This window comes from Oryza brachyantha, chromosome 2, assembly GCF_000231095.2.
Source record: "Oryza brachyantha chromosome 2, ObraRS2, whole genome shotgun sequence".
Classification (NCBI taxonomy): domain Eukaryota; kingdom Viridiplantae; phylum Streptophyta; class Magnoliopsida; order Poales; family Poaceae; genus Oryza; species Oryza brachyantha.
This window is the reverse complement of record NC_023164.2, coordinates 24,820,514-24,873,426: the sequence shown is the minus strand read 5'-3', so window position 1 is coordinate 24,873,426 and position 52,913 is coordinate 24,820,514. Positions and strand designations below refer to the sequence as shown.

Genomic DNA, 52,913 nt, shown 5'->3' with positions numbered 1-52,913 from the left:
ATTGCTAGTGAATGTATGATTTTTTTTTCTCCTGATAAAGTTAGAAACTTTATAGGATTTCCACGAGAATAAGATAAATCCCCAAACAAAACCGTCTAAAAATACAATCTTAAAACTTTATTTCCTATAATATATCTGTAAAATCCAACTGATCTATATATTTCAAAATATATTGATTATTGAAGTTTTGGAAGTTTGACTTAAGAATATGTGTTCTTGACCCAAGAAGGGGTAGTTTTCAAGCATCTCACAAATTTTAGGTCCCCTTTGAATTGTGCTATTCGAAAAACACAAGAACAAAAAATATAGGACTTTGATATGAATGCAAGGAAAAAAACAAAGGATTAGAGACACAGGAAAAAAAATGATTGTTTGATTGAATCACAAAAATAATTTAAGGAGAGAGAGACAGAAAAATTTACGTGAGCTTAGATCTCATGTTACAATTCCTCCAAAACTTCTATAAGATGAGACATTCTATAGGAATTTAATAGGATTTAATTATTTGTTTCAAGGAACCGTATAGACAGAACTTCTACAGAACCCTACAAAATTTCTATATTTATCCTTCAAATCAAAAGTGCCTTAAAAGCAGCTTTCATGTTCCCCCTTCCCACCCATAATCTGTTTCTCCATGGATTCTATTGCATCGCTCCTACTCCACGCGCATCACGTATGCACATCGCACTCACTGACTTTGAAACGCAAGTGAACATGTGAACTTCTCAAGCATCGATCTAATTGCTTCAATAAACTGCAGTACGTAGTTTGCAGCGTCAGCGATGATTGAACCGTTCCAAGCTAAGTAAGCGGTCGTCCATGCTTCAGTCAAGGGATCGAGCTTGTCTGCTTGTCCATTTTTGGGACCGAACGACGGCCATATATATTCAAGGTTTACGCGTACCCTTTTCGCAGTACCGTGTTGCTGCATACGTACATGCCGACAGGTGAACGCATCAAACCCGTCGCTCTGTCAGGTCAGGTCATGCACTTGCACTAACACCAGAGACAATTGGCAAGTTTAGGCATTTGTTTCCCTCTGACTTTTTTTATTAGTCCATGTCACATCAAATGTTTGGACACTGATATTTGCTTCGGTCCAATAAAAAGTACCTCGAGGTACCAAATCATTTTCTATCGTTGGATTTATCTGAGTAGGATGGGTACCGTTAGATCCAACAATCAGAAACGATTTGGTACTATTAGATCCAACAATCAAAAACGATTTGGTACTACGAGGCTCGTACCGGTACCTCGAGATACTTTTTGTTGGACTAGAGTAAGTTTCTTGGATACTAATTAGAAGTATTAAATATAGATTATTAATAAAACTTATCCCCATACTCTGGACTATTTTACAAGACGAATCTATTGAGCCTAATTAGTCCATGATTAGCGAATGTGATGCTACAGTAAACATTTGCTAATCGTGGATTAATTAAGCTTAAAAATTTTGTCTAATGAAATAGTCTTTATGTATACAATTAGTTTTGTTATCGATCTATATTTAATACTCCTAATTAACGTCCAAACATCTGATGTAACAGGGAACTAAAAAGTCCCTGGATCTAAACAGCCACTTAGTTAACTAAGGCTGCGTTCGGCAAGGGTAAGGATAAGTTAACTTAGCTAGTAAGGAGAACGCAGTAATAGATTAGTACATGATTAATTAATTATTAATTATTAAAAAAATATAAAATAGATTAATATGATTTTTTAAAACAACTTTCATATAGAAAATTTTTTTAAAAAATACAACGTTTAGCAGTTTAAAAAACATGCGCGCGAAAAAAAGAATTAAGTTAACTGGTTGCCCCGGCGAACGCGGCCAAAGACTGGTCAAGCAAAACAAGTACACATGAAACGAGCTACTAGTAGTAGCTAGGAGAATAAAGCTTGAAATATAAGCAACCTTTTGTTTTCTGCTCCAGTAATACTACTTGGCAAGAAAGTTGCAGTATCTTTCAGTGAACACTCCTTAATTATATGTCAAGTGCAAGTTAGTTAAGCCCAAGTCCAAGTGTTCTTTTTTAACTCGAGCTAATGACCTGGTCCAGGCTGCAGCTTTTGATGATCCCGTATGTACTTTTCCTGCTTCGTGCTGACCAAGTTTTCTTCGTTAATTATGCACTCGAGGGAACGCACAGGACTCGTTATAATTCGCTGAATATTCATGTGGTTTCTGAAGTTGTTTACCTAGCAAAGCCTGATAGAGAGTCCTTCAATTAGAATCTCTACTAGCGTTTGTTACTTGTACGATGACTGCACTGACGTACATCGATATGTACGGAGTTTATGAGAAGAATCGTTCAGAACTTAAACTGTACATGCATGTTTCAGTCAAACAATACGAGTACTTGCTACTATTCACCATTGCTCATACACAATAAAAACCAAGTCATAGTAGTGTCACACCATATTCGTCCACTTGCTGCATAGCATATATACCATGGAATGCAACTAAGGTCTGTATGTAGCTAATATTCAAAGTGCTCACACTGATCGACGCTCTCAATGATGAACTTGACCTCAACAACGGGAAAGTGGTCGTCCATCGCGTCGCCCATCGGTAGTTCAGTATACGGTGATCTCGTGGTGGGGACAAGGCAAAGACAATACTCCTAAACTGCAAAAATATGGAACACGTACGTACGGGCAGGAGAAGCATGCCATTTTGATAGAACATTCTATGAAACCGAGTTAATTACACAAGCGTCTTTTCAGAGAACAATTAAGTATACTGGCAATAATTATCAAGGCCCAAAACTTCAATTATAACTTCTTAGGCCGACCTGTTCTCCTTGCTTATTCATGTATTATTCCTAGCTTATTCGGGCAAGCTTCCTTGATCGTCTTACCCAGGACTATAAACTGGTGCGATGGGTAGCATTTTGGAGGCACCAACAACATTCAGACAATCCAGCTCCCGTACGTGTTCTCCCGCAGAACTAGCTAGCTATAGCTTTTGGCCATCTGAAGCTAGTGCTGTTTTCTATTTAAGTTCGGCTTCATCACTCAGTAGCAGATCTAGGGCAGGCGAAGGAAGCTCTTTCCGGAGTGGTCGAGGATGGCTGGCCATAACGGAGTGAAGAAGAGTATTCTGAGCAAGATCTGTGGCTGCTTCTGCCCACCCAAGGCGGATGGCTGAGCACTGTTCGGCGAGCTCCATATCGCACACGCATGGCTCTCAGGCTGGGTCGATGGGATGATGCATATGATATACGTAGATATGTGCACCTTGTTATTGATTGTTCTACGTGTGGTGTGTAACAAGAGGCCGGTGCAGTGGCCGTGTGTCCCAGTACGTCCATCAGGGTCCGGTTCCATTGATTTGATTTAATCTTGTAGCTAGGCTAGTTGTTTACGTTGATTGTATGTCTTTGGTTGTTCCATACGTACGTCCGGCCGTGTGTTTATTGTATGATTCTCGAGGGTTAAAGAACTTGTACTAGCTTGTTTCTGAACATTTTCACTGCTCGCTCCAGTTTGTCTGGTGTCTGTCTCACAGATTTTGGGTTCTAGCCGATTGCAAACATTCAAATTTTCAAACTTACAGCAGCAGGAGGGGAAAAAGAGTTTATTTAACTCTTTTATGAAATTAAGCATAAGAGTTTCAAACAATACCTCTAATTAGTTTGGATATGGGAATGTAAAAAAACTTAATTAGTTCATGGCTGTAACCCTAGAATATATTAAGATCTAAAAAATACCGATATAATTTGGATTAGTTAGATTAATGAACGTTGTCTAGAGAAAAGGTAGGTTACATGAAACTTATAGGCAAGCTGTAACTTATACTATGTGATATCACTAGGACTTAAGACTCATTTTCGAGAAAAAACAAAGAATTTGGATTCCTAAGAAATAATTCTTGTAACATTCAATTGGCCGGTATGAATAAGCTGTAGAAAAATCAAATGAAATTTTTTTCATACGTGTTGCAGAGAGAAAGCGTAGAAAAATTGTTCTTCTAGAATTGGCTTGATATGCCTATGGGGACACCCCAAGGTGGTAAAATGTTATTTAGTCTTTTTTTACATGTCACACTCAATTGGTGGATTGTGCATGTGTTTGTGTCCTGTTGTCATGTTAAAAATCTAGTGATGTAAACAACAAAAAGCTGAGATGGCTTACCTGTGCACGATACACAGCGTAAAACTCAAACAACACATGGTAACGAAAAAGTTCATTTTGACTCCCTAAATTATTGGCCGAGGTTGAATCATGTCTCTCAACCACAAAACCAGATATATGGACTCCCTTTACTATTGAAACCAGTGTAAATACTTCCTAGGTGATATATTCGTCCTATGTGAAATATTGGTCAGTCAAGAAAGACTAGCATGTCAACCACGTAAGCTCGAAAGAACACAATTAAAAAAGAAACCTAATAGGCCCACATGTCATCCCCTATCTCATACCCCCCCCCCCTTTCCCTTCTTTACTCCAACTCTCCACCATCGGTCGATGAACTCTCGTAGCTCCCAGCAATGTTGTTGTCTGCTTCATCACCGCTGAAGCAAGTCCTCATATGGTCGTCCCACAGGTGGATTCGCCTCTACCATCACCTCTTCGCTACCCTTCCTCCACTGGAAGACCAAGGATGATGGCTCAACGAGGAGTACGGGGATGATAGGTATGCCTATTAGATTTGGTGACGATTGTAGAGAGGAAGGCAACAACGCGAGGAGGCTGAGACTTGAGGGGTGAAGTAGACTTCATCGTCTCTACGATCTCCTCTACTACGATGAAGCAGCTTGCAAAGATCTTGAGGAGATGAAGGTGACAACTATTGCTATTATATCATTGACTGTGATTATTGTTGTTGCTGGTGCGTTAGCCCTCCACCATTTTGTTGAGCTTTGCGCTAAACATGGTGGAAATGGCAAGGCAACCTTCTTGATATCCTTCACTTTGACCTTGTTGATAGAGCGGTTAGTCATGCCAAGAGGGTCAAAGCTATTATCGGGATAGAGCGGGTCGATGGTCTCATCAAGCGACATGGCCACTGTCTTTCCCTATCAGCATCGGTCCCAACCCTAGTGACGACACCACCTTTCCATCAACCACCTCCTCGACTTAGATGTTGTCATCTTCCTCCCCAAATCAGCCGATATGAACCCCCTTCATGTTGTTGTTGTCATAAACCACGCCCCTATATTGCCAGCTGGAGACAAGAAGAATAAGAGGATAATGGGAATGGAAGAAGAGGGTGCAGATTATTTGATCTGGTGTTAATAGTTGAGAAGGTCTATATATATGTTTTCTTTGCGGTTAAGAGACCTGAATCAAACTTAGCCAATAGTTAATTGAGTTCAAATAGACTTGTATATTCCCGGTGACGACGCTAACACGAGCCCACGAGCAGAAAAACGGCCCGCTCGATCGGCACAGCGTCACGGAGCGAGGTCTAACCAGAGAACCCGAGGCGCATGCCGGCACACGCCGCCATGTCGCACGCGGACTCCCGGGTCTCGGTCGGGGGACGGGACGGGCTGCACGAGCTCCGCCCGCCGTTCTCCCGCCCGCGCGCGAGGTGGTTGGTGATCGGAACCGCGCTGCCGCCTGCCGCACGCACACCGGCGGTTCCCTCCCTCCGCGCGGCGCGCGCGCAACAAGCCAAGACCGTGCCATGGTGTAACGTGTTACACGGAGAGACGGCCGGATCCTGCACGCGTACGCTCTTCTCGCGGACGATGGAAATCGCGGCGCAGCAAAGCAGAGCATAGCACGCACATCTCCGGATCCAAAAGAGGCTTTCGGGGCCCATCACAACCGCCTGGGAGAGAGAGAGAGAGAGAGAGAGCGGAATTTATATTGTGGAGACTTCCTCTTGAAGCCAGCGGCTTTTCTCAGCTTTAGCCTTTGCCAATAATTTCTTGGGATCATCATACGCTCATCTATTCCATCCCCCAACTCTTTACCAAAAGAAGTTGGCACGCCATGTCTCGTGTCTGTGGGGGAGGAGAAGACCGCCGGGTTAAGTCAGATTGATTTGAATGGCAGCATATGCTACAGAGAGATCTTGGGTCCAGACCAAAGCTGATCAGCTTGGATGGATACTTCGTGTAATCATTAACTCGATCGGCTTCTCTTCTCTCGTCCCCATCTCCACACTCAAGTTCGAATTAATCGCTGCAACAAACCGGTCGGGTCTCCACGTAGCATCCCTGGCCCTCGATGTTTCACCGATCCTAATGGCTTCCATCAATGCATGCATGTTATACAGCTTTGCCACGTACGTTTACATGCCAGGGTTACATATTCATTTTTCACCGTCGTGTCAGCCTCTCAGCAAATTAAGGCCGTCATAATTCATAAACGTTAAATTGCAGGTTCAGACATTGCAGGTGTCACCCCTAGCTCCAGTGAACGAATCTGACGCGAGATTTTCACCGCTTTCACCCCCAGAGATCGACTGGGCTCGTGTCTCGTGAAATTGCGCGCATTTCACCTCACCAGTCACCAGTTCGCCACTGGAGCTTCAATGCGGCAATCGGCGCAGGCGCAGGCAGCGATTTTTTTTTTTACTCATCTGCAGTTGGAAACCGATCCTGTGATCTACCAAAGCGGGCGGGGAATGTTAAGCTATTTCGGTAAAAAGGAGGTAGCAGAATACGTACTACTCGTTGCAAACAACCAAGTGCATACTAAAATTTGCTAGTAGCCAGGCAGCCAGCTACCGGCCGGCGTCCGTCCTTGACGAGACGACGATCTGTTCGGCTGCGCATGCGACTGTGGAATTAACCAGTTGGTGTAAGGACGTCAATGGTGAAGAACAGCAGCAAATCATCATCAGCTTTGGGGTGGGTAGGTGGCCCTTTTAAATCCTTGCAGTTGGTTCAAGATTCGCAACAGTTGACTTGGTTTCAAACGCAATAACTGACTGGCTGCCACACGGCCTGGGCATCCCATCTTCTCGTTTTTACTCACGCTTATAAATCGAAATTTACATTTTTAATTTTAAATTTAAAATAGATTTGAGGGGTTTTTTATTGTAGTTTATTTTTCAGCTATTTTTTATCGTTAAGAATATGTATATATAAATCTTATTTAAAAATTATTTTTAATTTGTAAACATACTGTTTAGCTCTTTTTCTTTAAAAAACGACAGGATGGCCCCCATTAAAATGTGTGTGCTCAGACTTTAATTTCTTTGTTCACTGCGTGCTGGGCCGAAAGTCTGGTATGATACTCTGAAATTCTTGGCACGCATGGTTGTAGTTTCAAGCTTGTCTGTTATTGCCAGCTGCCGCATACGTTACACTGTTTGAGATCAGCTGGAATGTGAAGCTGTGAACCATGCCTGCCAACGATATTCAATTGCTTTCCCCTTCATATTTTCACTTCTTCTTGAACTTATAAGACAAATTTAAATTTTTTAACCTTAAATTTAGACTTGATTCTAGGATTTTTTACCGAATTTTATTTTATAGCCTTGACTTTTGAATCAATAAGAATACATACATAAAAGTTTTATTCATAAATTAATTTCCTTTTGCAAATATTTTAGGAAGAAAACCAAACAATCACTCTCTTCATCTTTTCGAATCAAGGCAGTATATATAGGTACAACTCAAATTGAAGCTAAGGGTTGCACTGCAGAAAGTTTACATGATTTTCACATGACAGTTCAATTCCTTCAAAAGGAAACCCCATAAAATTCCTCCAAACTAAATAGGACCTAAAGAACAAAGTTAGTTCATCGTTGTTGTTTTGTAAGTGATGACAGCAGCTCATATAAGTCTGTTTGTCTGAACATGCATAGAAGAGCAGGGGAAATATAGTTGTCACAAGACACCAAAGAGCAACACCACATTACTACTCGGCAAGTGATCATCAACAAGCAATACTACTAGTAGGATGTGTGTAAAATTACCTAATGCACGCCGGCGCTGGTCAAGTGGAGAAGGTGAAAACTAGAGGCAGAGGCTTACCTAGGTCGTTAGGCGCACTGTTCTTTCGGCTGGGCTTGGCGTGGGTGTCTCGCACATGCATGCATGGCCACAGGCGACTAGCTGATGCATAATCCAAAAGTCTTGCGTACAGTTTCCAGGACAGAGAGCTTTGGGAGGTGATAGGTCCCAATAATTACATCTTACCAGATTCTACCCTAGAGACAAGTCAGCAAGCTGCGGTAACAAAAGAGTACAGCTAGTGTAGTATTATTAATTAACACTAGTCATTACTCATTTAGTATCATTGTTGCTGCAATTTCGCCGACATCCTTTTGAGTCGGGATTTGTGATTAGTGACCATTAGATAAATTACCACTAGTAGTAACACTTACTTTAATTATTGTAGCTATAGAATTAGACATGGTTATGGCAACCGAGTAAATCAGTAAACGCTTGGGCAGAACACACGTTACACACTAGGAGCATAAAAGGAAGCTATTACAATGGGTCTTTCAACATAAATCTCACAATACCGGGGAGGATTAAACGATAATGAGAAAAAAATAACAGAGGAGGAGTCACTCATCGTACAAGAGGCAACCTTTACGTAAACTACGAGAAAAAAAATAGTGAGAGATTAGATTGGACAATAATGGTTAAAATTTGTGTATAGAACATATATACACAGTGTTACGTATGTCATATCTTAATTAGTGAGTTGTTTATATGGATAAGGTTAGATATGACGTCCATCTCTATCATTAAACTTAAGAACGTAATACTGCGTAGATCATCACGCAAAAAAAAAACGTACATACTGAGTAGATCATCAAGCAACACAGGGAGCAATAAAACCTTTCCTAGCCGCGCTACTGCAATATCCGTTCCTACACAATAGGACGGCACTCATTCCTCCAAACCCCTGCATCTGCAAAGCATGAATGTTTGTCACCCAATCATTAACCGAGTAGGTAAAGGCCACGGTTAAATATATGCAAATCAAAGTACACTACACTAGACATGGTCACCTGTGACGGGCCCAAACTCTCACTGTGACGGTTTTAGCCATGGTCAGTGATCAGTGGTCACTGGTGAGTGCAGTCACCTCTGACGGGTAGAAAGCCGTCAGAGGTGACTCCTACCTCTGACGGGTGTATATTTGTCCGTCCGTCGGAGGTGTTGATCGTCGGTACCGTTAGGCCAGTTAGGACCCGTCATAGGTAACTCACCTGTGACGAGCCCAAAGGGTAGTACCCGTCACAGGTAACACACCTGTGACGGTTCGTTAGTGAAAACACGTCAGAGGAGATACTACCTATGACGGATTTTACTACAGACCCGTCAGTGAAGAGTTAAATTCAAAAAAATGCTAAAAATTGGCTAGCCTCAGGATTCGCTAGCCATGTCCTCTGAATACACAGATACATGACAGTAAAAAAATTATAAGCATAGCTAGTCGCATATTCATTAGGCATTCATAAATCACAAAAAATAATCACATTTACAATCATTTAAACACAAAACAGAATCACAAGAAACATCACAACCACGTTCATCTAGCCAAAGAACAAAATTACTTCACATTCACAATTATATGGGCACAAAACAAAATAAAAAAATCATCACCACTGTCAGATCTGGTGGTTGGGGCCCAAATCCGCCCAGGAGCTCCAAATCCGGCCGACGCATGCAAGCTTGGGCCGGTGGAGGTGTAGGCGGAGGCGCGGGTGGTAGTAGAGGCGGCGGAGCCCATGGGTGGTGGCGTAAGCGGTGGCCGGAGGTGGAGGGCTCCGCCATCAGGCCGCCACCGCCTCTCCTCCCGTCGTTGGCTGCCACCGCGCCACGGCTTCAGATCCGTTCGATCCCACCGCACCTCCCCTCCCGCCCCTGTCGGATCTAGTGGAGGGAGGGCGCCGCCGCCCCTTCCGCCCCTGCTTGGCCGCCGCTCACGCACATAGAGAGAGGGAGAGATAGAGAAATAGGGAATGGAAGAAAGAACCCAGAGAAATGGGGGAGAGAACCGAGAGATCGGTCGACCTTATCTCCTCCTGTTGTGGGCCCCGCTGGGAGAAAATAAAATATCCTCCCTCACCTCAAACGGGTGAGAGCTTAAACCCGTTTGAGGTAAGTAAACCTCATCTCTGACGGGTCCGCTGGGAGAAAATATAATCTCCTCCCTCACTGTTATGACTTCATCTGTGACGGGTCGGAAAACAAATCCGTCACAGGTGGCGGCCCATCACCTGTGACGGCTTATAATGTTGTGGCCCGTCACAGGTGAGGGGATACCAGTGACGGGTTGGTCGGAAAATCCGTCACTGAGTCATCTCTAACGGTTTTTTTCTTTAAGACCGTCACAGGTGAGGGGATACCTATGATGGGCTGTGGCCGGATGGCTCACCGATGACGGCAAACCGAATGAGCCGTCAAAGATAATCGGCATTTCTGACTAATCCTTAGGTCCGTCACTGTTGTCCCGTCATAGATATAGGGTTGTGGCGTAGTGGTAGCAAAAGGACAATAATAAGAAGAGAGAGAAAAAAAACCAATGCTACGTTCTCCTCAAGATGGACGGGCAGCTTTTGCAGAAGTGTAATAGAGACACGGCAGCCGAGCTAGCACTGGCGCAGTAAGCACGCAGGCAAGTAGATATGGTCCAATTGGCTTAACCATTTTTCTTCAGAAGTTCAGAGGAATAGCTTAACCATTGGTGAGTGAGTGAGAGATGACTGATGAGTAATGGAACTGCTGTTTGCTCCTTCATTTGCTTTTGCATTGACCATTAGCAGAAAGAGTTGGGAGCAAGTAAAGAAGAGAAGGAGCAGCATGCCCTGCAAAAGCGGCTACTTCCACTTCCAAACTTCCAAGTCGCTCGTTTCTGTAAAACTCACGGGTTTACACCAAAAGTCGTATCAAGTTATGGATTCATGTCAGGGTTAAGTACTAGTACCCTTTCTTGACTCCCTTTGGGGAACTCATTTCTGTTCCAGGCCTGATTGATCTCCCTTTTGGACCATGCTTTTTTATTGATCAATTTGTTTCTTTGGTTAGATAGTTAAGATTAGTTCTTTCAAATGTTATTTCCTTGTGCATATAGATTCGATTGATGAACAGACCACCACACTTGCAGATTAAATATGTCGTAATCACCGCATAAATAGTGTCTCCACCAGAATATTGACATAGATTAATTGCTTCATATTTTTTTCTACTGATTGCTGTCCAAATTATTGCCTCGGACTATTTGCTTCACACTTCTAATGTCTTTTCAAAAACCCTTTCTACTATATTGTTTAAATCTGTTCTAAGCTATCTATAATATTCTTTTTCCTTTCTATTATCAACTAGATAATTCAGTTATGTTTCTTTACCAACCATCTATGGCACTCCATGTCCTATTTCTCGAGGTTTGCCTAGAGAAAAGATGTATACCAATCATCCATGGTAAATTTCATATATCATCCTCTGAGATTCAATGTTTCACATCGTCCAATAACTTTTAGGGTGTATCTCAAATAGTGATATTGTTGTGTGGACCCTAAGGTCATTATTGGTGAAAATGTGAAGCCCCACACTTAGGCTGGGCAAAGGAGTTGCTGTGACAAGTACACAGAGCTATGATAAGCTCGCAGTTGTCCAAGGATGGCAGAGCTCAAACTTATGGTATAGTAAAAAGGAGAAATATAGCAAACACATTTTCTTGGCCTCGTCCAAAGATTTTCATGAAAGAATGCTAAAGCTACTGGTGCTGTCCCCGTCTGCTACAGCAGCGATACGAACAAAAAATCAACAGTCACGTACTTGCAACTCCTTTTTACCCCCAACCCAACAATTTTTACTTTACCATCCTCCGTCACACACTTGCATTGCGGCATTAATTCTGCTACTGGAAATGTCAAGAATGATCGACGGAATTGCATATGATTTTTTAAGAGCTGTTTTAAGCGGCTCCTTCTTACAATAAATCCTAGCCATCGAATTTTTATTCGTTTTCTCAATAATTTTATTATTATTTTAAGTCGATAAATTACATCATAAAATGAAATTACTAATTGTCATAATTACCCTTTCTAAATTTAAGCATGTATGCATTCATGAAAGTTAAAGCTACGACGTCATACTGGCCATTTGGATTGACCTTCATGTTTATGAATGTGAATATTGCATATTTTGTTTGGTTGTTTAAGTTGCGCTATGAATAAAAGTTCTGCAAAAATGGAAGTAGAGAATGAAATGGAAATGTGTCGAAACGAATTTATAGTTTAAAAATCTCAAATTCTAGACATTCAAATGAAATTAAGTACTGTTCAGCTTTCAAAATATTTGAATTCTTTTATAATCACTTGAACTTTTTTATATACTAGCAAAGTACACATGCTTTGCAATGGTACATCAAATACTTCATAGATTATTTGAGAGGGGTAAACTTGTATTCTAGAGATAAAATAAGATATTAATAACATGTAGAAAAATTATTTTAACACTAAAGAACATATAGTAGTTGGTAAAAAATAAGACAGGTGGTGGGGTGACAGATTCACTGTCACCACCATTGCTTTCTTTTAAAGTAGTATAGATTCTGAAATTTCCTATGGGATTTGATCATAAAATTTAAATTTCTCATATTTATTTTATCAAAGTTCAGATTTTAATTTAAGTACTTTTGTATATTGCAATTCAAATTTTAAAATGTAGAAACTGCAATTATTGGATTACTTTCTTGATATATTAGACACAATACTATATACAGTAGCTTGACATAGTTGTTTCTTTTCTTTTCAATGTTCTATTACTTCCAATGAGGCAAGACTAATATTATCCATTGGATTAGCATGTAATGGACAGTCTAAACAAGTTTGGAGCATTATAAAAAAATCATTTTTGAAATACATAGCTTGTGATCACCAGTAATTATTTATATATAAAAAAGGGATGATCTATGATCAAATTTCACATGATTATGAACTCTAGCTATACATTGCTTTCGACTCTCGGTGTCTATCTTTAGATCTTTTGTTTTTCGGTGAGTAATCGATGGCTTTGATCAATTTCACGATGTATTGAATGCACTGGCAACATTCTCCGATGATGATAGAAAGGGGAGAGGGCAATCGAACATAACGAATCACGAGAAAGGCCTAGATGTAGTGGAGCCTAGCCGAGCCGGCAACCGCAACTTTTCCCCTTTGCCCTTTTGCTCTTGTTTAATCGTTCTTTTCCCATTGACCGGTTGCTCTTCTCCAATTGATCGATCAATACCATCCATTCCCATCCGCCCAATTTGACACAGCTTTTGTTGCCGCGAAAGTGCGTCCTATTTAAGGAGCCGTGCTCCCACCCTTTCATGAGCAGCCATATCACTCGCTCGCTGTGGCTGGCCTCTCTCTGCATCTCGCTCACACACAAGCACACACGAAAGGACGTAGCAAACAGGCAGGCAGGCACACGCCATGGCCCTAGACAACTACTCCTACTTCGACGACCACTTCGTGCTGCCTCCTCCTCCTCCTCCTCCTCCTCCTCCTACTCAGCTGGATTTGGATTGGGATTGGGATCAGCTACAGTTGCACACATTTGGAGGAGGAGGAGGAGGAGACGACGCCGCCCGAGATGGTATTCATGGCGCCTTTCCGGCCATGCGTAAGCCACATACTACACTGCTATACTCCAGCCACTTCTACACCTACAGTGCTCTGTATACGTAGAAACATGCATATGCATGCTCTCCTCTTTCTCTCTTTGCTAGCTATAGCCTGCTTGTTAGCTAGCTAGGGCATGTCTGTGTACATAGTGAGCTAGCTAGTGATACTGTGTCGAAGGCATTGAAGCTTTAGGTCGTTGGTGCAGTAGGCGTGGAGTCGCCGGAGTCGTCGTCGTCGGAGGCGTCCAGTGGCTACCTGCAAGACGCCGTCGCCCACTGGAGTGACCGTGGCAATAAGCGGCAGAGGATGGCGGAGGCGGCGACGCCCAGACGGCCGGCGGCGGCGGCGGCGGCGAATGAGGACCTGCACTGCCTTCTTCAGGTAAGGCGTTCGTCGCTGCAGTCTGCTTGCCATCGGCCATCATATATTCATATTGCATTGCATATAGGTCACTTCACTACTTACTCATCAGCGATGACGCATGGTGGTTCATCATAGATGCAAGAACTAATTGTTTCATTTTCAGGTAGGTATAGTGAGTAGCTCGGCGCCTATAGATATGTGCTAAGATTACAGCGAATATGTAGCTCGGCGCCTGGATTTTATTACTGAAACTTTTTTTTAAGATAACAGATCATTTATCATCATAATAAGATCACTGAAACATTTTTGTTGCCATATAGGAAATCTGTAAAACATATTACTTGCCAATATGTTTTTTCCCAAGTAGTTGCAGTAGTCTCGAGTAGAACGAAAGTGCTAAGAACAGAAACAGATCACACCAGAGTGGAATGGCACAACTCCATTGTCGCATATATGCACTAGCATATACACGTACGTACAAAAGAGCAGTGCAGCGTCGTCGTGTCTCCTCACAGAAAGCAAAGCTGTGATTGATTGTCTTCTTCCTCGCCTTTTCCTCTAACCCGTAGCGTTGCTGCTGCTGTTTGTTGCTTGCTCCTCGGCATGCAGAGCTTCTGGGATTCTACCAGCAGCGGCGAGGGGGGTCTCTTGCATGATGATTTGAATATCATGATCCCGGAGAGCGGCAGTTTTGTCTCAGGTGATTATACATATCGACACGTCCTTTTCATCTCAGACAGCTTTTACATCTCAAACCAAATCACTAACCTCCGAGCTTTTCTTCATCACTGAATTTCTGAATTTCTTCAGGCTAAGCAACAACAGCTAGAGACAAAATAGCTGTCGGCTTCTCATGATGCCAATTAGCAACTATAACTCTAGTACAGCGGATCTTAGTACACCAGAAACATCCGAGAGGTTCATTGTCCAAACAACATATTTATAAATGAAATAAAATTTATAAATAAAATGTTTATATATATATATATATATATATATATGCGTTCTTAATGGCCTAAAAACAAATGATGAGAATATATGATGACAGGACTTTAAAATTAACTCCAAAGTTAAGATCAAAAATTTAAATTTTAGCTTATAAAAATGAGCAAGACGATACGGCCAAAAGTATTTGCATTAAAATAACTCGGTAGTACGGTGTTTGTTGGGTAGGAGATGAGGACGACGCATCGGGTTGGGAGCAGGAGCAAGGACAGGGGCAGAGGGGCCTGAGCGCAGCAGCAACATCAGCAGGAACAGTGCAGGTGCCAGCGGCGCAGGTCGTCGTCGTCGTCGGAGGAGAGGCAGCCTCCTCTCGCACCACCACCACCACCACCACCACCGGGCAAGCCGCTGCGCAGCAACTGCAGCTGCAAAAGGCAACTAGTGCAGGTGCGGACCACGAACCAGGGGGCCGCGGCAATTACTCCTGCGAGGAACACGTCGTCGTGGCCAAGCAGCCGCAGCAGCGGCGGCAGCCATCGTCGTCCTCTCGTGCCGCCTCCGCGTCGCCTCGCTCCTCCACGCTGACAGGTGAGATAGGGTGGGTGGGTGACCGGTGGGCATGCAATTATCACTCGCCGCGCATGTGTGCAACTGAGCCGGTTGCAGGGATTGAGCCGGCGAGCTGGGGCAGATGCAGCAGCAGTACTTGCAGAGTTGCAGTTGCAGATGTGATTTCGAACGTATTTGCTTTGTTAAACAGTTTCATAGGCATGCATGCATGGCAGCAATGGCAGGGCCGCATCTATTAATTGCCCCCCTCAGCTTGTTCTTTACTTCTTCCTAGTAGCTTCTATAAAAGAAGAGGATTTTTAAGCAAAAAAGTAATCCTAGTTTTTTCAAGTTCAACAAGCAAATCTATACCTTCTGTCATAGAATTTGTCAATTAATTAGCCCCCTTAAGAATTGTATCTCTCATCTGCTTATATTTAGAAGTATAAAAAAGAAATCTTTTGGTCGTTCACAGGAACGGATAAGAGGGACACGGGCGTGCTGTACCCGTTTGCGGTTGTCAAGCCGCTGGGACTAGAAGGCGGCGGCGCAGCGACGCTGAACGATGTCAACCAGAGGATCCTGAAGCGGCCGGCCAGGCCGGTCCGGCACCCCGTCGGCCAGTTCGCATGCAGCCCTGCCGTGTACGCCCATGGACTAGGCCTGTCCGGCAAAGCAGTTGTTAGCCTTACAAGGATCAGAACGGCAGGAAAGGGCACCATCACCATCATCAGAACGAGAGAGTGAAGGAACCGATTATCAAGAACCGAATGGACAAAAGCCTTGTTCAGGACTCAGGATAATAACGAGAGAGTAGATTAGTAGCCCTTGTAATTTGTAAATACATAACCACATCCTGAGTGAAGGGGATTCAAATTCACCAGGTTGCATCAAGGCATGGTATATATGGAAGACTGCATTGTATCGTTATTCGTTACCGTGTCGAGGGTAAGAGCAACTCTAACATGAGGCTAAGAATTATTCTTAGCCCCTAATAATTCTGGTTTGATATCAAAAACTATTATATTCAAAAATCATCATTCTCTCCAACAGTGGCTCTATAATTGATTTTCAAAATTTTTAAAATAGGCCATGTTAATCTTGTCTCAATTAAAATCATTGGTATTCTATTTCAGAGTAAAATATTGGATATAATCATTCTGTTTGTGTACACAAAAACTTTATGAGCTAGTATATATTTGTTACAATACTTCAGTGTACTACATCAATATATTTTTCAGGTTACAATCCACGCTGAGCTATATCATAGAACCCCTATTTAGACACATCGACTAGCAAAATCTATCAACTAGCCGTAAAGCCGGCCGGGAGGGAGATGGCGTCAGCAACCGGCCGGAATCGTTCCTAAGGGTGACGAATCGTTGTATTGGGAACCCCAATAGAAGACCAAAATTTAGCTTAAAAAGTATATGTGCTTAAAGATGCTAAAAGTTTGAAAGCGCTTTTGGACATCTGTTGAAGTGTGTTTTTAGTCTCTAATGCCAAAAATTAATTTTTAGCTCTCATATTAGCCTCTTATTGAAAATGCTTAACATACCGTATTCAACCCCCAACCCTCAATCATGAAGCGACCAGGATGGATGCTGGGCCTTGCTGGCACAGCCTTTGGGTGCCTGCTTAGGTAGAGGCCAGTCTTAGGTCCCGTAAGCCGCACTCTGATTACGAAGATCTTTGTACAGTGAACAAGTCGAGCAACCGCATGTTACTGATGTGGACTTTCAAATACTCCATTCCAATCCAACCACGCACAAGAGCACTCAAAACTCATAAACGCCGGCCTCTCTCCACTATCGCGTGGGCGTGTGGCTAGGAGTCTAGTGTGAACAGTAATACCCTACGAGAAAATGATACACAAATAATTAACATCATTTGCAGCAGCAGTTACAGCTAAGATGAGCAACATGGGCACCCCTCAACCAACCACTCTATTTTTGCAATTACCGAACCACGGGCGGATTTTAAAATTCTATATCACTTTAAGCATTGTGCAGATATAGACCACAGTACCACATATTATGTGCAGAACTAAGCTTTCCTCCTTTCCGTTTTAAAGAAGGGCCAGTATCGTTTAGGCGCAGAAAGATGATAAATGGAGACATACTCAAGGCTTTGATTGCTGGAGCATTGGACAAACATCCCCCAACCTGATTTCACAATGAACGCCATGAGCAACTGCAGGGACAAAATTGAAAGAAAATATAAGCATACATCAACTTGCCTGAAGTTGGAGTACTATGGATTTATCAACAAGTTCCTCTGTCAGTTTTTTTTTCTGTTACATTTTAGCATACATCAACTTGCCTGAAGCCGCCGTATGTTTTCCTTCAACATGACTTCGTATGGACCTCTTCCTGGGATTAAAGGGTGCAGAGAAGTCCTTTATGCCCCTTCCAAGAAGCATGCATCAACCAAATAAAAGAATTGGAGTGTCTAGACACAAGCCAGCATATCTCTCTCCAGGGAATAGAAAATAAAGCACATTAATGATTCGTGACATTGTCAATCCAAAGATGCACCCATTTGTACATTGCGTCCAGATCACATTCGATGTGAGACAGATTCCTGAGCAACCAGCCTTGAGTGCACAATAGTTATAACTAAAAGATTGCAATGTGGAACCAACTTCAGTTGGAAAATGGAACCCTGAGGTAGCAGCTATAAAGAATGTCATATGGGATATATCTGGAATTCTGGATAAGAACCAGGGCTAGCTGCATCACATATTTACATGTCTGTTTCATCTTGTAGGAGTATCTCATAGATGTCTGTTCGAATGTGCAATTCTTTGTCACGCATTACTTCTTGGAGATCTGACAGCTCTTTCAATGTCAAAATTGAACTCAATTTTTCGAATCCATCAAGCCATAATCTTTTAGACCTGCAAAATGGAATATGTTACGGCTATAACAGAAAAAAGGACGTCTTGTTTTAAGTGCCCAAATCCCAGTTGTGATGAGTTTGGTCACAACTCAAGTTACCAGTTTAATATTAGAGAACAAGAGCAGCTAATTTGCAAGAAACATGAAAATAAAACTAGTGTTTCTCAGACCCCAACATTAAAAATGGAAAAAAAGAAAAGCAGAAGCTACAAGTTCCTCCCAAGTAACAACTTCATAGAACAATCGGTTTGTCACCAATTAAGCATCAAAGCATCTTCTAAAAAACATGTTTTATTTAAACTTCATACTCTATTGTTCACATAGCCACCTGAAAGGGCAATACCGCAACTCCGCTAGGCAACTCCATGTGCCCATTAACCTCTGATGAGATGAAATCTCTTTCTTACTTCTGTTATACAGGCCCTGTTCTTTTCTCATGAGCAAATTATGTATTATCGTGGGCACGCTTTCCAAGATTTTAAACACTGCGCTTCGTGCAAAACATTTTTATATAAAAGCTCCTTGCCCGACTTTGGTAAAGCATTTTTTCAACTGTGTAGTGGTTAATTCAATCATTTATAGCCTCAAAAAGCTATCATAAAATCAGATAATCTCATGAGAAAAGAAACCGCCAGTCTAAGGAGAAATAAACATATGTAATAAAAAATATAAGTGATCTTTGTGCCTAATTAACTGCATAAAAATAGCTGGACAGATGGATGGTAGAATAAGCAATCATGTAAGTATAACGAGAGTAACATCAAATTGCAACAAAATGTTTCAGTACCATACCATGGACAGGAGTGTATAGCTCTGAAGAACACACGCCGAGCTGCAGAAGCATTACAAGCTATTTCTGCCTCGTAAGCTAGATAACAGCGCCATAACAAAACAGATTTCTGTAACTTATCATCAGCCAGAGCTCTCTCAAACAGATTATGTATTCTATTGTCAGATCCAGTTTTGCACAATTCAAAGGACAGCGCAAAGAGCAGACCAATTATGGAAGGGTCCCTGATGAGTCAAAAGACAAAGACTAGTCAATATGCAATGCAAACTGGCTATTTGAAGAAAAAATATACTTAATATATACTGTGTCACAAAGTTCACAAATTAGAAATATATCTCCATATACTGTGAAAAGTATGAAAAAGAATGTATTGTTAAAAAGAGACCAAGACAATCATTAGCAAGACTAATTACACTGCTACCATGTATTCCACAATTTTGTCAGGGAAGAACACCATAGCAGTAAAGTAAATTAGTGCATTGTGGATTATGCGAAAGAAAAGGGCTTACCTTTGATTAAATTTGTCAAGAGTGAGGCGCAGATTATTGGAAACACTGTAAAGACAGCCTAGAGTTAACATGGCTGCATATGATTTTGGATTATATGGGTATGTTTGTATTCCTTGTGATACTCTTGGCCAAAACCTTGAGAGACTCAACTGATTCAGATTTTTTTGAAGAAGCTTGATGTAGTGCATCCACAATTCTTCGTATTCTAAGCTATGATTGCTCTCTGAATAGAAAAACAACAGTGAACAAAAAGGACAGAATACAAATAAAATCCTGAACTATCTGGGTACTGCAGAAGTAAACATAAATGTAAGATCTAAGGTGAAATGCTACGGGTTAATTTTGACTATAGGTGGAGAATTGCAAACCAAGCTTGATACTTCATGCAAAATCTTGGTATCAAAAGCTGTAGTTGACACCTGAGGAGCAATTCTTGGGAGTGGTCGAAAGGAAAGTTTGTCACTTGTCACTTTCAGTCAAAATAGGATAATATGTTTATTGAAGAATGGAAAATATCTAATCAGTAAGATTTTAAACAGATATATGGCAAACAACTTAAAGTATCACAAATGATCGTATAAAAAGGCCCTAAATGACAGTTATAATTCAACAGTTAGCAGATGGTAGATAGCCAAGATACAACCACCAAAGGAACAGAAAATGTCATGGCTTACTGCATGGTTGCTTTTATCCCCAGTATCTATCACTGGTAAATAGAAAAAAGCACTCCAGGTGAACAAAATAATAACTCCAATATGTATAAGGGCGAACTCGCACCATTCATTGATAGACCATGCATATGAACTAAAACTAAAGGCATGAAACAATTATCATTGAACATTATAAAGTAAAGAGAACAAAAGGATGAAATACCTGAAAGTGCCATAGAAAAGGTCTCTTCTATAACTTCAAGACCAGAAGCATAACCAGATGTCATACTTTCAAACAAAGATGCTGAGCAGATCAAAGCAACAGATTCTTCTTTCATAGCATTACTTGCGAATAAAGATCGCAGACTTCTAATCTGCTCTTTAAATCCTTGACGAGCTTTTAACACTTGAGGTCGTGATACAGAGCCATCAAAAGAAGTATACTTCACCTTGTTCCCCAAGCAGGACAGAATGTGGATTGCACGATCCAAAGAGTCAGAATTGTTTCTTGAAGTAGATATTGCTAGCTCCATCTCAGCATACCAAAAATAGAGAATAGGAACCTTCTTCCTGAGATCCTGCCCAACAAAAGAACAAGCGAGCATAAATAAATGTGCTAAAATAAAAACTATATAAAGTACATTGTTGTAATGAAAATAGAGTAGGCCCTAAAACAAGTGAAAATTAAAAACGTGACACAAATCAATAAAGCAATGTTTGAAACAGCTGACTGATATGGTATGTCCTCTCCCAGAACATAAACTGCTAAAGACAAGAAACTATTAAGTTGCTTGAACTACCCATTCTGGACTGCTGCAAGAACAAGGTGAGAAACCTGAACGACAGAAAATATGTTCAATTTTCTTGCAACAAGTCACTTCAAAATGATTGTCATGACATCTGTTCTCTAGTCTCTAGTATCTACCCCTAACTTCATATCGTAAACAGGTTGAGCAGTTCTAGACTTTAGGGCGAGTTCTTTTGGGCAAAAACAGGCTGAACCAATTTGATCATGCAAAACGAGTTAAAGTCATTAGCGCAAGACTAATTACGCATTAATTATTTCAAACTTGAAAAATGAGTTTGCTTGTGGTTTTAAAGCATTTTTTCTATAGATATTTTTTGCAAAACGTAATTGATCATGTGCTAATTACTTACCTCGTTTTATGTTAGCAAATTAATTCAGCCCAGTTTTGCCCAAAAGAACTCGCCCTTAGAGTATGTCATCTAAGTCGGTACCCGATGGTCTACGTGCTTGGTGGGATTGCAATAATATTGTGAAATAAATGGCGTGCATCTATTCCAAAATAAAGGTTCCCTTCTTGCCATAGAAGGTGCGCAATCAAACTTTGAGCACCAGTATTCATAAAAAAATGGGGATATCATGCTATTGCATATTTTCACAATAACTGATTCACAGAGAGTACATTTTATGATGCTTATCGACAAATAATATAAAAAGGATATAATGGAGCAATTTGTACTGGAGGCCATTGCAATATGCAGAACTACATCTATATTGGAAGGGAGTGAGGGAGATTCATTTGAGAGAGGTAGTGAGTGAGACTGATCTATGTTTCTAGCAGCATTGTGCATGGCAAAAACATAGCAGACAGCATTGATTGCATTTTGGAACTGAAAATGCTGATTTATTTATTTTATGGTTTTACCTCTGAAGCTCCTTGAGAAGTTGATAGTGCCAAGTCAAATATATTCCTTGCTTTGACAATGTCGCCATTCATAGCCTCAATTCGTCCATATATTCCACAAAGCAAAAGATCCTACCCAGAAATGGAGAAATGGCTAAGTTTTTTTCCTTATTCAAAAGAAAAGAGTTTCACACTCCAAACAATATCGTTAAGAATATTTATTTTACATGTAAAGAGCATACAATGTAAAAACAGTGCACCTTGAGAACTGTTGGAAAAGGTAGGATTCAAAATAAGATGAACATTGGAGATACTTCGAGCTAGACAGCTAGATAGTTGAAATGGATGCTATTGAATTGTTGAGCCATCCCTCCCTCTGAAGGATTCAATTTGATTTTGGTTCCCAAACTGCATGATACATCTAATCTACTAAGTGGAGCAGATTGCATTCAGCACACAACTATCTAGCTTAAAAAGCACATGAAAAAAACTACATATTCATGCGTCTAGCTCATTGCACAACTAACAACCTGCTTTTAACCTTTTCTGCTGCTCAGCCAAGTATGCCAAAAACATTGAACAAAGCATACCTGTCTGTCTTTCTTCAATAGACTTTTGGCCAAAGCCCGGGATGAGTTGGCTGGAGTAGACAGAAATTTTTTTTGAGCTGTATGAGTTTGAGGGGTAACAAGAACAGCTTCCTCCAGGACACGGTTACGAGGGAATATATCAAGGAAAAGCAATATTGCATTTTTCAGAAACTTTCCTATACCAGGCCTTTGAGAAAAATCATTCATAGTTCCTAACAACGACGCCATTTTATTATAAACAGAATTTATGTTCTTGTCCACAAGGTTAGATACAGTACTGAGATCTTCCTGAATGTCATCTGTAATCATCTCTAGACTCAAAATTCTATCAATCCAACTTGAACTGTTGGTGGATGTCCTGGAATTCAAGAATATACCATGGTTAACTCATTGATAGATATGAAAATACAAGAAACAAAATTGGGAAAGTTAACAACTTATTCATAGTGCAACTCAATGCACTCCTCCTAATTAATATGGGTTTTTAAGGTGCACAAATTGTGCATAAGGTTGATATAAAGCATTTCAAATATTGCAGCCATCATCTCTGTATTTACTCCCTCCCTTTCTCTCTGAGACAAAGAGAGGAAACAACTCCTTTTAATTCTACAAGTCCAGATGTTTTTGTTTGTGAGGACTTTAAATTACTGGTAGTAAAACCATACCATCCATTTTTCTTGATCTCTGAATTCAAGTAAAACAATGTGACATGCCAGAATAAGACAAAAATTATGATGAAATACGAAGGCGATATATCTGGGCAGTTGCAAACTTGCAAGTATTTCTATGTTGAGTCATAATCTTCATTATACGATTACATCTATCACTAGTACATTCTTTCAAGGCCCACAAATTTTAAGCCATAGGTTCGCAACTGTGCATACTGAGAGATAAAATTTTCTGTTCTACAGGGGTGGAAATGGCAATACAGGTGCTATAAGAATTTGCATGAAGATTAATAACTACAGCTTATGCGGAAAGAAATAGGTAAAATTACCATCTAGAAATTCTGCCACCATAGAAATCAATGAATTGGCATATCAAAGAAAAGCGAGCCTCTTCAGAAGATAGAGAAAACAGGAAGTCCGTTACATCCTCAAACAAAATTACTCTGGAAAGCTGATCATTGCCTTCGCCAGTTGGAGCATCATCAGAAAAAAGCGATCCTGTCCATGAAAATAGCCTCCAGTGTAAGCACTGAGTAGCTAAACAAATAAAACTGATTTGTGAATCTACAAACATAAGGCGAAAACAAAGTACCAGATTTTTCATGAAGAGGCATCCACTGTTCATTGTCCCTTGACAACTCCATAGAAGACCATCTATTCCATGTTTTTGGATCTTTAACTTCGCTATTGTAATCAGCATCTCCATCAATTCCAAGCTTTTTCAGCAAAGATTCAACATCATCCTGTGCAGATGGGTCCTCATCATCTTGGTCTTCTGCATCATTTCCATCAGATGCCAATGGCTCCATTGATTTGTTAGATACTTCGCTTGTTTCATTATTATTCCTTAAAGAAGGATCAAACCAACCACTCCAACCCCCACTTTCAGTCTCTTGGGTATTTTCTTCTATATCTATATTTTGTCTACTCTCCTCCTCTTTTGCCAACCATCTGGACCATCCAAGAGCCCCATCTTCTCCGATTCTGGCACCACCATTGTTCCAGAAGTGCTCAAAGAGCCTTTGCTTACTGCTTGTGGTCAGATGAAGGGGAGGCGAGAATAAACTATATTCTATTTGAGCTTGAAATAATGCAGTTGCCAATTCCCGATGTCCTGTATGCCACTCAAACCGGCACAAGTTCACAAATATATCTACTAAACCAAGTTCAAGATGAACTAAAGAAGAATATGGAGGTTTGAAATTATCATATTGGGTATCCTGAGGGAAAAAAAAAAGAAATATCAGATAACAGGGTATGCATGCAGATAGAGGGGAGGGTAGAAAAGGTATATGCAGAACTATGCATAAACAAACACTGAAGGTAAACCTGCCTACATAGCTTGGTACAAGCTGCAGATAAAGCCTGTACTGCATAAGAGTAAGACTTCCGAAGGTCAGATACTTTGAATCTGGAGAATTCCCCTTGGCACAGAAGTAGATACTGTTTCCACAACTTACAACTATCTGGGTGTTTCATAAGTATCTGCTCCCATTTATCCAAGAGACTCTGGGTGCTATCCCTCTCTCCATATGACTTCAGAAGGCAAAGTAATAACTCCTCATTATCTGGATTAAGTTCCACAGCCTTCTCCAATATGCTGATTTTTCTTTCAGTTGTCTGCAGACGGGCTGCTTTCTGTGGCTGAGTGCTGGCAACTTTATCCTGCAAACAGTTGCAGAGAAAATTTCTTCAGTGGATTTTATAAGAGCAGACATGGAAAAGGTTGCATGAAGCAAAATTTTAATAAGGTTGATATCTTAGAATCATATATGTTACTACTAATTATATCCCATAAAAATAGCAATAATGTGGATCACAATATGCATACCATCAGAATAAAAATATTATAAAATCATGCACATTAGTAATACCTGGAATTGGGCAAAATCCAACCAAACTTTTTCATTGTGAGGGCACTCCCGAGACATCTTATTGAATTCCCTTGTCCTCCGAAGTATTTCATCTTCCCAAGATTCTTCAAGCTCATGCCGCCCAGTAGTGGTTTTTTCAGGTAGAGATGTTGTCCCTAAGGGGATAAAATCTTCAGGGAGAATTACAGAGATATCTTCTTTTAATACTTTTAGGTGTTTGAAACCCTTATTTCGTTCTACAACTGCATATTTTGATGAGTAGTAGCGACCTCCAGCCCTTAGTTTGCTGTCCAATCCATCTAAATCTGACTCTTGACCCATATGTACCGAGACAAGTTCCCAGTTATGAAACAAATGCCGTTTTAGACCACGTGCCTCTGGCATGGTTTGCGACTTGTAGCGCGCAATATCCATTCTGCATATTTTACTTGTGGTGTCAAATTTCAGGAAAATGAACAGTGTATAAACAGTCAAACTAAACAAAAGAAGAAGAAAGTAAAAAAAAAAAAAGGTGAACCCCTGAACTAAGGAAAAAATGGAAAGCCACAACATCACAGTAAGCATTGGTACTCTGGCCAAAGCATGAATGCGAAACTAAGCAAGAGTATAAGACTGGTGGATTGTTTAGAGATAGCACAACACCGTAAGTGCCACTAAGCAGATTCATATTGTTTTGTCAAATTTATACAAGTAGTTTAAGTACAGGTACTGCAGGTGTTGATGACCAGATCTCACTTTTCTTAAACGAAATTAGTCTAGCCCACCGAACTTTGACAGGCAATGAGCTGCGAGTTAATTAAATATGTGCCTAATAGTTGCTTGCAACTCAATTAGCCAAGTGGCTTTAATTATTGCCCTCTAAGATCAGAAATAAATACTCCCTCCATTCCATATTATAAGATGTTTTGGCTCTACCTAGATTCATCCATGCATCAATAGATGTGTTTTAAATATATGTCCAGATTCATTAGCATCAATGAATCTAAGCACGGCCAGAACATCTTGTAATGTCAAGTGGAGGTAATATATTTAATCTGGTAATGTTGCGTCTAGGAGAACAAACTTGATGCTGAAAACTCCAGTTCCAGTGACGCACTAAACAGAAGCAAGCTTGCACAACAGCTAAAGCACCATTTTAACTAGTCTAGCAGACTTCATTGAGTTGCGAAACAAACACAATAGCTCATGGTTTTCAAATGGAGCCCGATACCACCAATGAAACAAACCAAGTGCGTGTGCTAGATACCGGACATTGCAAATTCAGCTTTGCATCGGAACAGCAATCGCATCCATCATAAATGAATCATGCATTCCATATGCAAAAACCTGACCTGTATATCGATCCAAAGGCCAAGTTATCCTGGTCACCCTTGGCGTCGAAGTAATAATCCTTGGCCAACTTCGTCTCTGACCCAGCCCAAGCGCGAACCCCCGGCTTTCGCGAGGCCTGTGAGCCATCGTACCGCTCCTTCTCCCGCCTCCGCTTCCTCCTCTTCCTATCCTTCCGTCTATCCCTCCTCTCCTCGTCAGAGGCCGGAGGCGACGGCGAGGAGGGTAGCAGGTCATACTTAGCAGGTGCGGGCCGTGGCGCCTCCTCTTCATCCGACGAGGCGCTTAGCGGCGGCGGTACGGACGAGGAGGTAGTGGCGGGGATGTTGAGGGAGGATGCGTCGAAGGAGAAGCTAGGGTTTGAGAGCCACTGGGACCCCGTCCCGGGGACGGAGGATGCGTCGGGCGCGGAGAGAGGGAAGAGAGGGAACAGAGAGGAGGAGGAAGATGTGGTCGTGGAGGGGGCATATGGATCGCCTTCCCCGCCGGCGGCGAAGGCGGCCGTCGGCGGCGGAGTCTCCGGCGAAGGCGGCTCCATGGCGAGCGCAAGCCGAGGTCGAGTGAGAGAGACGGAGCGCAGGAAGGTTCTGGGCTTCTGGACTTTCTCGCTACTGACGAGGTGGGACCCATGGTGATATTGGTTTTGCACTCTGGCTTGTTGGGCTGACAAAAATTCGGCCTGGAAACATTTTGGGCCTTCATGGGAGATCGTGGCCAGTCAATTGGCCCATATGACTTCGGTTTTTTTTTTCTCCGGAAATAAGTTCAGTAGAAATCACTCAACTTAACATCGAGTCTTATTGAGATCCATTAACCCCAAAATCAGAAATGCATATCCTAAACTCGCATAAGTCGTTCATAAAAGATACACACATTTCTGGTTAGGGTTAAGTGATATTAGACAGACTCGACGTTAAGTTAAGAGACATCCGGACTGCGGCACACTGGCCATGGATTCGTCCAGCCTCTTCACAACCCTCGTCACACAAAAACATTACTTACACTAAAAACCAGAAAAAATCAGATGAATTGTTAAAATGAACTATTTCTTTTCTTTTTTTTTTCCTCTCTATAAGTATGAACGGCACTCGACGTTAAGTTAAGAGACATCCGGACTGCGGCACACTGGCCACAGATTCGTCCAGCCTCTTCGCAACCCTCGTCACACAAAAACATCACTTACACTAAAAACCAGAAAAAATCAGATGAATTGTTAAAATGAACTGTTTCTTTTCTTTTTTTTCCTCTCTATAAGTATGAACGGCACTCGACGTTAAGTTAAGAGACATCCGGACTGCGGCACACTGGCCACGGATTCGTCCAGCCTCTTCGCAACCCTCATCACACAAAAACATCACTTACACTAAAAACCAGAAAAAATCAGATGAATTGTTGTTTCTTTTCTTTTTTTTTCCTCTCTATAAGTATGAACGGCCCCATTAATAATAGTTGTATGAGTTTCATCATCCACAGGGGACACACGCACCACGACCCCGAGTGTTGCAACCGAAAAACCCAAACGATTAGGTCGGTCAGTTCCCTGGTGTTGCATCCAGAAAACACGAACGATTCTCTTTCATCCCCTGAGGACCGTGGCATAGGGCCTGTTTGGAGAGCTTTAGATTTCTGAGAAACAGCTGTTTGGTAGCCCGCTTCTGAGAATCTAGAAAACCTCCTAAACCCAGCTTCTCCAGATTCTGTAACTATATAGTTCATTTTCCAGAATCTGTAACTATATATTCTCAAAAGTTGTGAACCGTTTGAGATAGCTTTTGACAGAAACAGCTTCTGAAAAAGCTGCAACTAAAAAAAGCTCCCTCAAACAGGCCTATAGGCTGTCTTCATCGTCAGGAAAGCAAAACGCGGCACACAGGGCAAACTTATGCTTTGATTCACTTGCAGCAACCATAAGACGGGTGCTACGGTTCTCGTGGTGCTGTGCCGCCCCCATGAATTCCTCATGCTTGGCATGCTAATAAGCGCAACGTTCCCAAATCTGTATTCCAGAAAAATCTAAGCTCTTTAGCACCTGCAAACACATGGATCAAGAGAGAGTGATCCACGAACAAACGGGATTAGATTAACGCTACTGGGTCAGTACCAGTTGCATGTCATGTCATGTCACCTTAGCAGGTTCCACTTCCTACAGTCCTACCTAAAGTAACGGGGTAAACACCAGTACAGCTTTGGTGACACACGTTTTGTCCAAGTAAATTAAGAATGTGGAGGTATTTGGTATACATGTGCAAGGGAACAATATGGGCCATCGTGTTCGCTTCCCAGAATGGCTTGGCAGGAGGAGTTTCGGACAGAGGTGTACAATATGAGTGCATCGCAATAACATGGTGGCCTGATATGCCACTCAAGCTTGAGCTGTACCCTGTAAGGTGTCAACAATGTAGTGAAGAAGAATAGGCATCATCACATTGTAACAAGATCCTAGAGTGATCATTGCACTGTGAGTTTCCAGCCACCTTCCTGCACGTATTTAACAAGAATGTGTCAATGACTTTATTTACAACATGGCGGTGGGCACTGTTTGAGATAGCTAAATTGAAGAATCAAAGGATTACCTGATTTTTTGTGATAGCTATTTGAGAGTATAAAGGGCTGAATTAACTACTATAGAGTGAAATTGTTACTTAGAAAGTTCAGATAAGGAATTTTTGCATGAAACGCACTGTTTAGAAACTTAAAAAGCATGTCTGTAAAAATCGATATTCCCTCATTGGATAAGAACACAACCATAGTCACGCAAACTCACCACATATGCATTATTAGTTTGGCTTATATAACCAATACTAAATAAAGAAATTTTGTTGCTAAGAAGAAAGATCAACACAGCCAATTCATACGAATTTAGTGAATGGTTACTATGCCTGTGTGAGGCGATTTTTTTTATTCATCAGATTCAGCCAATACAAGTAGTAAATTTACGTAAATACTGAACATGCTGCATACCTCTAATATGGATTTGGCTTCAGATTCAAATGTCTTGCATAAAATCTCATAGTTTTTTTCAAGTCCAATCTGTACAAATTGGAAGGGTCAGAGTATGAACATCTTAATCAATAAAAACCAGTTTATAGGCAAAATGGTACCAGTGGGTCAACTTGTGATGGCGAAGTACTTGATATTACATATCTGCAGGAGAAGAGTTACATTGAAATGTATCAACCAGCAGTCACCGACAATAAGAAACAAATTCAGTATACAGTAAATAAGCCTTGGAGGAAAAAAGAATGGCTTAACAGCTAACACTTCACCTCAACTTCTTATAGAAAGCCATAGCAAGGTCATTAGCTTTCTGAACTGTTAGCATCACAGCTCCCATTTGACTCTACATGTACACATTACCAAAATCAGATGATCCTTCATGCTGAGATTTCAGGACAGCAATTGAGCAAAAAATATGCATAAGACAGATGAAGGAACAAAAGGTATCATAGCAGAATATATCCACACATAATATTTCTGGAAGTGTGTGAACATAAAATTGAGCAGCTTGCTATAGTAAAGCATCAGGCACTGAAACATACACATTACCTTATAAGCTATAAGTTCGATCAACTCCATTAGAAATTTCCCCAGCCCCTTCCCCTGGGCAGAAGGCTCCAACTGTAGCTCATAGACATAAAGAACAGGAACATCCTCTTCCAAAACAAATCTATAGTGTACAAAACCTATCAAGCAATCGTCATTACATGCTTCATGTGTACATTCTAGGCCTGAATCTTGCTTCATAATATTTTTGGCACTAAAGGCATTTGAAGATTGCCGGACAAAGATATATCGTGCTTCTTGGGCAACCATTTCCCGGCGCTTAACTTTCTCTTCTGAAGGCCATTCTGGTCCATATGGTCCCTCCATGTTAAGCTAAATTTCCACTTTCTATCATTACATTCAATGTTTATGGAAAACTATAAAAGGAAAATATGCAAAAAATATTCAGCAACTTTAAGAGCAAAATAAAAGAATATATTTGTAACCTTGAGTAGATTTTGGATGTATTTCCTTGTCGGTAATGGAAGTTGATTTCCATGTCTAGATTCCAAGTAGACGAAAATACCTAAGTATGGCAAAGAAAATATGAGATTGATATGATGCCCACCACACACTTACAAGAAATATGCACTATACTACTCCCTATATTTCATATTGTAAGATGTTTTGACTTGCTTTCCCCTAGTTGAACTTTAAACTTGTCCAAGTTTATAAAAAAAAAAGTAGCAATATCTAAAACACCAAATTAGTGTCACTAAAATCCAACACTGAATATATGTTTATATTGTGTTTGTTTTCTATTGGAAATGTTACTACATTTTCTATAAAATCTAGTCAAAATTAAACAAATTTGACTTAGAAAAAAAATCAAAACGTCCTACAATATGAAATGGATAGAATAAATAGGAGTTGCTAGAGCCTAGTGTTGCATTCAATCTCAATTTTGAAATTTATAGAGGTAAATTCAGTGGAAAAAAAAAACATTAGGAGTTTCTTTTACTGGGAACATTTGTAGGTTCGAAATCAAGATGGAACATTATAGTCCTTTGGTAGCAAAATTTGTTCACCAAAAAGACAATGTAGGTTACCATTTCTCTCATACTTATGAAAATCTGGAAATTGCGCTAGATGATCCTTCACGGCCACAGCTTTCTTTATAAGTTCTTTGACAGCCTTCTTTCTCCCCAACATCTAGCCAAGGGCACGAGATTAACCTGAATGAGACCCTGATATATACCAGATATTTCCATTACTTCTCCTCAAAAGCTGTCTCATAAACAGCAGGGGCGGATCTATTGTGGGACATGGGGGTTCAGTTGAACCCCCAAACTTTTTGGGAACAAAAAGAAACTGTTATTAACGTTATTATTAAGGCAAATTAAGCCAGATCTAGAAGAGAACCTATCTAGGGTTCATGATGCAGATTCCAGAAGAGAAAAAGGTAGAGCGTGTGGAACTGTGGATAGAGAGATGAGAAAAGAGGAACTGGATGGATGAATGCTCACCGAAGACGACAGCGCCCCTGCTCGCGGGAGATCAGCGCAGGCGGTGGGAGGAGAAGCCCGTCCTGGGCCGCCGCAAGTAAGCCCGTCCTCGGCGGAACGAGCGCGGGCGGAGGGGGTACTCGCCGGCCGGCCGTCGCTGCCGCGTACGGCGGAGAGAGGGCGGAGAGTAGTACGGAGTAGTAGTAAGACGAGGCGAAGGGTACGGACTACGGAGAGATGTTCGATCTGGTCATTACGTTTAGGGAAAGTTTTTTTTATTAAAAAAAAAATCCCGTGCATTACAACTTAGAAGTTACAACTGAAAATTTAGAAGTTACAACTGAAAATTTTGATATTATAGTAACTAATGCTATTTATTTTGTATATAAGTTGAGTTGTGAAGATATTAACCGGATACAAATAGTACAGGCATGACTATTCGTCACATTCGAATTATTATTTATTTTTCTATACTTACATTTATTACTAATTTATTTTAATTATAACTTACATTTACGTATATTTGAATAAAAATTTAAAATAAGACAAATAATCAAATGTATGAAAAAAAATCAGCTATATCATTTGTTAAAATATAGAGTGAGATACTATGTTATCTAGTCTGATTCCACGCATCCTAATGCCACAAATGAGTTCTCATTGTCTTATGATCTTGTATTGTATTATGATCTCGTAGGTTGTTACACTTATTCCTTGGATGTTTCGTGAGATGGATATAACGCTTGATTTTATTTTTCCTTCACGAGCGGAGTTACGCATCCTAATACCACAAATAAGTTTTTATTGTGTTATGATCTCGTAGGTTGTTACACTCATTTCTTAGATGTTCCGTGAGACAGATATAACGCCTTGATTTTATTTTTCTTTCACGAGCTGAGTTAGACGATGATGGATTTCTCCATGATTTTGGATTCTCAATGATGTTTTTTCCTGGTCAGGTCAAGTCGTTCTCTTCTCTCCAACTCATGTGGACTTTTTTTCCAAGGACAAGCGGACAGCGCACGGAGGCCATCACCAAGCGATGGATGACGGAAACACCTCGATTTTTTAAGTAGGTTGAGATTTTGATAGTTCAAATGTTATGAGTGCAATTGTGTAAATGGGAATTTCTTAACATCTAGAGGACGAGAAAATATGCTTAAGGCACAACGATTTTCCCCTTTCCTTTCTGTACCCACAGAAGACTTCTCATATTAATGTATTCGATGATGTATCCTTCCGCACGCACACAAATACATGATTTTACCATTAGGCTCCAAGCCCATATTTTTCGGACAATTATACTTCTTTGTGTTTCTCATACCATCAAGTAATGTGGTAATATAAATATATTTGACCCATTCAATAAAAAGTAAATCAGTAATTTATATTTATTTCTAATGTTAGTATAGCAGGGCTCAAGCGAAATAATGTCTTTATGTTTACTTTTTTAACTATTTTGAAACGATGATCAAATGTGAATGTTTAGATATATTGGCAACAAATAATCAAGCGATGTGTACGGTACGTTCTTTCGTTAGATGAAGATGTAATAGGAAAGATCATCTGGTTTCTATGATAACTTTTTATGGTATAAATGATGGAAATACTATAAATTCAAAAATCTACTTAGAAGTATGACACTATTAACTTATGCATAGATAATTCTTATGAATATTTACTGTTTAGTATTATAGAAAGCTTATAAGAAAGACTGATAAAATAATCTGGGAAAAAAACACGTACGTATAAGTAGGGTGCCTAAAAAGAAACAGCAGAGTACTAAAATAGAATTCGCCTGCAACTTCGATTCAGAATTCCAAAACCCTTGGGCACCAACCCCTGGTTTTTGGTTCGACGGCGGAATCGATCGAAACCGGAGAACACGAAGTGGACGAGATTTCAGGGAAGCTTCCGTGTCGCCGACTAATGGTAAGTGATTAATTGATTACGACGCGTTCTAATGGCCATGTTTCTGACGGAAGCCATCCCGCAAATATTTTGCCATGAGAGATAGCAGCAAGTCTCCTGAGTCCTGACTCCTGACTGCTGCCAATGTGCGACGTGTGCCTCTGTTTTTGACGAAAGCCATCCCGTTGCAATGGCAAAGGGACGAATGCTGCCAATGCGCCATGTGTGCCTGTACAGACGTGGAGACACCTCGGCTTGGTCACTTGGTCAGCCAGGTGAGTGTCACCTGCTCGCTGCTGACAAGCAACGGGACGACGAAGCTGCGCAGAAGCTGGAGCGCAGGAGCCATCGCTGATCGCCTTCACCATCATCACGCCAATCTATCCGCACGAACCGACGAACGTATGTTACTACGCACCAGTGCACACTGCACAGCCATCCGCCCTGCGTACGCACAAACGAATTAACCGATACTGACAGCTATAAAAGAACAGAACTCATGACCGTCGATCGTCGTGGTGGTGTGTCCGTCCTGATCCCATGGCTCCGGAGGACGCCGGCCCAGAGCGCGGGAGGGAGCCAGCCGCAGACGTCGCCCACCGCAGGCCACCGGTGCCGCGGCTCTACGCGTTCCAGCTCATGCTGCTTGGAGCGACGGCCATCGTTGGCGCGTGCGCGGCGGCGGCGGCACCCGTGTCCTTGCCCCGTCTGTTCCTGGCGCTTGTGATCTGGCTCGTCGGGTGCTTGTCGCTGTTCGTGTTCATGGCACGGACCTGACACCAACGCCAGCAGGCAGCAGCTGCTGCTACATTTCAGCTTGATCGTGTACAGTTCGTCTGTTGTAATTGGCTATCCTAGCGCTCACACAAGTCTGCACTGAAGAGACTGAAGAACAGCAGCGTATTTTCGTTCAGCTACAGTAACTGAAGAAAACTGACGAACAGAGGCAAAGTTTTTGGTGCTGCGTAACGTCATGCGGCTTTTCTCGGTTCTCCTCTTTATTATACTCCGAACTCCAGGAGTTTGTTACAAAAACAGAAAGCATCCGCTAAGACCGCACCGTCCGATTTGACCGCGCCATCCCACGATCGATCAAACACGATCTCAGCTACTACTGAAAACGACTAACTGAAAACAAGCAAAATTACTAAGTCAGCATTCCTACTCATCCGTCGTGAACGCAGCACGACTCAGATGCTTTATTTGAAAAATAAAACTAACCACAAATTCGGCAACAAAGATTATTTTCATCAAACACCCCCTAATCTTAGTTGCCTTAACTCCACCATACCAATCTTGCTCCGAAGATCCTGAAACTTGATCCGTCCCAGTGGCTTTGTCAAAATATCAGCGAGTTGTTCTTCTGTCTTCACATATTCCACTTCTATCTCATTCTTTTCCACGCAGCCACGGATAAAATGAAATCGTGTATCTATGTGCTTGCTTCTCTCATGCAGTACTGGGTTTTTACACAGCGCTATTGCTGACTTGTTATCAACTCTCAGGACTGTACATTTCTTCTGCTCGCTACATATTTCAGAAATCATTCGGGCTAACCAGATACCTTGGCATGCAGCTGTGGTTGCTGCAATATACTCAGCTTCACAAGATGAAAAAGCCACTATCTTCTGCTTTTGAGACTGCCACGTGATCATATTTTCACCCAGTTTAAAAAATACGCCCGAAGTGCTTTTTCTGTCATCCACATCTCCGGCCATATCACTGTCACAGTAGCCCATTAAGCAAGGCTCCTTCACTGTCTTTGTTCCAAACCAGCATCCCCAATTCAGAGTCCCAGCTAAATATCTTAGCACATGCTTCACTGCAGCCAAATGTTCAGTAGCCGGCTTCTCCATGAACCGACTCAGATAACCAACAGAATATGCAAGGTCTGGTCTAGTATTCACTAGATATCTCAAACTTCCAATTATGCTACGATAGTACGTTGCATCTACAGGAGGATTTGTACTTACTTTGCTCAATCTCAGTCGAGTCTCCATTGGAACCTGGCATGGATTGCATCCTTCCATACCACTCTTTTTCAGAATGCTTGTTGCATAAGCACTCTGACACAATGTGATTCCTCTTTCAGTTTGCTGAACCTCCATCCCCAGGTAAAAACTCAACAAACCCAGGTCAGTCATCTTAAACTCATCCTGCATCTCAAGTTTGAATTTCTGAATTTCCTGCTGGTTTGAACCAGTGATCACGAGGTCGTCAACATACACCCCCACAACCAGAACTGCATCACTACAGCTTCTTTTATACACTGCATGTTCAGATGGATTCCTCTCAAATCCCATCTTGGTCAATGTCGTGTCCAATTTTGAATTCCAAGCTCTTGGTGCTTGCCGGAGCCCGCGAAGAGCCTTGTGCAGCTTCAGCACTTTTCCCTCCTTTCCAGCAACTTCAAAACCTTATGGTTGACAAACATAAACTTCTTCTTCCAAGTCACCATTCAGGAAGGCCGACTTGACATCCATGTGATGCACTTCCCAGCCATCATGCGCAGCAAGTGCTAGCAACAATCTCACAGTCTCAATCCGAGCAACGGGAGCAAACACTTCCTCAAAATCAATACCTTGCTGTTGGACGTATCCCTTCGCCACTAGCCGGGCCTTGTATTTCACAATCTTTCCAGCAGGATCCTTTTTTGCCTAGAAGACCCACTTCAGTCCGATTGCTCGGTGTCCTGGTGGCAATTCAGTGATCTCCCAGGTTTTGTTTTCTTCGATCGACTTAATCTCGTCAATCATTGCTAACCGCCAGTGCTTCTCTTTCTCTGCTTCTGAGAAGTTCACAGGTTCATCTGCTGCCAACAAGCACAGCTCAGAGTACTCAAAATTACTCACCGGGCTTGTTGTGTCATATATGTTTGCCAAGGTTCGATACCGACGAGGCCCCTCATCACTTGGTTGTGTTGCATCAGTTGGCGGAGTGGCAAACTCCACCTCAGGGGTTAATGAACCCGCTGTATTCGTCGGTGTTGCTGGGGATGACTCCTCTGATGCTGGTGCAGCACTCCAATCTTCTGGCTCTGGCCCCGCGCGTGCATCGGCGCGTGTACCAGAACACTGTTCTTCTTCCGGCACAGAATGGAACGTGTATGACACAACAAATTCTTCACCAGGATCACTTGAAACTCCATCAGATTTCCAATTCCACCCTGTTAGCTCAACGAATACCACATCTCTAGTAACATGAACCTGATTTTTCACTGGATCATAAACCCGGTAGGCCTTGCTGCCATCATCATAACTAATAAGCACCATCGGCTGGCTGCGATCATCTAGCTTCGACAAATGTGGCTTCACAGTCTTGACATATGCCAGACAACCGAACGTGCGGAAGTAATGCACATTCGGCCGCCTCCCGTGCGAGGCTTCATATGGAGTTTTGCCGGCGAGCGCCCTCGTTGGCGCCCTGTTTAAAATGTGGACCGCGGTCACCACGGCCTCTCCCCAGAACCGACCTGGCATGGATCTTGATTTCAGCAAGCTCCTCGCCATTGCCACCACCGTTTGATTCCGTCGCTCCACCACCCCATTTTGCTGCGGAGAGTATGGGGCACTGAGATGGCGACGCACGCCATGGCCCGCACAATATTCTCCAAACTCCACGGAGGTGAACTCGCCACCCCGGTCTGTGCGCAGCACATGCAGTTTTCGCCCGCTTTCCGCTTCAGCTCGCGCCTGAAACTTCTTGATGGCCTCGGGCGCCTGATCCTTGGTGGCGAGTACTGTCACCCACATGAACCTGCTCATGTCATCCACCAACAGTAAGAAATACCGTTTACCTCCAGCCGTCGCCGGCGTGATCGGCCCACACAAATCACCATGGACGAGTTCCAGCAGTTCTATCGCCCGATACTTGGCTTCTGATGGGAACGGCATGCGTCTCTGCTTCGCGATCTGACAGCAATCGCAAATGCGTTCCACCTGCTTAATGACAGGCAAACCACGTACCATTTCTCCCTGAGCCAGCTGGCGCAAGGATCCAAAATTCAAGTGACCATACCGTGTGTGCCAAAGCCACGGCACCTCCGCACAGCTTGCTGCCAGGCACACCGGCTGAGCCACCTTCAGGTCCAGCAAGTATGAGCGCCCCCCTGTCCTGGACACCTTCGCCACCAGGGAACGCGCCCTGTCCCGGACAGTCATCACTCCATCTTCAATGTGTATGGCACATCCGTTCTCGTCAAGCTGGCCGAGACTTATCAAGTTGCTCTTCAGTTTCGGGATGAAGTACACCCCGGACACGACGCGATGTGCTCCGTTATGGCACTCCAGCGCCACATCGCCGAAGCCACAAATGTCGATGACGGAGCCGTCGCCGAACCGCACAATGCCACGCACCGTGTTGTCAAGGTTGCTGAAGAACTCCCTGTGGCCAGTCATATTATTACTTGCACCGGTATCAAGATACCAGCGATCTGGTGACAGCTCTTGTTGGTCCCCGACGTGGAGTTGCGCGTGCGGTTCGTCCAGCACGATTTTCCCCGACGTGGCCGATGTGGCCATCGCGCTCGCCGCCGCGAGCAGCAGTACGGGCTCCTCCTGAGCCTCTGCGATGTGCGCCTCCTGGCGTCGCTCACGCCGCGGTTTGCGCCATTCTTTGGCGAAGTGACCATAATTGTCACAATTGAAGCAGCGAATCGACGACTTGTCGCGCGGTGCAGCCGGTGCACCACCTTCCTTGGTTGGGCCGCCCTCAGTGGAGCGCCCCTGTCCACCACGCTTGCCGCGCCATGGCTTCTTCGGGCTGGATGACGACGAGCCGACATTCTTGGTGCCGGAGGAGCCATCTTGTGTCTCCTTCTTCTTCTTCAACCGCGCCGCCCACTGCTCCTCAGTGAGCAGCACGAGGCCGCCCTGCCCCTCACCACTCGCAGCCGAATTCTTGTAGGATTCCACCGTGGTGAGGCGGCCAAGCAGCTCCTCGAGCGGCATGGCCTTGAGATCCAGGAGTTGCTCGATGGACATGGCCAGCTGGCGGTACTGATTTGGAACCACCCGTAACATCTTCTTGAGCATTTGTTCGTCGGTGAGTGTGCCACCCATGTGACGGATGTCGATCACCAGAGCGTGAAGCCGAAGTGCGAATTCTTCAACCATCTCACCGTCCTTGAACTGAATGGCCTCATACTGAGACCGCAGCGCTTGCTCGCGCGCCTCCCGGACGCGATCCACCCCAACGCGCATCGTCTTGATCGAGTCCTACCTCCTTGGCTGAATCCTTCATGGATAAAGGACGCAACATCTCCTTTGGCACCGCCTGCAGCAGCACCGCCATAGCCTGCCGATCTTCCCGGAACTCAGCATAACCGGGATCAACAGCCCCCCACAAGCCTTGAGCCTGTAGGTTCACCCTCATCAACAGCGCCCAATCGGCATAGTTGGTTCGCGTCAGCACGGGATAACGCAGTGGCACGCCTGACTCCCTCGGCGCCTGCTGCATCACAATCTGCCCGTCGGTGCCACCGCCTGAACCGCCGCTTCCTCCGCCGCCTGAACCGCCGCTTCCTCCACCGCTTGTTCGCCGCGGCGGCGGGGTGTACGGTGTGCTTCCTTTCAGTGGACATGGCCACAGAATCGGCGATAAACCGGCTCTGATACCACTTGTTGTAATTGGCTATCCTAGCGCTCACACAAGTCTGCACTGAAGAGACTGAAGAACAGCAGCGTATTTTCGTTCAGCTACAGTAACTGAAGAAAACTGACGAACAGAGACAAAGTTTTTGGTGCTGCGTAACGTCATGCGGCTTTTCTCGGTTCTCCTCTTTATTATACTCCGAACTCCAGGAGTTTGTTACAAAAACAGAAAGTATCCGCTAAGACCGCACCGATCCGATTTGACCGCGCCATCCCACGATCGATCAAACACGATCTCAGCTACTACTGAAAACGACTAACTGAAAACAAGCAAAATTACTAATTCAGCATTCCTACTCATCCATCGTGAACGCAGCACGACTCAGATGCTTTATTTGAAAAATAAAACTAACCACAAATTCGGCAACAAAGATTATTTTCATCATCGTCGCTGTATCTAAGCTAAGGTTGTTGGCCAGGGTCCAGTTAACTCCGTGCATTCGTTTTTCTCACTGTTGCGAAATGCCAAGTTGCTAATAGCGAATCCTGTGGATTTCTTTAGGGCATTCACAGTCGGCTGAGTTGGTGTCATGCCTCAGCCCGCCACGCCGGATCGCTAGCGCCACGGAGGCTGCACCATGTGCCCGATAGAGAAGCGCGTATCCTCAGCAGGGTACGTAGCTCTCGGGTCTCAACACGCACGAGGAGAGGAAGACGACCGGTCCGCCGTCCGCCGAGCTCCACCGCGGGCTCCATCGCTGCCGACCGTCCGCCTTCCACCACCATCGTGTCGCCAGATCCACCATCGCCCGAGCTCCGCCAACCGACCACCCGTGCTCTGCCCGCCGGGGAGAGGGAGGGCGAGTGGTCGACGAGGAGAGGCCACTGGAGAGGTGAAGAGAGAGGTAGAGTTACCGAGGAGGGGAGAGAATTACAGTTGTGATGAGACTCTTTTGGAGTGACTTGCCCTATGAAAAAAGTGGTTTATGGGTAGTTTCATCTACGTGGTAGCAGATGAGGTGTATCCCTTCCTATGAATGGCCTTTAATAAGAAGTTAAAAAGGTCTGATGGTAGATTGGTAGCTAGTGTCATCGGAATTCACAAAGAGTTGAGAAACGGCCAGTGGTCAATACTCAATAGTCGCCAGTACAAATTTTCTACAAAAGGGACAGGGAAAAGAGCAGACTTCATTTGTTATTTGTTTATTTGAACTAATATTAAGCGCCCTTCTGAAATGGAGGATTGCCATAGGATTTTTAGAGGATTAACCTTTGTAAGAAATTTTGCTATGGAACCTATTAACTCGTAGGAATCGACAGCAGAGTTTTTATATGATCACCTTCCCATAGCTCAATTTCATAGGAACTAGATGATACCCCTTATTACCGTGGGAATCTGTGTGAATACAACATAAGCAAATTACTTGCTTCTATGGTTAGCATGTTGATTACTGCTTATCGAATGTACGTAGTAAACACATATATGCTTTTATATTTGTATATGTATAAAAAAATTAAATTGAGTGAATAAAATGATAACTCTCGTCCAAAAGGTGTTGCTATGGCACACTATCTTGGTCTTAGAATGGAATGATTCATATAGGACACGAAACATGATAACTCATTGATACTAGATTTACTATCCCACTGATACTTGTGTGGTACTTGTTGATACTTATTTTTTTTTTCCAAAATTAATGGCACTATTAACTAATTAATTATAAATTAACTACCGCAAGTAGGTTGTTCGTGTTTGACATATGAATGGCTATGATCACGCATGATGGGCATTCAAAGGGTATTATTATTCTAAATAAGGTGGCTCAATACATATTGAACTTTTGGTGACGAACCGCCAGCTAAAATAAGTGCAACACTGCTTTTAACAAATAACAAATAAGTAAAGATATAACCTCTTGAAAATTTTCTTGTTACTACTAATGTGTTCCTATTTGAATATATTTATTTTTCAGTTTTTTGACACAATGTTTGATTCTTCATTATATTTGATTTTTTTACGGTTATTTTTATTAGATAATAAAACATGATTAGTAATTATACGTGACTATTTTTGTGAGATTTTTTATAAAACTTTCAAATAAGACGGATGATCAAATATTAGACACACAAATTTAAAAATAAAGTATTTTTTTGGGATGGAGTTAGCAAAAGACAACACAATATTTTTTCACTCGTTCCTCTGCCATCAACTTAGGCCATGTTTAGTTCTCAGTTTTTTTTCAAAAACATCGTATCAAATCTTTTAACACCTAATTAGAGCATTAAACCTTTAAAACAGAAAATTAATTACATAGTTATATGAGAAACCGTAAAACGAATATTTTAAGTCTAATTAGCCCATGATTATTCGTAAGTACTACGATAAACCACATGTGTTAACAACAAATTAATTAGGCTACAAATTTTCTTTACAGGGAGAAACTGGATCTTATATCCAATTTTCATCCTTGGCGAACCAAGTAACACAGTTAGGCTGCTTTTAGTTGCCAAAAAATTTTGGGGAACATATCACATCGACGTCTATGGTCACACGTTTGAAGAATTAAACGTAGTCTAATTACAAAATAAATTTTAGATTCCACTTGAAAATTGCGAGATGAATTTTTTGAGTCTAATTAATTCATCATTAGCAAATGTTGATTACTGTAGCACTTATGACTAATCGTGTACTAAGTAGGCTCAAAAGATTCGTCTCATGATTTTCTTCGTAACTGTATAATTAGTTTTAATGTTCATATATATTTAATGATTTATTTAGATATCTAAAAATTCGATGATGTTTTTAGAAAAGTTTTTGAAAGTTACACAGACAGCTCCTTCAGACCTCCTGCAGGAGCCAACGATAATTGACTGCTCCAACAGACAACTTCGGCGTGAAGGCCAATTATTTCACATTCAATAAACCCGTTACACGGTGCTGGAGGCGTCACGCGGACGCCGTTTCTCCTTTGCATGTGGCCCCTGGAATCTAGAGCCTCCGTGCACCTGTCCGAACAACCAACACACACGTCACCGCCGCCGTAGACGCCATCATTCCCCGACAGCCCACGTGTCACTATGTCAGCAGCTGCACACCATGGCCGCGTGGTTGAACTGCGCAGAGGATCCCTGCGTGGCCACTCTGGATTTCGATAATTTACGCATGGGTCGCCCATCTACTCCACGTCGGATGCCGTAGATCACACCGACATATGGGTCCAAGGAATGTGGGACCCGTATGTCACTTGTAGTCTGGCCGGCGGCGACGGGTAGGCCGGCCGGCACGTAGTATTTGTACCCTTTGCTTCGACGCGGGGAAACCAGAAATGCCCGAGGTGGGTGACGACATCTGGAGAGGCGGGCAACACGCTGCCTTGTGGGAGCACACAAGCGTGGGGCCCACCTGTCATTGTTCAGGGTACGTGAGAGTTCGCGCCATCGACGTCACCCCACGCCGAACGCACCCGGCTCCGGGGGAACAAACCCGAGCAAGCTGACAGGTGGGACCCGCCCGTGCTGTGGCCCCACATGTCATCGGGATATAAATATCCGAACCGGCTCCGCCTCGGAAGCAAGCGCAAGGACGGCCAAGGTGGGTGAAGGCCCCCCACTACTACTGCTGCGCCGTATATCTCTGCGGCGCGTATCCTCCGTTGGGATGGTTGGTTGGCTTCTCACGCGGGGGCCCGCCGGGATCCGGTCGCCGCATCCCGCACGCCGCGTCACCACCGGCGGAGCGCAGGACAGCTGAGCCGCCTTCGGGGAGGGGTGGAGCGGCGGCTCGGTGGTGGTGGTATTTGGGGAGGAGCACTCGGCGATTGGGCGCCCCCGCTGCGTGGTGGAGGCAGGGGGCGGACACGCGGTTGGCGGCGAATTTACCACCGGGGGAGGCCATTAACTCTGGCCACCTTGGCATGCGGATAGGCACGACGCCATCTCCATGGGATGCCTCTGACCTCTGCGCAGGTATTTGACGAGACACCTCTTCAAATTTTGCTGGCGCCTGTGCCTGGATTTGGGGTCTCTGATCTCTCCTGCTTGATGTGGAATTTCTGGCGTGATTTTGCGTATGTGGTTCAGGGAGGTGGAGTCGGCGTTGTGATGGAGAGCGGCGCGAAGCGGCATTTCTTCCCCCTTACGAGCTTGCAAATCGGGTACGTCTCGTTCTGTGCTCATGGCAGCTGTTTTGATCTCGCGGTTGGAAATTCGAGCAATTGCTGTTTATTTTATCGAGAGTTGTATTCTGGTGGAATGAGCTGCCAAATTTCTCTGGTCCCAAATGTAGTCCCGTTGTGATGTGGGATTGTGGGTGAGACAACGATACAGAAGTTGAGAGGAAAGTTAACTGGGTAGCTTCGATGATAATGGTTAGTTAGTTACACTTGTTCCCAGAAGGCAGTGAAAATTGATCAAAACTGTAACAATCGTTTATTTGTTTGTATTACTTTGGGGAGTAGTATACTGCTTATGAGAAATAGACAAGACAGCACACATATGGGAGTGGTACCTGAATTGTCAAAGCATATATTTGATGAGTGACATGGCGACAGGTTGGAAAAGTTCATTCTCGGAAATGTTTCCGGTTTAAGGTGGTAAACTTTTCCAGTACGAGGGCACTGGGCACATGATTGATATACTGGAGCAATAATCCAGGATTTGGCACATTTCTTCCTACATATTCGTCCAGAGATGATGATAATAACAAATTTAATATCCCATCATGTTGTTCGTTGCAAAGTCATCTAGATTTTATTACTAGGCTTAGTTGCCTGACCATTTTTTGTTTTGTGTGCATATCCATTCCTTATGGACTGGAGATATGGAATTACTCCTAGTTTCAGTAGGTTGCATTTCACGATTCATTGATTCCGTAGATTGGAGGAAAGAAAATGTTAAATGCTATGTTGCCAATTAATTGTCTTTGAGCATTTGATATGTTACTGCTCACCTGAATCATATGGTATCGAACAGTGAACTGTGTAGCGCGGTTAATTTATCTTTGTAAGTACATTCATTGGACTGCATTTTTTGTGCAAAGTGGTGCATATTAGTGTGGCCTTAAGTTGTATTGCACTTTCTGTTGGCAATTGCAATTCTTTTAATTTCTGGGGTTGGTATCCAGTGTTGAGAATTCTTGTAAGCTGCTCATTCAGTAACCTGATGATCTTAAAAGAGCAGTGCAAATTTAGATTGCATCTATATTACAGTTAATCTGTACTATATATGCAGGGATTTACAGTCATATCTTGCTGATCTTACTGTATTTGTGTGCCCTCATACGAAGAAGTTTCTTATATTACTTGACAACCGGCCATGGCTGCTAGACCAGGACACAAGACCAGCTCACCTATGGCAACTGATGGTCACAAAGGTACATTTCACACTTTCATGAACCACTCGGAAGCACACAAAGAATATTTATGAATATCTCTTCACTGCTTGTACTTCATGCATTGCCCTAGTTACCTCAATTTTGGCTCATCTTCCTTATTTGTCATTTTGTGCTCCAGTCAAGACTTTCACCTTTTGCAATCACTAGAACTAGGAGAAGGGGAGATGAAACTGGGAAGAAACTCGTATTCTCTAAAGATCCTAGACATGGTTCTCATTTGTGGAACCCGACATCCAGATGGTATACCTTAATTGATGATGCCATGCGGAATAAAAAGCTACATGTGAATAGGCTGAAGGATTCTCGTCTGCTGAACAAGGAACTGCACAGAACCTTATATGGCTTTATAATTTTTGAGGTAGACTGGGCTGATGTGCGCGGCATGAATTATTTGAATGAACTTCAGGTATTGTCGTAGACTGAATATGTCATAGCTATTAATGGATAGCCCATGCTTATTATTCTTTTTATGTTTGTTGTAGACTGATACTTCAATGGCAGTGGAGGCTAAAACAATGAAGAGATGGGAATTTGAGAGTGTCAACCAAGCTTCATCATTGATCACCTCATGGTTTTGCGGAAATTACTCTGAATGCCAGCTGCTACAGTACCATTTGAACAGCATCTCTCCTAAAGGTAAAGACATGGATGTTCTCTCTGTTATTGTGTGCTGGATGTGCAGACCACTTATATGCTTACTGTACAGGTGATGTGTTCTATGACACTCGGAATTATTTCTCAACACCTGAATGGGAAAGCGAGAATGTACAGAGTGATGATGATGATTCTGGACCTAGCCAATGCATGAGAGAGCCGTCAAGTTTTACAAGTTCCTCGTACACATCACCTCCTTGCTCTGGACCTTACAAGAGAAGAAAGATAATAAGATCCGATGCGGGAAGTAATATGTCTGAAGAATCATATTCCGAAGTTGTGACCTCACCAAGGTATTCATCATCTTCTTCCTCATGCTGCAGTGATGATGATTGTGGCAAGACACTGCTTGAGCCTAGCACATATAAGGATGTGTTGATCTTATTCCGGTTTGATGATCACGATCTACCTTTCAAACTCAAAGAAGTGATACTTTCTGATGTGAGGCTGTTAACATTGCTTGAGTATGGCCTTCCTTCATGGGTGATTTTTTTCCAGTCATATCCAGTATTCTGCAAGATATATCGCCCATGGATGTGTCCTCTTGCCAGGGCATTGTATGTCTTGATGTCAATAGTTACTGTTCTCATAGGGTTTTATGATCTATACAAGAATGTCCCCATGTTGAAGGCAACTGCCTCAAGATTATTTGGCCCTTTCTTTGACTGGATAGAGACGTGGGAAATGATCTCACGACTGAAGTATCTTGGAACCATGCTTTTTCTGCATAACTTCCAGCAGGCTTTTACATGGTCTCTTAAGATTGTTACTGCTACTAAGTCTGCTCTTAGTATTTTGACAAAGCCAATAATGGGGCCAATTTTAGAGGTTCTTGAATTTACCCTGCCGCTATGGAACCTTTGTGCTGAAACAGTAGGACATCTGAGCTCAGTTATCATGTTGGCGATGGAAACTTCATGCAGTGTAGTTATCAGTACAATACAGATGATTATGTGGCCTTTTTGGTTAGTCTTCAGTGTTCTGCTTAATATTGGTATGTTTTCTGGAACCTCTCTGATTATATATCATATATATATAGAACCGTTTTTTATTTTTAATTTTAGAACTAAACCATCTCAAAACTTATGCCAAGATCTGAACCTTTTGACCATGACACCCGCTGCGTTATTTGGCCACATCAGCAAGAATGGTGTGGCAGCGTTATTTGCCCATGCAGAAGAAAATACAGCCGTGCCACCCTCACGGCATGAGAGTGCTATTTGCCCATGCCAGTCGTAGTTGCCTGGCCAAAAGGTTCAGATTTGAAAATAAGTTTTGCTAGAGTTAGTTTTAAAACTAAAAAATAAAAAGCTTCAAAAAATAATAAAAATTCAGTTCTGTACTTGCTCTTCGATTGGTATTAATCTTTTTGTGCTGATTCTGTTACCTTTCTCTTTTGAATTGTCTACAGCAAATTCAGTTCTGTACCCTTTCATTTGGCTCCTCGGAGAAATTCTAGCTGCACCTTTCCGGCTTTTTGTTGTGCTAGCAAGTTTTGTAGCAGACATTTTTGTGGACATTGTTGGAGTCGTAAGGGAGACCTGGTCTGCATTGAGTTCTCTGTATCAAGTTGGTTCTCTGTCCAGATCGACTGGCCTTGCATCTGAAACTACCATCTGGGGGTCACTATGGAAAGATCTTCTGTACCAGGTACCAACAATTTGTTGATTTGACCAGTTATTTTATATGTATATGTATATACATATATGTGGAACTCACTTTGACTTCTTTTTCAGATTTTTCGTGCTATCCGAAGTATTGTGTATGGTTTTGTTGCCTTCTTTTCGACATGTAATAGGCACCGGCTTAGGTAACCTTCTCAATGTCAGCATGGTTACATGAGTATTAAATATGAAATCAGATTACGTGTAGGAAACATCTTGTACTGACTGTCAAATTAGAATTTTTTCCGTGCTTAATGCATTATCTAGCATGTCATTCCTTTCTGCGAACTTGAGTGTAGTGATTTATTTCAGTAACCTTGTTGATTGGTTCAAAATAAATGAATTATGTATTACTACTGCATGGTTCAGTAGTGTATCAAAGTTTACCCTATCACTTGGTATGAGCTGTGCGCTAACTACTACTGCATGCTGCAGCATTTACAACCACGTTCAAGTATTTCTCCGACGGCTATCTCGTGTTTTAAGTGGTGCACACCACACTACCTCTTGTGAAGCAGCCCGGAGATATTCTAGTCAAAATCATCATGTAAGTACTCGCTACTTTTCTATAGTTAACAGTCGTAATCATTCATGATATTTTATGAAATTAGGAAAAATTGATCCTGGGAATTGAAATCACTTGTTCATATAACAATCTGTTATGATAATATAAGCTATGTCTCGTTTCCATTTGTATCTATGCTTTTCCCACAAAAAGAGTGCAAAATTCCCTACGATTTTGGTTGCTTTTCACAGATATTAAATTGTATTGAATTTATAAATGGCTACCGAATCAAGCTGGAATGCGCTTTAAGACAGTTACAGTTTTAAACAACCTAATATTATAGTTCCAACTCGCATAAATATGTCTGGTGTATGTACTTCTGCAGCAAAGGAAAATTCGCACGAGATAACAGTGGGCTGGCAACTTGACTTGCCAAGTAACAACCTAATTCAGAGAGCCTATGTGGGGGATAACTAGAGATGACCTGCCGTTAAGTTGAAACGAGTATGAAGAGGGAACATTTACCAACATAGAACAATACCCGGTCGACTGGACAGACTTCAAAACAACTTGGTTAGAAGAGTCATGGACAGGTTTATACCTTCACACAGAATGTTTCATCAATCATCACATAGGTTTAATCAGTGTATCATATCTGTACTGGCGGCGGGCAAGTAGTGAAACAAAGTACTACAATTGTACATATGCAATCTGTTGTTCGTTCATTCTAATGGCTTGTATAGTAGCCTAGTAGGTTTGTGCATATCCTCCCTAAATGTTCCTCTGAACAACAATTTTGTAATTATATCCGAGTATTAATGCTTAGAATCAACTTCTTTTAACACAGTTGTCCGGTTCTTTTAACTATGTGGGGTACACATTTTTTTTTATATCATCGTTGAGAATAATACTATCACAGATTGCCATTAAACAATGCACAAAGGAGTCAAAACTCATGGGTCTCTAAACTAATGCGGCAGATAGGTTTGTAAGTTTGTTGGGTTCTTCAGTGTTTGCATTCCAAATTAATATTATCTCGATGTGCCTATATCAGTTGGAAGGGAGAGAATATAATCTGATGGCGCAAGACGTTTTAAAACTGAATTATTCAACTGGGTCATTTTTTTATATTCACCTATCTTTCCTCAGATCCAATCTATTCTTCGCCATTGTCATGTACTGCTCTGCTTGCACATGGAGGTGGTGTAGCATACTGCACGCGATTCATCCTGCCGCGTCACCCACGGCATGTGGGGTTGGTGAACCAGCCTATGAGTGCGGCAGTGCAAGATCCAGGTTTGATTCCCACTGTCACATACGGATAGCTGGGTCCTTGTACGACTATCGCCGTGTTCGCTGCTTAACTTATCCACCCCGTTTTTAGTATGCACGTATTCCGAACCGTTAAATAAGATATTTTTTTAAAAAATTTCTATAGAAAAGTTGTTAAAAAATCGTATTAATCTACTTTATATTTTTTATATTTAATAATTAATTAATAATGTACTAATCTATTACTCGTTTTTTCATGCTAAGGATAAGTTAACTTATTCATACCATGCCGAACATGGCCTATGAATGATTATCTTCTTTATAGTTATTTGATTCCCACTGTCACATACGGATAGCTGGGTCCTTGTACGACTATCGCCGTGTTCGCTGCTTAACTTATCCACCCCGTTTTTAGTATGCACGTATTCCGAACCGTTAAATAAGATATTTTTTTAAAAAATTTCTATAGAAAAGTTGTTAAAAAATCGTATTAATCTACTTTATATTTTTTATATTTAATAATTAATTAATAATGTACTAATCTATTACTCGTTTTTTCATGCTAAGGATAAGTTAACTTATTCATACCATGCCGAACATGGCCTATGAATGATTATCTTCTTTATAGTTATTTTATAGTATAAATAATAAAACTAACTACTTTAAATTTTAATAAATATTTTAGAAATATAAGATGACAACTTTTATAAAAATACTTCTTAAAAATACACCGTTTATCAATTCAGTAAGCTGTACGTACAAAATACAAGGAATAATATCGTAAAAAGATGAGAAAATTCCCTCGGTATCTCTAAAAATTTGATCACTCCCTTCATTTACCCTAAAGTGTCATTGAGTTTTCATCTTGCTCTCTTATATACCCAGAAAGTTAGTAGTCTATCAGTTAGCCATTAAAAATTTCTAAATTTCTAAATTACCCTTCTCTCATACTTATGTGTTACCTACTACATAAATTTTTAAGTGAAAAAATTAACTTATACTAAAATAGAAGGGATATAATCATTTAATGTCAAACTTAAAAATAAAAAAATTGATTTTTTTAAATTATGGTCATATCCGTACATTAATTCACCAAAAAAGAGAACTAAAACTATATGTTATTTAGGTTATATTTTTGGGAAGATGGAACAAATTTCATCAAATTTAATTTTAAATTTATTTACAAAATTTTAAATACGGTTCTTAATTTGTGACAAATAATTCACCCCCTTTGTTCTTAACAATGAATCTCAATTCACTACATATTCATGAAAATCAATTTTTAAATTTGATGCTGAGCTTGATTTATTAAAATAAATACCTTTTGAATTTCTAATGAAATTATGTTTAATTTTTTAAAATTTTATAACAAATAAGTAGTAATTTATCCCTTATTATTTTTCCCAAACACAACTAATTTACACATCAAACATTCTACCTTTGAGCAATATGCAAAGGATAAAAAAAAGTCATGTCTACAGCTAACCAATGCTCAAACTAACAAAACGAACATGTAAGAGATCTAAATAAAACTCACTGGTATATAAGAAATCAATCTAATCTCATGAATGTAAAAGATTGGCTGAAATTACTGTGCTATACAGGTAATTGGCAAAAAGAACGTAGCGTGAGACGGACAATAACGTTACTGCCATTTCTGGCCGTGAGGCGTTCTGCTGAACTCTGAAGACGGCACATGAATCAGCAGCAGTGATCTAGCAGAAGCAGCGTGGAGATTTATGGGATTTGGATGGTCCATGAGTGAGAGTAGCTCACTGCTGGCTCACTGCAATCAGTGTCAACTGTCAAGCGTGAATAATTTTTTGGTTCACATGAGCACACTCTCTTCGGCGGTATTTAGATTGAGAAGATATCTGGGAGAAGTTCACGTCAAATGTTTTATCGGACGTCAGAATGAGTTTTTGGACACGAATGAAAAAACGAATTTCATGGCTAGCCTAGAAACCACGAGAAGAATCTTTTGAGCTTAATTAATCCGCTATTAGCACATATTGGTTACTGTAGCACTTATGGCTAATCATGGACTAATTAGGCTCAAAAGATTCATCTCAATATTTCTTACATAACTGTGCAATTAGTTTTTTTGATTCATCTATGTTTAATGTTTTATTTAGGTGTTCAAAAATTCGATGTGATATTTTTGAAAAAAAAAAATAGTACCTAAACCAGGCCTTCGTCCCAGTGTTGGCATTTGGCTGTTGTCGCCGCACTACCGTCTACTGCTGCCCGAGCTGCAGGCGCAGTACAAATCCAAGCCCCAATCATGAATCACGGTGGTCCAAGAATGACGTCCTGGTGACGTAGGGCAACCAAGCATGTTCATCATTCTACCCTAATTCTCGTTTGATGAATGAATTCCCCGGCCACACCGACAGAAATGCCTCTGGGACTCTCCGATGCATGATATGCTCCCAGGATCCACATGGCTGACACTGATCATGGCGTGGGAGTTCATCAGAACGACGTGTTACTCACAGCCGTGGCAATGTTAACGCTAAGAGCAGGTACAATAGCATACTATAACTCAGCTATAAACATATTTTAATAAGATAAAAGAAGAAAGAAGAGCTGATGATTATTATATAAATTGACTATTAAATTGACTATAGATGAATTAAAGTTAGTAGTTGGCTATACTGTTGAACTTGCTCTAATGCTAAAAACCTCTGCAATGATGCAAGATCCCATGCATGCGCAGGAGCGATGATGGAATATATTTTTAATCTGAAGCAGGTTTATCAGTACGCTTTGAATGCAAGCTTCTGCCGGTCTGGATGAAGTACTATCATAGGAGAGAAGAAGACTGCATTGCCACCCTTGCCACATGCTCGAAACGGGGAAGAACCTGCCAGAGAGCATGAACACAACCAACCTGAAAAACGGTAGTATACAGATCTAAAACCTACCACTGCAGTCCCGCCTCTCCGGCGCAGCATCACGTACGATGGCACCATCTCCCCCCTGCCAGATCTCGTACGCAGAACAATCCGGAGTTTCTGGGGCCATTGGGGCATTGGCAGCCAGCGAGTCAAGGCTGTTTGCTCGCCACTCTCTCGCTCTGCCACTGGCCACCGACGAGAGTGAGCCGGGGGCCGGGAGACGACCAGCGGTCGACGCCGCGCGCGGCGGCCGGGGGGAGCAATGGGCGTTACGGCGCACATGGCGCGCCCCCCGGTGGAGGACGAGCCGGACGCAGGCCGCTTTTCCCGTTGCACAGACAGCTGTATGTGTGTGTACGTCCGCTTTACCACCGGTCCTCTCCTCCCCCCATCATTTCTTGCCCGCCCGGGCCCTTGTGTTTTCCCCGGTGGACTGCTACCCGTTTGTTTACCACCGGATTTGCTCGGTTCTGTGCTCTCCGCTGTTCACCACCACGCCAACCTCGCTAGCAGATCTGTCCTGCACGATCGAAAATGGCTGGCTAATACAATGCAGAAGTGGAGATTGCTGCAGCCCAAACGCAGAACAGCTGACTGCCGGACTGAACAAGCAAGAACGACGAGTTGACGACACCGTGCGTGGTAGATGTACTGACCGGCCGGTCTACGGCGATCACGGGGAAGATCGCGAGTTGCCGGAGGAATTTTGCTTACGCGTGTCGAGGGCTAGCTAGCTGTGCCGCAGCATATCTACCGGTACAGTACAGTAGTAGTATATGTGAATGTGATCTGTGTCAAACACTGTAGTTTGGACCTAGCGACGACCCATCGAGTTCGGTGTGTCTTCGTCCGAAGCATGAGTACGCTAGCGCTCTACTCTACCTACTCCGACCTGCATGCGCGGCTGTCCATTGTTAAGAGCCGCTTAAAAGGCCCCAACTTTTGCCCACTCGATGATCCCCATGTTGTATTCTTGTCCTCGCTCGATAGTGAACTGTACTGTTAGCTCTAACATAATTAACCGAAGGTGAAGCTTGAAAAAGGCTACCGGTCCTTTTGTCCATCTCTTGCTTAATTTACCTCTCAACCATTTCGGCTACCTTCAGATCTAGCCATCAATCAATCGCCCCATCGCCAGATCTGTAATCACAGCAAACACGGTTACAGCTAATTAATAAACCAGCGTCACCAAATTAACCAAACCGAACTAAAGGGTTTAGTGCCGTGCAATGGCAACGGATGCAGCCCTCCGATCAACCTGGCTGAGTTGCATGGTAGCTACACCAGTGCTGTCTCGCACTGGACACATGGACACTGGTCACCAGCTCCCAAAAGATCTCGTGGTAGCTAGTGTAGCACTCCTGGCTGCCCTTGTGTACATTCATGCGTTGCTTGCCTCATCGCCTGACTTTTCTGGCCAAGCAATTCAGGTCGGCAGAGTTTGTTACATCCTACGAGGAGGGCCATGCACATGCGTCTTCTGAGAACATAAAATGAGAAGAAAAATAATGGAGAGACCGGTGTCATGCGGCAAGCGTTCCCTTGCGTGTATGCATCTTCCACCTGATGACTTTGATGAGAGACATTTGAGGGGAACAAGGCAACAAAGTACAGGTTTGTTATCGACAATTGTACCGTTCAAGTGTAGCTGAAAACAGTAATAGCAAGTTGATTAACGAA

The 52,913-nt window shown here is 42.3% G+C and overlaps 4 protein-coding genes across 6 annotated transcripts; 2 read left to right on the top strand and 2 right to left on the bottom strand.

Annotated features, from left to right (window-relative positions):
• The first annotated feature begins 13,348 nt into the window (after positions 1-13,348).
• LOC102704675 lies at positions 13,349-16,439 on the top strand. The gene is made up of 5 exons (XM_040521213.1): positions 13,349-13,538; positions 13,746-13,921; positions 14,513-14,603; positions 15,077-15,436; positions 15,873-16,439. Exons 1-5 carry the CDS (start codon positions 13,349-13,351, stop codon positions 16,142-16,144), a joined length of 1,089 nt encoding a protein of 362 aa, XP_040377147.1. The 3' UTR covers positions 16,145-16,439.
• Positions 16,440-17,636: 1,197 nt separating this feature from the next.
• Positions 17,637-26,960, bottom strand: LOC102704214 (nuclear exosome regulator NRDE2). Its single transcript, XM_015833908.2, has 11 exons — positions 26,359-26,960; positions 25,028-25,442; positions 24,483-24,818; positions 23,746-24,373; positions 23,483-23,651; positions 22,486-22,843; positions 21,917-22,027; positions 20,470-20,824; positions 19,597-19,819; positions 19,090-19,311; positions 17,637-18,296 (listed from the first exon to the last, which is right to left on the bottom strand). The coding sequence occupies exons 1-11, from the start codon at positions 26,892-26,894 to the stop codon at positions 18,143-18,145; spliced, it is 3,507 nt and encodes a 1,168-aa protein (XP_015689394.2). The 5' UTR covers positions 26,895-26,960; the 3' UTR covers positions 17,637-18,142.
• A 1,277-nt stretch (positions 26,961-28,237) lies between these two features.
• LOC102703935 (N-alpha-acetyltransferase 40) lies at positions 28,238-31,582 on the bottom strand. Its single transcript, XM_006647917.3, has 8 exons — positions 31,366-31,582; positions 30,949-31,051; positions 30,346-30,425; positions 29,903-30,232; positions 29,623-29,696; positions 29,458-29,500; positions 29,318-29,386; positions 28,238-28,834 (listed from the first exon to the last, which is right to left on the bottom strand). Exons 2-8 carry the CDS (start codon positions 31,049-31,051, stop codon positions 28,805-28,807), a joined length of 729 nt encoding a protein of 242 aa, XP_006647980.1. The 5' UTR covers positions 31,366-31,582; the 3' UTR covers positions 28,238-28,804.
• A 10,856-nt stretch (positions 31,583-42,438) lies between these two features.
• LOC102703462 lies at positions 42,439-50,279 on the top strand. 3 transcript variants are annotated; one of them, XR_001549681.2, is made up of 11 exons: positions 42,439-42,812; positions 42,927-43,000; positions 44,076-44,217; positions 44,357-44,644; positions 44,721-44,874; positions 44,945-45,886; positions 46,304-46,542; positions 46,629-46,702; positions 46,992-47,103; positions 48,211-48,357; positions 49,938-50,279. XR_001549681.2 is itself a non-coding variant. In XM_040520665.1 (10 exons), the coding sequence occupies exons 1-10, from the start codon at positions 42,792-42,794 to the stop codon at positions 48,268-48,270; spliced, it is 2,106 nt and encodes a 701-aa protein (XP_040376599.1). In that variant the 5' UTR covers positions 42,439-42,791; the 3' UTR covers positions 48,271-48,457. The 3 variants fall into 3 exon arrangements, 2 of the variants coding, with proteins under 2 accessions (XP_040376599.1, XP_006647978.1); XM_040520665.1 differs by lacking the exon at positions 49,938-50,279 and having other exon boundaries at positions 48,211-48,457; XM_006647915.2 differs by lacking the exons at positions 48,211-48,357; positions 49,938-50,279 and adding an exon at positions 47,447-47,936 and having other exon boundaries at positions 42,489-42,812.
• The last annotated feature ends 2,634 nt before the right edge of the window (positions 50,280-52,913 follow it).

What these genes read in the sequence shown, in the direction of transcription:
- LOC102703462 (XM_040520665.1), top strand. Translation starts at nt 42,792, where the DNA reads ATGCCTCTGACCTCTGCGCAG. An exon ending in TGCCTCTGACCTCTGCGCAG is followed by an intron (nt 42,813 to 42,926) that starts GTATTTGACGAG and finishes TATGTGGTTCAG; the next exon opens with GGAGGTGGAGTCGGCGTTGT. An exon ending in ATTCTAGTCAAAATCATCAT is followed by an intron (nt 47,104 to 48,210) that starts GTAAGTACTCGC and finishes ATCTTTCCTCAG; the next exon opens with ATCCAATCTATTCTTCGCCA.
- LOC102703935 (XM_006647917.3), bottom strand. Translation starts at nt 31,051, where the DNA reads ATGTTGGGGAGAAAGAAGGCTGTCAAAGAACTTATAAAGAAAGCTGTG. An exon ending in TCGAACTTATAGCTTATAAG is followed by an intron (nt 29,697 to 29,902) that starts GTAATGTGTATG and finishes GTGTACATGTAG; the next exon opens with AGTCAAATGGGAGCTGTGAT. An exon ending in AAGCCAAATCCATATTAGAG is followed by an intron (nt 28,835 to 29,317) that starts GTATGCAGCATG and finishes AAATACGTGCAG; the next exon opens with GAAGGTGGCTGGAAACTCAC.
- LOC102704675 (XM_040521213.1), top strand. Translation starts at nt 13,349, where the DNA reads ATGGCCCTAGACAACTACTCCTACTTCGACGACCACTTCGTGCTGCCT. An exon ending in ACCTGCACTGCCTTCTTCAG is followed by an intron (nt 13,922 to 14,512) that starts GTAAGGCGTTCG and finishes CTCGGCATGCAG; the next exon opens with AGCTTCTGGGATTCTACCAG. An exon ending in TCGCTCCTCCACGCTGACAG is followed by an intron (nt 15,437 to 15,872) that starts GTGAGATAGGGT and finishes GGTCGTTCACAG; the next exon opens with GAACGGATAAGAGGGACACG.
- LOC102704214 (XM_015833908.2), bottom strand. Translation starts at nt 26,894, where the DNA reads ATGGAGCCGCCTTCGCCGGAGACTCCGCCGCCGACGGCCGCCTTCGCC. An exon ending in GCCTCTTCATGAAAAATCTG is followed by an intron (nt 23,652 to 23,745) that starts GTACTTTGTTTT and finishes TTTCATGGACAG; the next exon opens with GATCGCTTTTTTCTGATGAT. An exon ending in TATTGAAGAAAGACAGACAG is followed by an intron (nt 22,028 to 22,485) that starts GTATGCTTTGTT and finishes ATTTCTGGGTAG; the next exon opens with GATCTTTTGCTTTGTGGAAT.